This window comes from Marmota monax, unplaced genomic scaffold (assembly GCF_021218885.2).
Source record: "Marmota monax isolate L192 unplaced genomic scaffold, Marmota_monax_Labrador192_F-V1.1 WCK01_AAM20220418_F8-fsc00072, whole genome shotgun sequence".
NCBI lineage: Eukaryota > Metazoa > Chordata > Mammalia > Rodentia > Sciuridae > Marmota > Marmota monax.
The window spans coordinates 3,955,571-4,027,659 of NW_026692356.1; the positions used below are offsets into that span (position 1 = coordinate 3,955,571).

A 72,089-nucleotide genomic window follows, 5' to 3' on the forward strand; every position below is an offset into this window, starting at 1 on the left:
TGCTTATTGTTGAGACCATGCTCATAATTCTTGGTTTGTACTTAATGACTTTAAGTGTCCCCAGAGTCATGTAGGAAATCTGGATGATAGTGTCTTTATGTCTTTCCTCCTGGACCATTTACAATCCTCAAACTGCACACCATAGGTTAAGTTTTAGTTGTGCTTTTAGTAGGGTTTTGGGAGAGAGCAAAATTGGATGTGTATTTCCAATTTGCCACTTAATCTGGACTCTCCTTTCTTCTCCAAGGCTAATTCCATCTGCCTCCTGAAATTTCTCTCTTAGTAAAGTTCTACACATGTTCTTCCCCTAATCCCATATCTTCATGTTTCTGAGGTTTACAAAAGTGGTTTTTAAGGGTTTGGGTTAAAAATGGTAAGTGATATGGAAAATAAAGAGCATGGGCAAATACCCAAGTTAAATAATTCTTGGTGTTTATTCCTGTAAAATAATTGTGCAAAAGAACATAGAACGGTCTTGGTCTGTAAATATTCTTAAATTATGTCATGAAAAATTTGCAGACTTGCTATTTTATTGTAGAAGAATCTCCAGTGCTGTGAGATCAAATGATTCATTTTAAATTATAAATATTTTGTATCATCCCTTTGTAACACCAAAAAAAATTCAAAGATAATTATAACTTACCTTCACATTTATTTTTGATTAATCCATATAATAATGTGGGCACTGAGTGCCATGCTGTCCACCTGGATCTTTCTTCAGGCCCAAGGGACCCCTTTCCTCAGCTTCCTGAAGGTTGACGTCCAATGGCTCCAAGGTAGGCTTTTCTCTGAGCGTTGTCCCCACCTGGAGGGAGCTTCTTTGGCCAAGGCTGTGTGCTCCCTCTCTGGGGACAGTCCATATTCAGTTGGGGTGGCACAAATAGCTCACACGCACAGTCGCAGCTCCAGAGACATTGCAGAATTGGCTGAAGCCTTTGTCATGACGGCAACATGACTCAGTGTGTCTCTCTGCCCACTCTGACTTCCTTCACTTGTTACAGGTGCTGACACAGGGGCCCTTCTCATTAAAGCTTTGGCACACACATCTCCAACTTAAGGGTCTACTTCCCTGGGAACCTAGCCTAAGAAAATGCCCTATATAGGAGAACTAAAGGAAAGTACTACATAATACTGTAATACATAATATAATGTGGAATAAAATAATATATATTTCATTAGGTGTGGTGGTACACTCTTATAAATCTCAGCTACTCAGGAGGCTGATATAGGAGAATTACAAATTCAAGGTCAGTCTGAGCAACTTAGCAAAATAAAAAACAAAAATGACTAGGGCTGTAGCTTAGTGGTAGAGCACTCCAGGGTTCAATCCCCAGTGAGACAAATAATAATACCTGTGTCGATATGTAATCGATTGCATGTGACTACAGTAGAAGACAAGGAAGTCATCAGACACTCACACCTTTATGTAGAATCACTGCTTTAACAGTGAATGTAGACTGTTACATGATGTAGGTGGCATTACCTTTGGGGACATGATTTTCCAAATGGTAAACGAATCTTAGTAAAATTCTATACAATGAGGATCAAAAGAATGATCTTTCAATGTACACATCCAATTCCCAGAACATTCTGTGTACAGCGCAGCTGTGCAAACTTATGATGTGTTTATTTACAAAATAGAGTTACTCTCTGGGCTTCTCTAACTGTAAGCAGGGTTTCCACTTGCTGAATGGGCAGTCTTGTGGCATGGGGGACACTTCTGGGTTTGCAGAACTGTCTCATGCTTTATAGGCATCTTACATTCCTGACCCTTGATCACGAAACGCCTCCTATCCTTTTGTCCATGAAAAATGATTCCACAGATTCCCAAAATGACCCCTTGCATTGACAGACCCCTAGAGAATTCCTGTTATCCTGTCTGGTAGGTAATAAAAACCGTGTCCTGGCTGCCATCGGCAGAGTTCTCACTGGATGTTTTTAATGTGAATCCTCTTACATAGAAAGTTAAAAAAAAAAAAAAAAGAATGTCCCTTAAGGGAGAGAAGCTGTGATTAGATTGGGTTTGTGGACAGACCTCAACACCATAGGGCTGAGAAACCAGTGTGGTTAATACATGATTATTACCTAATGTTTCTTGGGGAGAAAATAAAATGTCTTTGCCAAAAACTTATATCTTAAGGGTCCTAAATCTTTCATCTCCAACTTATAAAACAAAACTAATTTGGGTCTCTGTGGAGGGATTCCCCAGATCCTTGGCCAAAATTGCTTCCCCAATAATGGCATTACTTGAGTGTCTAAGTGGTCTAAATAGGTAGCCCTTTGAGGGACTTTAATCTCTGGGAGACCTACTTATTGATGAGCTGTGCTTGAAGAGTGGACAGGCATTATTATCCTCCTACAAAAATAAAATAAAAAGGGGTCTGGGATTGTGGCTCAGAAATGGTACAGCACTTGCCTGGCATATGTGAGGCATTGGGTTCAATTCTCAGTACCGCATATAAACAAATAAATAAACAAATAAGAAATAAGCTAGATGGCATTAGAGCAGATTATGCTAAGTGAAGCTAGCCAATCCCTAAAAAACAAATGCCAAATGTCTTCTTTGATATAAGGAGAGTAACTAAGATCAGAGTAGGGAGGAAGAGCATGAGAAGAAGATTAACATTAAACAGGGATGAGAGGTGGGAGGGAGAGGGAGAGAGAAGGGAAATTGCATGGAAATGGAAGGAGACCCTCATGGTTATACAAAATTACATACAAGAGGAAGTGAGGGGAAAGGGGGGAAAAAAACAAGGGGGAGAAATGAATTACAGTAGATGGAGTAGAGAGAGAAGAGAAGAGGGGAGGGGAGGGGAGGGGGGATCGTAGAGGATAGGAAAGGCAGCAGAATACAACAGACACTAGTATGGCAATATGTAAATCGGTGGATGTGTAACCGATGTGATTCTGCAATCTGTATATGGGGTAAAAATGGGAGTTCATAACCCACTTGAATCAAAGTGTGAAATATGATATGTCAAGAACTATGTAATGTTTTGAACAACCAACAATAAAAATAAAAAAAAATAAAGACAACAAATAAATGGTTACCAAGTTTTTAAAAAAAAAAGAAATAAGGGTCCATCAGCAACTAAAAAATGTTCTGATATCTGGGATTCACTTCAAAACAGTCCAGGGGGCTAGGGTTGTAGTTCAGTGGTAGAACGCTCGCCTAGCATGACGTGTGAGGCACTAGATTTTATCCTCAGCACCACATAAAAATAAATAAATAAAATAAAGTTATTATGTCCATCTACAACTAAAATAAATAAATAAATAAATAAATAAATAAATAAATAAATATCAAACAAACCAAAAAACAGTCCAGGGCATGGGGAGGAGTGGGTGTGTGAGGATAGATGGATCAAGACTGGCCATGAACTGATCATTAAAGTGGGTCATGAGTTCATGGGAGTTTATTACATTTTCTTTACATTTTTCCATATGTTTGAAATTGTTCATAATAAACATCTTTTCAAAAGGTGCCATTCTGTATTTCATGAGTGTGCCTGCTGCCACGGAAGGTGGAAGAGGGTATATTAAAGTTGATATTGATGCTCAGGAATGAAAGACACTTTAGGAATCACTTCCAAATGCTCTCCCATGCCATTAATGTTTTAAGACAGTGCATTTGGGGCTGAAATAAAGGAAACTGTCCATTAAGGAAAATGGACACCTTCTTCCCATACCTGCGAGCTCTAGACTTTTCCAAGACAGACTTCTCATTTGCTGTTAGAATCTATGTCTCTAAAAATGTCCTAGTGAGTATTTCACCAACAAGTTCCCCATAATTTATTTTTAAAAGAAAGAAAACCAAATCTGAAATAGGTCTTTAAGGGAATGGAGAGGCTCAATGCCAGGAGATGTGGGATTCATTAAGGCCTGGCTGTTTGTCTAAATTTTCCGTGGTGCCCTGGGGCGACTGTCAACGGCAGGATTATCTGCGACTTTGCTGTGCAAAGATGGATGGTTTCTAAGTGGACCTTCTTCTGCCCAGTGGCCAGGCTTGATATTGAGCAAAGTAATGGTCAGAAGGAGCATCGCCAAGCCCCTAACGAGAAGCTGTTGACAGAAAAATGGCTCTAACATTCATCAAAAAGCCAATAAATGCCAAGAAGGGACTGGAAATTTGGCAGCTCATAAATTCCTTCTCAAGGGGCCTCTGGCGGGGGTGGACGGGAGCTTGGGGACGGCACACCTGCTTAGCCTTTTTCCTGAGCATTGCCAAATTAGCTTCCAGAAAGCCTACAATGTTATGGGCAACTGATGGTTTTTCGGGGGATGTTAACAGGGGACCACTCCTGCTTCTGATCAGAGGATCCCTGTTTGGGGTGCCAGTACTGACTGGGTCTCTATCTGAGCTGAGCTTTCATGGCTAAGTTTGTAAGTTAATTGAGAACTAAGATCTCTCCTGGTTTGAAAAATCAGAACTTTCCATGATGATACCTTTTGCTCACTAAGATACCAATGGGTTCTTCTTGATTCCTGTGGTACTTAATGCCCACGCTGCTCATTTAGCAGCCAGTCCTGTTGCTTTGTGGGATTGCTAAGGCCTGCTTCTACTTTTTTGCTGAGGGAAGGGGATGTTTACCAAGTGCTGAATACAATCAGCTTCTTGACTTTGGCTTCCCCCAATGGCCACCCTGAATCAAGGACTCATGTGAAGGTGATTTCTTTGGAAAGTGACCCCCAGCAGCACATGAGAGAGCATGGGGTGAAGGAGATAGGGAAGGGAACAACCAGCCAGAAACATGTTAGAAAGAGGTCTGGTAACTGGGCTCAGGTCTGGGTGACTTGAGAGGAAATGGGGAGTGACTGCTGGTGGGTACCAGGTTTCTTTTAGAGGTGATAAAAATGTTCTAAAGTTGATTGTGGTATGTGATACAACTGTGATAAACTAGGAACCATGGAATTGCATACTTGTAGTAGGTACGTTCTGTGGTATGTCAATTACCTCTCAGGAAAGCTATTATTTTAAAAAGTGTTAGTAATTCCTACACCCAGAGTCATCCTATCACCTAAAGTATATGTAATAGAAAGTGAAAATCCTTCCTCCCACTCATCTCCCACTCCCTTCTCCAAAAATAATGACAGCAAAATTCAGAGAATTACATGACCTGCTTTTATAAATATGCACACTCTTTTCATGCATAAGACGAAGCCTGCATGTACCTTCACATGCAATTCTGGTTGCTCTTGCATGACTGTCCTTTGACATCGTGTATCTTGCATGACTGTTCCTTTGAGGATCCCTTAGGACTTAATATTAAGCTGACTGGGCCTGATATGGTTTCTTCTGCAACTCTGGCTTATCTATATTTTCTAATTCTTGTATCAAACAGATTGGTAATTTGCTTTCTCAAGAAAGCATCTATTTCCTCTAGATTGTCAGATATGTATTTTTAACTTTCCTGTTCATCTCCTTGTTATGAAGCTGTGAGCCTCCTCTCCTCTTAAAAGTTGGAATTCCCCCTTTTTGATTCCAGCTTGCAATCAAAAATCTTCATTGCTTAGCAGATAGTTTAAATTTTTTAACTTTTGCCTTGAAAACCTGACCCCTTTGACCTTCCCCTTCCTGCCACACACAGAACATTCCAGCGACCCTTTCTTGCCTTTATGCCTTCTGCTGTCTTCTCCCCTTAGAGTCCCTTTGCCATCTCCACTGGTCCAGACTTATCTAGTCTTCAGGATGGCCCTCTTCATGAAGCTCCTTCTGATTCTCCAGCTGGAAGGAAACTCCTGCTCCTCTGAACTTGGGCAGCACTGCGTACCTCTGTGCATCTGACAGCATCCTACCTTGGGTTCATTTGTTATTTAGGATTTTTTATTGTCTCCACTAAAAGCTTGCAATAGAGGATGCTTTATGATGAAAGCTGTGAGCCTCCAGTCTACGAGGAGTTGATTCAGAATGATTGAGAGTAAGGATGTATTGTCTTATGAAATTAAGTCCAATCCTTAAAGACCCAGTTTCTTTTCCTTTCCACTCCGCTGTAGTCCTGGGGAGGCATTTGCCCTCCAGTTTGTCCTCTGAGGGGTGCAAGATGTCTGCAGCCAAAACTGGAGAGAGAACGCATCACTTCTATGGAGGACAGACTCCAGGTGGTCTCGTGGTCTCCAGCCCCTTGCATGATGTCTTCTCCTTGAGGGTGGGCAGGACCTATGACTTGTTTCTAGCTGATAGAAGGTGGTGGGGTTCTGAAGTTCTATGCGTGCGTCCATCTTGCTAGGAGGTCTTGGGCTTCTCCCTTGCTGGCTTCTAGAAACCACGCTTCCATGTCATTGGCTGCCATTTGGAGAGAGCCAGAGGTCAAGAAGTCGAAACTGGCTTCTGGCCAACAGCAGTCTGGCAGCCTGCAAGGAACTGAGTGCTGCTGTAGTCAAGTGAGATTGGACGAGAACCCCTCTCTAGTCAAGCCTCAGAAAGGACCTAGCCCTGGATGACACCTTGATTCTATCTTGTAAGACCCTGAGGCAGAGAACGCAGCTAAAATGTCCCAGGGCTCCTGACCCCCAGAAACTATAAGAAAGAAGTATTTTAAGCTGCTTGGTCTGTGGTGATATCATTATGCAATAGTTACAGATAACTAGCATATTTTTCCTGAATCCTTAAGAAGACACCTGGGCTGGGGCTGTAGCTCAGTGGCAGAGCACTTGCCTAACATGTGTAAGGCACTGGGTTTGATCCTTAGCACCACATAAAAATGAAGCAAATAAAGTCATGCTGTCCATCTACAACTACAAAAAAAAAAAAATTAAAGAAAAAAAGAACCCACCCAGTTGTCTTCTTGGCATTCTTTCACATGCTCATTCTGAGTCTAGTTCCTGGAAAAGGGAATAGAATTACCAAATTTGGCATAAGTGAGTCAAGATTTGCTTTTAAACATTATGTGTAGGAAAAACAGTAGTTCTTTCTACAAGACAACTGGCCTGCTTACTTCAAAAGTTTTTATTTTTATTTTTTAATGCCTAACAACCAAATACAATGTGTGCCTTTGTGTGAATCTTGATGAATCTTGGTTCAAAAAACCCAAAGAATTTTGTTCATGGACTACACAATTAATATTGAGTAAATTATTTTAAATGTTCTTAGTTGTGATAGGAGTATTATAGCAATGTAAGAACATATATGTGTATGTATGTGTGCATGTATGTATATGTATATATATATATATACATACTTTTTTTAGGAAATACACGTTGAAATATTTAGGACTAGACATGATGTCTGCAACTTATGTGTAAATAGTTTATTCAATCTATTTACACATAGATTAGTGCACATATGAAAAGATGTTTAAATGTTAATTGATTTTAAATGGCAACAACAGCTGATTGTTTTATTATATATATATATATATATATTATATATATATATATATTTTTTTTTAGTTGTAGTTGGACACTTATTTATTTATTTTTATGTGGTGCTGAGGATTGAACCCAGGGCCTCGCATGTGCTAGGTGAGCACCCTATCACTGAGCCACAACCCCAGCCCCATATTTTCTTAATTTTCTAATGTCTAACATTTTTATAATAAAAATCTGGTAATAAAACATTTTTACAATAAAAATCTGGTAGATTCTCTCCCTAGGGCTAGGTCAGATCCAACTTTTTCTGGAGTACATGCTCACCTGGCCCCAGAATAAATTTGGGGTTTGTTAGTAAGGAAGAAATATGCTAAGCAGGTGTGTGTGTGTGTGTGTGTGTGTGTGCATGCGTGCGTGCATGCATGTGCATGTGTGAGTAGGGAATGGCCACTAACTATGCAAACCAACAGGATCTGCCATAAGGAAACTGGAGTCATGGAAGGAATAGACTTTATTAACCTCTGAACTTAAAGCCTAGCAATACAAGCTGTGTGACATGAGGTAAATCACAGTGTTTAATTTCAGTGTCTTCTGTAAAAGGAGAATGAATGATATGACTTAATATAAACAGTGTATGAAACTGTAGGTGAGTCTTAGTCGTTGTGATGTCAGGGTTCAAGTGTTATTGATCTTGTAATTGGCACAGTGTTTACATGTGGTAGACACTAATAAATGTTGAACAAATGGATGAGAACAGGAATGGTAAGGGACAAACTTCTCTTGTAGGGAAGAGTTGAAGGGGCAGAGAGTAGTTACTGATATGGGAGTTCAGATGGATTATCCTGAGGAAATAATTATCCAGTGGTTAGAATAATAACTTTGACAATACTAATAACAAAGATATTCTGATTTAAGGGTCACATTAACAGATTAGCCATTTCAACAGAGCCTACTGAGAGCAAATCCATTAGGTGTCTTGACTCCTTTCTAACCAACCATAATCTGTGTATATCTCTGTCTGAAGAATGTGTTATCCCTAGAAGTGTGAGTATCTAGAGACAAAAATATGCATTAGCTATGCATTAAATTTTAAGAAAGCTCTAAAATCTCCCTAAGTCTGATTTCATCTAGACCGAGAGATATAACCCCTAAAGTGCATCCTCCTAAATTTACAAAAATCTTAGCAACTTCCCTGGATCTAAAAAACCGCATCAGTTTATTTCATGTTCTGGCCAGCTGTTTGACTTTCTAAACTGACTTAGAAAATGTCATCTGAAGTTAAAAACCCGTCTGTGTTAAGTGGACTATGAAGGGAAACGGCTTGCTGAAGGGCAGCTTTGCCCAGGTGTTTCTTGGTTCTAAGAACTAAAACACGAATAAGGATTCACTGTGGTCCTGAAGGAACATACATTCCTGTTGGAGAACAGAGAGGATGTACACTAGATTGTGAATTAAAAATAATAATTCTGTGTGCTTCTGGAGCAATGGAAGGATCTACAAAGTTAAGCAGTCTAGTGGTCAGCTAAAAACTCATAAGAGGACGGGGGTCATAGCCTAGCATGGTGATTATAAGCCCATGCTTAGAGAACTACTAGCCTTGTCCCTTCTTCCATGTGTTCTGATGGGAAACTCATTTAATATCTTTGTGTAATTTGTCATCTGTAAGATGGTGCTAATTAAGCCTACATCATAAGGCTTTTGTGTAGAAGGCTTAAAATACCACCAGGCACAGAGCAATCCCTACATAAACTTAGAATTTATAGGATCTAAATCACATTCCATCTTGACGAATACATTTGTTCTCTTTTTCTAAATTCCCAGAAAGTTCTAAAGAGAAATTACCATTTAACATAGATTTTGATAAAGAAAATATTTAAGACATACAACATAAAAAAGAAAGGTTTCTTAAGGGTGTAAAAAATACTTTCAATGTTTTTCAATGATACGGTAGGACCTCCAAAGGCATGAGCACCCAGGACCTATGAAAGTGGTAACACCTTCCTAAAGGGTAAGATTTTAAAAGTCCTGGGTGCCTTTAAGTCTTTACATTCTTCTCCAAGCCAGTTGCAACTATCTGATGTTTCATCATGAAAGCTCTATTGCTTCTACTTTTAACTTGCAAATACTGCTGGGAGGATTTAATCTGTTACTTTCAGCCTAATGCAAACTTTCAAAGTTGAACATGCAGCAGAATTATTTGGAAATCTATTTTTATTTAATGCATATTTTTTGGACTCCAGAAATCAGAATTTCTGAGTCAGCTGGTTTGGTGTGAAGCCCAGGAATCTGCATTTTAACAGTCCAAGCAGTTAGAGACCAGTGATCCATGAGCCCCATTTTGCAACACTACTCTGTAAAATGGGTTTTCAGAGCAAGGAAAGGGGAAAGAAGCTGATTGGATAATGGAAGGATTTCTGGAAGCACCAAGACAAATCAAGAATAATGACCAAGTTTGATGGAGGTCAGCCTCATGTAGGGTCTACCTATCTGAAGACATCTTCAAAAGGTTCTGGTGTGGCAAAAGACTGCTAGAGCTAGTAAACAATTTCAGCCAAGGAGCAGGTTACAAAATCAAAATACACAATTGAATGGCTTTCCTACACAACAATAATGGATCTGCTGAGAAAGAAATCAGGAAAACAATCTCATTTTGGATAGCCTAAAACAAACAAACAAACAAAAGACCCAACTACTTAGGAATAAACATAAGCAAGGAGGTGAAAGAATCAACAATAAAAACTATAGAACACTGAAGCAAAAAATTGAAGAAGACATAAGATGGAAAGACCTCCCATGTTCATGGATAGGCAGAATTAAAACTATTAAAATGGCCAAACTACCAAAAGCAATATACAGATTCGATGCGATCCCCATCAAAATTCCAATGACATTCTTCACAGAAATAGAAAAAAGAGTCCTAAAATTCATTTGGAATAATAAAAGACCAGAATGGCCAAAAGCAATCATAAGCCGAAAAGCAGTGCTGGAGGCATCATAATACCTGACTTCAAACTATACTACAGAGCTATAGTAACAAAAACTGCATGGTACTGATATAGAAACAGACACATAGACCAATGGAACAGAATAGAACATACAGACAAACCCACATGGACACAGTCATCTGATCCTTGACTAAGGTGGCAAACACATACATTGGAGAAAAGACAGCATTTTTTTTTAAATTTTTTATTGTTGGTTGTTCAAAACATTACAAATTTCTTGACATAGCATTTTTAACACATGGTGCTGGGAAAACTGGTTAAGCAGAGGTAAAAGAATGAGACTAGACCTTTATCTCCTGCTCAACACAAAAGTCAACTCAAAATGGCTCAAAGACCTGGGAATTAGGCCAGAAACTCTACAACTTATTGAAGAAAACATAGGATCAACACTTCAACATATAGGAGCAGGCAAGAGTTAATAAGTGGGATGGCATCAAATTAAAAAGCTTTTGTACAGCAAAAGAATGTGAAGAGAACAATTAAGCTCTAACAGAAAAGAGATTTAAAACAAAGAATGTGAAGAGAGAACCTACAGAATAGGAGAGAATCTTTGCTACTCTTGTGACAGAGGATTAATATCTAGAAAATATAAAGAACTCAAAAAACTTAACACCAAAAACCAAATAAAAAAACCACAAATAACCCAATTAATAAATGGACAAATGAAATAAACAGACACTTCTCAAGAGAAGAAATGTAAATGGACAATAAATATACAGAAAAATATGTTCAACATCTTTAGTGTTTAGGGAAATGCAAAGCAAAACCATACTGAGATTTTATCTCATTCCAGTTAGAATGGCAACCATCAAGAATACAAATGATAATAAATACCAGAGAGGATGGGGAGAAAAAGGAACCCTTTTACGCTGCCGATGGGTTAGTAAATTATTACAAACACTACGGAAATCAGCCAAGATTTGATTGGAACTAAGAATGGAACCACCATACAACCCAGTTATACCACTCCTTAATATTTACCCTAAAGAATTCAAGTCAGCATACTACAGTGATACATGCACACCCATGTTTATAGCAGCACAATTCACAATAGCTAAATTATGGAACCAGTCTGGGTGTCCATCAATGGATAATGGATCAAGAAGTGGTAGTTATACATAATGGAGTTTTATTTGGTCATAAAGAAGAATAAAATTATGTCATTTGTGGAAAAATGGATGAAACTTGAGATCATATATTAAGTGAAATAAGCCAAACTCTGAAAGTCAAAGGTCATATGTTTTCTCTCATAGGTAGAAGATAGAGAGGAAAAAAGAAAAGAAAGGTGGGGGCAGATTTCATGAAAATCCAAGGGAGATCAGTAGTATAGCGGAAAGGAACCAAGAGGTAGGAGGAGGGAGGGAAGGGGAAATACTGGGGTATGATATTGATCAGATTGTATTGTTATATTGTGTGCATGTATGAATATGTAACCACAAATCCCACCAATATGCATAATTAAAATGCACCAATAAAAATACAGGGAGAATGAAATATTACTTCATATCCATAAATTGGATAATATAAAAAAAAATGAAAAATTTCTTCAGAGGCAAAAACTACTAAATAATACCCAACAAATATTTATCCTGAGTGGCTCTATTTATTTATTATTTATTTACTTATTCTTATTCTAATTTATTATATATGACAGCAGAATGCATTACGATTCATATTACACATATAGAGCACAATTTTTCCTATCTCTGGTTGTACACAAAGTATATTCACACCATTTGTGTCTTCATACATGTACTTAGGGTAATGATGTCCATCTCATTTCATCATCTTTTTTTACCCCCATCCTCCCTCCCTTCCCTTCCTACCACTCTACCCTATCTAGAGTTCATCTAATCCTCCCATGCTCCCCCTCCCAACCTCACTATGAATCAGCCTCCTTATATCGGAGAAAACATTTGGCATTTGGTTTTTTTGGGATTGGCTAACTTCACTTAGCATTATCTTCTCCAACTCCATCCATTTACCTGCAAATGCCATGATTTTATTCTCTTTTATTGTTAGTAATATTCCATTGTGTATACATACCACATTTTCTTTATCCATTCATCTACTGAAGGGCATCTAGGTTGGTTCCACAGTTTAGTTATTGTGAATTGTGCTGCTATAAACATTCTGTGTCCTTGTAGTATGCTGTTTTTAAGTCCTTTGGGTATAGACCAAGGAGAGGGATAGCTGGGTCAAATGGTGGCTCCATTCCCAGCTTTCCAAGGAAATCTCCATACTGCTTTCCATATTGGCTACACCAATTTGCAGTCCCACCAGCAATGTATGAGTGTGCCTTTCCCCCCACATCCTCACCAACACTTATTGTTGTTTGTCTTCATAATAGGTGCCATTCTGACTGGAGTGAGATGAAATCTTAGAATAGTTTTGATTTGCATTTCTCTAATTGCTAGAGATGATGAACATTTTTTGATATATTTGTTGATTGATTGTACATCATCTTCTGAGAAGTGTCTGTTCAGGTCCTTGGCCCATTTATTGATTGGGCTATTTGCTTTTTTTGGTGTTTAGCTTCTTGAGTTCTTTATATACCCTAGAGTTTAGTGCTCTATCTGATGTGTGAGGGGTAAATTAAATCTTCTCGGCAAAAGAAACAATCAGTGAGGTGATTAGAGAACCCACATCCTGAGGCTCTATTTCTGTTAAAGGGATCGTGTTTCTTGTTAAAAACTTTCAACAAAGTTAACTAGAAACCTGGATGGGTTCACTGGATATAAAAAAGGGGGCAGTTTTGAAGGGGAAGAGGATTTGTCTTCATTGCTTTGACTGTAGTCATGCTTTCATGGATATACATGTCATTATTTATCAAATTGTACATTTTAATTATGCACAGGCATTGTATGTGAATTATACCTCAATAAAGCCAATTCAAGGGAAAAAAAAAAGTGGCTCCAAATCTCGGAGCCATTGTCAATGGATTTCTCATTCTCAAATGTAATCAGCTGCTTCCAATGTTGACCAATGACCATCTTCTCCTTTTGCAAACAAGCATTTCTTTTGAGCAAAAATTACCTGTTTCACATTTTGTTTGCAAATTCTAGTGCTGTAACATCCAAATATTGGTGCTAGAAAGACAAGTGTGTGCAAGGGTGACACCTTTACAGGAAGGGAAGCAGCATGTGAGAGGCCAGCTCACCCACATGTGTTGGCATGGCTGGGACCAGCACCTGGCATGTTCTGTGGTCAACTGAGTGCTTTTCCCAGGGCCTCCATTGGGAGGTGAGTCCATGTTCCCTTTGCTCTGCCATTTACGGTTGCTTCCTTTGAGCTCATTGCCAGTTTGTCTCTTGGGGCTGGGGAGTAACCTTTCCGGTATGTTGGGGGTCATGTTCATGATCATATAGCTCCAAATCAATACCCGGGCTCAGTCAAGGGCAAATGTCTTAGCTTCTTTGAGCTCATGTAACATGGGGGAGAAGGCAGCCTATTTCATGGGGCTGCCTGGTATGTTTTCAGACTCTGTCATTCACCCAATTTGTTTATATATTCTACAGGGGCCAAGCCAGCCTCGGAATGGTCTCTCACCCTGGGTGGGCAGAATTGATACCCATTCCACTTACTTTATAGCCCCTGAACCTGCTGGGGTATGGCTGGCTGGGCTGAGCTCAGCTCAGCTCCTCAGAAACAAATGGTACGGAGGGAAAGACGAATATGCTCAGCTTTCCAAAAGCAATCACCATGTGTGGTTATCAGAAAAATATTTCATTCAGCATCCTGGTGGAAGGAAGCAGAGATACAAATAAATCTGGAATTTATATTTTTCCTTGGGATAAATTATATGACATTAGTGGGTGCATAGCAGCTTTTCTTCCTGGATTATTTTCTGCACAGGTGACTACTAAAATGCACAGCTAGTCCCCAAGTGCCCATCAGCTCGCAGCCTGGGGAGCCAGCCCAGAGGCCTGTGGATTTCATGGTTTGAGGGAGCGATGTGCGCTCACACAGAAACAGGAAGTCAACTTTGATTTTCATTTGTCAATGGTGTGAGAAGGCGCTGTCACTCTGTCTCTACATTGTGTGATCCAGCCACCTCAGGCAGTAATCTCCACTGTGGGGTCACCTGAAGAGGCATGGAGAATAGGTGGCCTTGCTGAGCTGGGTTCCTTTCGAGCTGATCATGGCAACTAGTCCCTCATGGCCTAGCTTAGAAACTTCAGCCAGCTGTTTGTTAGCCAGTAGTAAAAACAGCAGCAGGGCTCTGCTGATTCTCAGATCTGGCGTCTACTGTGTGGGCCAGGTCTTGAAGCATGGGTACTTGGTCCATTCCCTTCTTTTGTTACACTGGCTTGGAGCAGGACAGCCATTTCTCCAGACCTGCTGATCCCAGGGAGGCAGGGCAGCCTCACACCAGCCCAGGGAGAGGGGAGAGGGAGGCAGAACACGTATTCTACCCATTAAGAGTCGCCTCCTTTGGCTGGGGTTATGGCTCAGTGGTAGTGCTCTTGCCTAGCCTGTGTAAGGCACTGGGTTTGATCCTCAGCACCACATACAATTAAATGAGATAAAGGGATTGTGTCCATGTACAACTCAAAAAGAATCCAGGCTAGCATTAGATACCTGAGTTTCCCAGTTGAGTGTTTGGAAACACACCACTTTCCTGCTTCTGGTTTAATGACTGGTAACATTTCCCATGGGGCAGTGTGGCGGGGTGGGGGGGGGGCAAATACCTACAGCTGTATCAGGAAGCAAATGAAGTCCTAGCTGTCTGACTTTGGGCCAAGTGTGTAACCGGGTCTCAAATACTCATCTGTGAGTCCCCATTGCACTCTATTCTTGTGGGGACTAAGTGAAAGAGTATAGGGGCATGTGGCACATTCTGTGTGCCCAGGTAATGCAGCTCTGATGCTTTTTCTGCTCATAAGTATCTTCTTAAACTTCTCCTTTTCAAGAACACCCTCTTTCCTAAGTTTCTAAAGTCTGGGGAAGAAAACAACTGCCAATCTCAACAGAAACCCGTGTCTAGGGCCATCCATGCCATGAGGTTCTTACCTCAGAAACAGAAGAGAGACCACAGGTTAGACCTGTATGGTCCTTTATCTCCAGTAGTGGCACTAATCAAAGTTATAGCCACACACTCTATTTCTTAGGTGTAATAAATTGGCTTAAAAAGCAAACATAGGGCTGGCGCTGTAGCTCAGTGGTCGAGTGCTTGCCTAGCCTGTGTGAGGCACTGGGTTTGATCCTCAGCACCACATACAAATAAACAAATAAAATAAAGGCATTCTGTCCATCTACAACTACAAACAAATTAAAAAAAAAAAAAGCAAACTGAGCTAGGGATTTACCTCTATGGTAGAGCACTTGCCTAGCATGTGTGAGTCCCTGGGTTTGATCCCTAGCACTGGAAAAAAAAAATCAGCTTTTTGTACAAACTGGAAGAGATTTGGAACATTTCTTGAGTCACATTAGACAAGAAACCAAAAAGTAACGTGTTTAGGAATACGTTCCCCAAACACCCGCTCAACTGGGGAACTCAAATGCCTGATGCTATCTGGATTCTTTACCAGAAGCTGACAGAGCTCAGAAATGTGCCAGAGCAGTGATGAGCCTGCTCCCTCCGCTGCTTTTATCTTCATGCTGGAGCCCAGAGTGTGGGTTTCATAGTGACCTGGAGGGCAAGGACATGCAGTATAGAATATGAGGCCCAACTCTGAGTCCATCAGAAGGAACACCCAAAGAGTTGTTTTTTTTTTTTTTTTAAATTTTTCTTAGCTGATTGGAAAGATAAAACAACTAGTCTCTAAAATCTTTAATTTATTTAAATCACATAAAAGTATTCCAAAGCCATAGGCATGATTATTTCCCAATAGAATCAAGAAGATTTTCAGTGTAGAAAACATCTCATGGAGATTTGAAATGTTTCACCTGTCATAAGCAACCAGAATTGACTCAGCCTTAGAGGACATTGCAGCTAAGCATGGGTTGTGCATCCCTCCTCCATGTCTCAGCTGACCATCCCTCTGGATGGTGGACACGCTCCTGAACAGCACCCCATCCAGAGGGATGGTCCACCTGGGCACTCACTAACCTGCTACTAAGTCAGCACAGCATTTACTTGCCTTTGACCCTGTGGAACATGACTTTTAGTACAAGCTCACGCAGTGAAACCACTAGTAGTGTCGTAAAAGCAGCCTGTCTTCTGTTACAACCAAGAGGCAGCAGTGGTGGTCAAGGGTGGGGGTGAGGGCTAGGGGGCTTCTGAGTGCTGCCCACTGGGCTCACTCTCCCGCCATTCCTCTGTTCATGCTGGCTCAGTGTGTCCAGGTGGGTTTTCTTTTCTGGATAAAGGCCTTGATTCCCTCCTGTGCATCCCCCAGGGCCAGGTTGTCCACCATGGCCTGGGAGGTGAGGTGGTAGGCTGTACCAAGATCCTGGGTCAGCTGCTTGTAGAACATGGCCTTGCCCAGAGACATCACGGGGCGGCTCAAGGAGGCGATCTTCCTGGCTATTCGCATGGTCTCTTCCTCCAGCTGCTCTTCTGGCACGACTTTGCTGAGCAGCCCATGGAGCAAGGCCTGCTGAGCAGAGATGGGCTCCCCAGTGCAAAGCATCTCCAAGGCGACCTGAGGGAGGAAGCAGGCGAGGTCACGAAGGCACCCTTGGTACCCTGCTGCCACTTCAGGCCCCCTTTCCATTCCACTCTCTTGAGGCTGTTGCTCTCCTCGCTTAAACTACACCTCAGCCAGTTATCTGCTTCTCAAATGACATGTCATCCACCACCCCTGATGTTGTCAATACCCTGACTCCTGCCAGGGACGAGATCAGATCTTTCCAAGAGCAAAGAAAAGTAGCCAGGGAGGGGAAAGGACTCCGGTCCTGCACAGATCAGACCACTGACTCTCTCGGAGTCAGGAGATTCCACCTGCCTCTTTCAAGAGCCAAGCACAGGACAGTGGCCCATCTGATGGGAGGCCACTGCAAACATGCTGCAGAGAGGCCCATTACCTGCCACAAACCAATGCAGGGGGCGGTCTCCACCCGGAGACAATCCACAGGTGCTGTTACCTCTATATGACCCAAAAGAACACCCTCCAGTCGGGGAGAAGAGGGAAAGACATTTAAAGAAAACGTCTTCCAGGATCAGATGTAGAACCTAGCATGTCCTTAACTTGCAATCAGGTAAGAGGTGACAGGGACAGGATGGCTCTGCCCTCCCACAGCCCTTTCCACAGATGTCAAGGCTGTGGAAAGAGGGAGTACCCCTCACTCTCTGCCTGGTCTTCTATTCAACAGCCTGTCACAAACTGGACCTGGATCTGTAAGTCCTCCATAAAGAGGAGTCCCCAGGTGCAGGGGGCACAGCGCAGGGGAACCTTCCCCTCCCCACACTTTTCACTCCCTCTCTGGTAGCATCTTTGTTGTTCCTTAAACTCGCCAAGTGTGCGGTCACCTCAGGGTCCTGTTTTTGCTGTTCCCTGTGCCTGGACGTCCTCTCCCAGGTGTCCTCATGGCCTGAATCTTATCTCAGTCTCTGCTCGTGTATCGCCTTATCCATGACCCTCCAGGATCGCAACATTAGAATTGTCAGATAACCCCCAACACTGTCCCCCTTTCTGGCTCTATTTTTATCTTTCCTGCTTCTCATCATTTAGCGCACTGTATATTTTACATGCTTATTTGTTGATGGTTTATTTGTTGCTTTGCTAGCATGTAAACTTTGCTAGAACAGGAAATGTACTTATTTATTTCATAGTGTTCTAAATACTTGTGAAGGCAGGCAGCCAGGCAAGAGTTGGCTATTGGTGGCACTGAGGACACGCCAAAAAGGTGCTACCACTTCCACCTGGCTCTTTCTCTTAGGCTGCTTAGTCTGGGAACCTGGCCACACAGAGGGGTTGTGCTAAATGAGCCAGCTGACAACCCCCACTGAGGCTCAGCTGAGGGGCCGCCTCAATAGCACCTTCAGATGAGTCCCCCAGCAGAGGCCATGGCACTGTGGAGCAGAGATAAGCCTTGGTGGCTGAGCCCGTCCAAATTGCCAATTCATGAGCTAACCAAGTTATTGTTGTTTTGAGCTATGAAGTTGTGGGTGGCTTGTTGTGCAGTAATAGATAACTAGAATTGCTTGCTATATGAATTTAGGAACCATTGGCCTTTAGAGCAACCTTGGTGATAATGACATTGTGGGCCAGAGAAGTTTTTGTTGTGTGGAACTGTTCTGGGTATGTAGGCAGTTCAGCAACATCCCTGACATTTGCCTGCTAGTTGTGACAATTAAAAAAAAAATGTCTCCAGATATTGCCATGTGTCCCTGAGACCAGAACTGCTCCTGGTTTAGAACCACTGATATAGATGGTCTCTCTGTCATGAGACTATATTGGATCACCTAGGGATCAAGATTTGATGGAGAGGAGAGGCCAGAAACCTGGCCAGAGGGCCTCTTCTCTATTCAGTGCCCGTGGAATCCCCACCCACTGGACTGGCAGTCAGGGACAGGTGATGTTGGTGTAAAGTTAAGGCCGTGGACTAAATCCCAACTTCTACTCTTTCAGAGAGGTAATCTGTTGGAGGGAGTGGGAATGTGACACCGTACGTTGCTTCGGGCAGACGACCAGAAAGAGCACCATCAGGGATGCCTGTCTGAACCCCTGGCTGAACATGGAGCTAAAAACTGGGTCCTGCTATTAATGGCTACTGAACTTGACCCTGCTGAAGACACCCAGGGGGTCACAGCACCAGGAGCAGGACAACATTCTGCTCCATCTCTGCCCCAGATCCTTAAGTCAGCTGGGACCCAGAGTAGAAGTCAAAGTAGAAAATTGTCACTGCATAGCTCAGTGGCCTTTTTCCTTCATCGACACATGTGGCTCTTGAGGAATTCATGGGTACCACGTAATGGGAAGTGGCCACCTGAAAAATGCATGCCACAATGGAGAAAACTAACCAAACAACAAAGAACAAGAGCCGGTCAGGCCCTGAGTCCTTCATCACTTGGCATGACCAAGATCTCAAATGAGTTTCAAAGAGTAGTTGAGAATGGGATCAGAGCTGGGAGAGAAAATGGTAGCAGTGCCCCTTCCTGGCTGGCTCAGCAGAGGGCATTTATTCCTTCCCATGCAGTGGGAATGGCAGTTTGGGCTGACGATTTGTCCGTGGGCACTGTCCCCTTATCAGGCACCTTCTGGCAGATGCCCTTCTCAGTGACTCTTTTTCCTTTCATGTTGCTCTGCCTCCCCTGAGTCTCCCTTTCTCTCTGTTCACCTTGTCCAGGGCCCCACTGTGCCATTTTAAATCACCTGGCAGCCTCAGATATTGGAGATCGACAAGATTCCAGGTGTGCCAAGACAGTTTCAGTGCAAACCTTTGGAGTTCAAGCATGGGGCAGGCTGCAGGCAGGGGTCCACACCTGCTGGGTGCCCAGCCTCTGAAAGACCCTGGGGCAAATTGCTTGTCACCTCACACTTCCTCAACAGGAACCCGTGGGTACAAATGACTGTCTCCTAGGATTGTTGTGAAGAAGAGCTAACTGATGGTGACAGGGCACACTGTCACATCAAGTGCAATGGAGATGCTAGGAAAAATGGTTCATTTGGGCAAAACATGGATCAGAAGAAATCGTGATGATTTGCTTGCAGGAGACAAGTGCAACGGACTTGGCATGAACCATGTATATGAAGGAAGGTGACCGGCTTCTGTGAGGGGGAACTCGAATCACACGTCCTCTGGTTCATTCCTTCAACAATATCTGTATAGAGAACCTACTGTAGTCAAGTGCTGTGCTATGGACTGAGAGGTGGCCCCCTGCCAAGTTTATAAGTTGAAGCCCTATGTCCCAGCATGATGGTATTTGGAAATTTGGTCTAAAAGGAGGTAATACAGGTTAAACGAGGTCATAAGGAAGGAAGGGGTCCCTATATGATGGGATTGGTGTCCTTATGAGAAGAGACACCAAAGCTCACTCACTCTCCACCATATGGGGGGCACAGTGTGAAGGTGGTGTTTGTTATGGCAGCCAGAGCTAATCCACAGGAATGCTATATATATATCTTAATTCTGGAGCGACTCCAAAAACTTGCTTAAAACAGTGAAAATAGGGCTGGGGTCATGGCTCAGGGGTAGAGCACTTGTCTAGCATGTGTGAGGCACAGGGTTCGATTCTCAGCACTGCATATAAATAAATAAAGATCCATTGACAACTAAAAATAAAAATAAAAAAGTGAAAATAGCTAATAAATCTCTAAGTTGAATCACTTCCAGAGAAAGTGGAATTCTACCTCCTGGAGATGCAGGAATAGTGCAGAACCCTCATTTGTCAGGCAGAGAAAGTTCTGCTTACAGTAGAAGCAAGAATTCAACAATCTCTTACATTCTTTTCTGCATTAAAGATCCTAATGTTATTATAGGACCTCTAAAAGTAAACAAGCAGGAAATGAACTTGAGCTATTACATGAGGGATTTCAACTAAATAGAAAAACGATTTTCCCTCACCCTTCAATTAGCCAATTAGAGAAGGACAAGCAGCCAGACATACAGACTTCTGCCAGCCTGCAGTATTGTGATGATTAAAGGTAACAGATGTAAAACTCATGATGCAGTGCTGGGTGCTCAGTCAGTGCCCAATAAATGCAGCAGCTAATATGAATGTACTTATTCTAACTGTGAATTCCTATGACTCTCTGACGTTGGCTTCTAGGCACTGAAGTCCTGGAAAGGGGATGATTGTTTGAAGCAGGGGTGTCACGGGGCTCCCTTAAGTAACACAGCTGACAAGATTGTGTACTATAGCACCCTGGGTTATCTCTCCTCACACTGTGCATGGTGTCCTAGTCCATTCAGGCTGTTATAAGACAGAATACCATCAACTGGGAAGTTCATCAGCCACAGAAATTTATTTTTCACAATTCTGGAAGCTGGAAAATCCAAGATCAAGTTAAAATCAGACTTGGGGTCCTGTGAGAACCTTCCAGGTTCATAGACTGATATTTTCTCCCTATGTCCTCATGGGGAAAATGGGCAGGACAGCTGTGTGGGGCCCCTTTTATAAGGGCACTAACCCCATTCATGAGGGCCCCACCATCGTGACCTCAACACCTCCCAAAGCCTCACCTTCTAAGGCGATCATCACTTTGGCGATCAGGTTTCATCGTAAGAAGTTGGGGGAACAGGAGCATTCAGACCATAGCGCTTGTCTCCCAGGATGCAAGGTGGCAGGGAGGAAGTGAGCACTGGAGGAAAGGGGAGGGGAAACAGAGCAGAACCCACAGGTGTGCACACGTGTTCCCGCTCACCCACAGCACTGGCAGTGCCAGTGCATAGGAGCCACCAGGAGGCAAGCTCCAGAGAAGAAGCATTCCCAGTGGAGGGTCATGGGCCTAACCCAACTGGGAACACAAGAAGCGTTCCTGAAACTCTTCTAGGAGCTCTTGAGCTGCATGTTCTCTAAGGCTGTACCTCCCAAGCCCTGATGTCCCTACCAGTCACTGCTAATCTGCAGTCCGTCTGCAGCAGGCCTGAGATGCTGCCTACCTCAGGCTTTCTGCTGAGCAGTAACAGACAGCGGCAGAGAGCCAACACTCTTTCCTGCTTGGAAATTCTACCCTGTTCCCATTAGACTCTTAGGAAATCAGATTCTACAGACACATGAAATTAAAATGCATAAACGGTTGGAAGCAAGGGCTCCTACCATGGTGAAAGGACTGGTTTGGGAAGTGATTTTTGGTTTTCCTCTTGCTCTCCGGGGATAACTGACTGTGTATTTATGAATGAGGCCTGCCCTGACTGGGGAGGGCAACAGCTGTACCAGGCTGGGTACCCATATGGCTCAATGAAGAGGCATTATTTAACTCATGCCAAAGGAGAGAAGCACTTCACAAATGAGCAAGATCATTCATGCCCAGACTCAGTCTGGTTTGACCACAAGGGCAGTTAGTTCACAGTCTAGGACACAGCCAAGCAGGTTCCCAGAGTGACCAGCAGAGGGCACTAGTCAACCACACATGTCCTCAGCCTGTGTGAAAAGGGTTGGGACTTCCAGTCCAGTCCAATTTGCAAAAGCACCTGCTCCCTACCTGAGAAGGAACAGAGGGACTTACACACTTGCTTCACAGACCTGTGTGTAATGTGCTAGCATGAGTGCAATCAAGAAAAGATGATAGTGCTTTTCGCTGGGTTTAGATTTTTTCGGTCAGGCTTAGTTGTTTTTTTTTTTTTAATATTTATTTTTTAGTTGTAAGTGGACACATACTTTTATTTTATTTTATTTTTTTATGTGGTGCTGAGGATCGAACCCAATGCCCCACGCATGCTAGGAGAGCTCTCTGCCACTGAGCTACAGCCCCAGGCTTATATTTTATGAATCCCAAATGTTTCTTCCTAAAGCAGGACACACATGCCACCTCTGCAGATCCAGAAACCTGGCAAAGGTCTTACGTTCTGACTGTTCCTCCTAAAAATTCCCTCTATCAATACTGCAATAATCACTAATGAGCCATTTCTGCTCATTAGTGTTGACCCCAAATCATATTCCAGATTCATGCCCCCAAGTAGTCCAGTATTAATGAGTCCATTGTGACAGGACTATGAACTGTTTTCAGCTGCTGATTAGGGAAAAAAAAAACACAAAAAAACTGAGGTTTTGAGTCAAGTGACTCAGAAGCCTTCTGGGGGTCAGAGCACAAGACCCAGAATCTGAGTTAGACAATTCAGGAGATTCTTTGCCCCATCCTCTGGGAGGCCTGGCTCTTTGACCAAACTGTCTCTGGGAGGGAAAAGCCACCTTGATTCTTACAACCTCCCTGTACCTTCATCTGTCACACTGGACAACTGTACAATGAGGTTCTGAGAACTGGGCTTCCTGGGATCGTAAGTCCTACCTTTTTTTTTTTTTTGTTACATTTACCCCTCTATCTTCTCAAAAACTAATTTAAAATTTCATTAATATGATACAGTGTTAAGTTTCTAATAAGCCTTGATTTCAAAAGTTTATTTTAAGAAAAAATGGTTTTTTTATCCTGACACTATGACTGATTTAAAGGTTTCAAATGCTTTACCATGGAACCTTCCAGCAAGTCAGGTGTTGAAGAGGATGCACAGCTACCTGGCAGTACACCTGCTTTTTGGTATGCAAAGTCTTCATGATTTGATTTGCAGCTAGAATATAGTTAATTAGTGAGCTCTGTCAATAGATTTGCAATACATCTTAATTTAACACACTGGCAAGAAGTAGCAACCTCAAAAACACTTAGTGAATGAATATCTATACATTTAGAGAAAACATTGATCTTGACAGAATAAAAAAGTCCCATTGTTGGAGGACATTTTAGCAAGCTATCACCTTTTGCAGTGTGGATCCCACTTCCTGGTAATTTTCTAAGGTGTACATGCTTGTGGGTATCTGTTTTCATAATCTGCTCATAAACACACATCTCTATAAAAACTCATAAGGAGGCAATATAGAAGAAAGGAGTGTTCCCTAATTTTCTTGGCCTTATTTGATTGATTCCTCTTGGGTCTCATTTCTTTTGAGCCTGAGGTATGTCAGCAGTTGCTAATTTTGTAGTTGTTGCTAGAATAGATAATATATTCTAGAAAGCAATCTAGTTCCTTACTTGCCATATTTATGACTTTGCCCCCCTTTTATAGATTTCCAACTGAGAATGAGGATGCACTTCTCCTAGAACAAAGGCATTGTGGGTATACACGTAAGGGATGCTCAGTAAATATTATTTTATGATATTTTCAGGAAGGAAGAAAGCTTTGAGGTGAAAATGGACTTCACTGTAGTCAGCAAAGAAAAGACAACTTTATAACATGTCCCCTTCTCAGACAGATTCAACACACCATGCACAGGATATTCATGTTCCTGAAATGCAACCACAGTTAACTAGATACACTCAGTAAATCATCTACTGGATCCTTTCTGGAACAAGAAAGGTTGTCCACATGTGGCTGACTAGTGACACCATTCCAGCCTCTTGATTCTGGAAGTATATAGGCACGCTATGGTATTTCATGGTCAACCATTCAGTGCAATGAAACGCAGCCTCCACTGCATTTCAAATAAAATTACAAAAATAATGTCTGTGCAAGGAAAACAAACAAACTGAAAAACCTAACTAGTCATACTGAGGGGCATGTAAGATTGAAATGTGGTAAACTCACAAATTGATATCCAGTGTGAGAAGCTACGGAGGAGCAAGCAGTCGCCTCTCCCTCTCTGACATTATAAGGAACACTTGGCACATCCAGCCAAAGAGCCTTTGGGCAGAATATCCTGATACAATTAGTACTTTTTATAAGCTAATTCTCACAGGGCTAGAGAAAAAATTAGAAAGAGGTCAGAAGATGAGTTACCTTTCTGGGCACTGCTCTCCCCAAGGCGACCCCAGGGGTGGAGCAGAAGAGCCCCACGTTCACCCCTGGAGTGGCGAAAGAGGACTTGTCGCTGGCCACGGCAATGTCGCAGCTGGCAACCAGCTGACAACCGGCCGCTGTGGCCAAGCCATTGATCATGGCAATGATGGGGACCGGGTGGTTCCGGATCAGCATCATGACCTGCAGAAGGAGACACACCCACTTCACTTGCATGCAGAGTCAGGAGCCACGTTAATACCTGTTATTTTATATGACTTTTCTGTTTCCAGAACAATTTTCATATGATTCTATGCAAAAAAGAATGAGAGCACTAACTTGTACTAGATATCCACGCTGAAGCATCTTTTGGTCTTTCTGGGAGCTCCATGTGGAAGGAACCCCATTTGGTAGCAAGGACATGAAGCTCAGAGGGTGGAAATCACTTGGCTCAGGCCAGTGAGGGGAGTGGAAGCCACGGGCTGAGCCCAGCTCTGTGAGGGGGTCCCCTCCGCCTTCTTCCCCAGCACTCCCACTAAAAACAGTGTGGATTTTTGTCTCTGGGGAACAAACAAAAGCTTTCACAAATAGTTCTGTTCTCCCTGTGCCTGTGTGAAGCCCCTGTGTTAAAAGTCTGAAACTGGTATTTGGTGCTTCCTTGAAAAATTAAGGTGGAAAAGGACTTGAAGGCAATTTCCTTAGTAATTACTTCTCAAATTACCACCATGAATGCTCTCTCAGTTCTATTAAAATGGGAGAAGGGGACACCCCGCTGTCATCAAAATAAACAAAATTCTTGAAACAGCCATTGGCACCGAGAGGGGAGACCAAAGTGTGCTCATGTGACCTTCACCGCATAAATTGCCAGAACTTTAACTTATTTTTGCAGCTTATTTTTTTCTTGATGCTCTAAACAGATTGTGTTGCTATGGCAACTTCAATTTCTAAATCATTGCTCTTTGAACCTTGGCAGAGAGGAAGGGAAGAGAGGAACCAAATCTGGGTTTTTCCCCAAGGCGGCAATTCAAAGAAAAATGACCTTCATGATTTGAAGATTTTTGCTTAGGAAACTTATTTTTTTATATTCATAAACATTTGAAATTGGATAGCTTTTTTTTCTAAAATAACCAGTGACACAGGCGCTGAGTAATGACATTTTGATCAGGTACAGACTGTGTATAGGACCGTGGTCCCATAAGGTAGAAATAGAGGGGCTGGGGTTGTGGCTCAGTGGTGGAGCGCTTGTCTAGTGTGTGTGAGGCATTGGGTTTGATCCTCAGCACCACATATAAACAAACAAACAAATAAATAAATAAAGGTATTGCATCCATCTACAACTAAAAATATATATTTTTAAAAAGATATTAATGGAGCTGGGAAATTCCTGTCATCTGGTGACCCCGTAGCTATCATAACACCATAGTGCAAAGCACTGCTCATGAGTCTGGGGTGATGCTGGGGTCAGCTGGCCTACTGCACTACATATGCTAAGGAAGCACTGCACACAGAATTGGGCACAGTACATAATGCTTGGCAAAGACAAAAAACAGCTGCTATTGCTCGATGTTCAGTATACACACTTTAAAAATTATGTTTGGTGCTGATGATAGAACCTGGGGCTTTGTGCATGCTAAGAACGTGGTCTACCACTGAGTGTGTCCCCAGCTCCCAGTTGTACTCTTTTATTAGTATTTTAGAGTGCACTCCTCCTATTTTTTAAAAAGCAAATTTACAGTAAAACTATATGCTACGTTACATAGGTGGCAGCCTCATGCACCTTGAGGTTATCTCGTCTCTTGTGCTTGATTAGTCTTGTGCCATTTTACTTTTCATGGTCTTGGGTGCAATGGGCTGTACCATACCTATACGCCACATAGCCTGGGTGGACAGTGGGCTATGTGTCTAGGATTGTGCAAGTTCACTCTACGATGTCAGTCCAATGGTGAGATCACCTAACAGCACATTTCTCAGATCTGTCCCCATCATGAAATGATACACTACTATATTTAAGGCTAGCACATCATATTTCATAGTAGTCTTTTTTTAACCTTTTTTTGGGGGGGTCATTTTTTAGAGAATCTGCTAGATACTAATAACTAATCTTCCCATAAATATGCATGCATGCACATACACACATACCTGTACACAAAACTGCTCATGAGTTGAGCAGGGTCGTGCACTTTAGAAAAAGGGTGGGGGTGGGCTTGTGATGAACTCATTCCCATGAACTGGAATAATGAAGGAAAGAATTCATAAGACCTTCTAAAGTCTTGCTGCCAAGAAAAGAAGTTTTGTTTAGTTCTGAATTTTGTTGTTCTCTTGTCCAGGAGTTACTTGTGAAAAGCCAGTCAATTGGGTTTAGAGTAGGCTCCTGTCTGCCATCTGTGAAGGACCAGGATTTCAGAAACTGGATAGAGAAATACTTGGGTTATATGGTCCATATTCAACAACATTAAAAATGCTTATACATTTGAACTAGGGATTATACTTCTAAGATAATAGGTATAAAGCTCCGAGGTCAAACATGCTCACCAAATCATTATTTTACAATAGGAAAAAAACCTTTTAAGTAATACAACTATATGAAAATAAGTAAATGGCTGCTATCATTGGGATGAGTGTCCCCCAAGAGTCCATTATTTAAAGGTTTGGTCCTGTGGCTGGGGTGGTGGCTCAGTGGTAGAGTGCTTGCTTAGCATGTGTGAGGCACTGGGTTTGATTCTCAGGATTGCATATAAAAAACCATAAAATAAAAGTCCATTGAAAACTTAAGAAAAAAAAAACAGTTTGGTGCTCAGGTGGTGCCGTTGGGAGGGGAGAGGACCTGTGAGAGGGAGGCCCTTGTGGGAAGTCATTGGTGGCACGCCCTCAAAAGGACTATAGAACCCTGATCTCTTTCTCGTTCTTTGCTTCATGACTCCTCATGTGATCGGTTTGTTCTGACACAAATTCCCTGCCACTGCCACCCAGCGTCCTCATCAAAGGCCCAAAGCAATGGACTTGAATTTCCAGAACCAGGAGGTAAACAAACCTTTTCTCTTAATAAGTTAATTGCCTTAAGTATTCAATTATAGTACTACAAAGTGACGAAAACAGTGGCTATGTAAACTCAACTAAATCCACTTAACAGAATGCAGCATTGTCGGTGGTGATGGTTAATTATTTTCTAAGGGAAACACCAGCTTGGCCATCCGGGCTCATGTAGTGGTCTGGAGGCAGCCTCCTGGAATGGGAGGCCCTATCTATCTGTCACTTACTTTCTGCCTAATCCTGGATGAATCACCTAACCCTTCAATTTTCACATCTGCAAAATCAGGATAATATCAGTACCAACCATATGAAACATGGTGATTATATAAATTAATATGTCTAGAGTACTCCAAATATTACCTGAAACATTCAGTTCTTTTTTTTTCCTGTTCTTTTTTTGTAGTTGTAGATGGACAGCATGCCTTTTATTTTATTATTTATTTTTATATAGTGCTAAGGACCCAACCCAGTGCCTCATACATGCTAGGCAAGTGCTCTACCACTGAGCCCCAGCCCCAGCCCTGGAACATTACAATACACAATTATATACTCTAATCACACCTATATGTGATTATTCAAACAAATAGGTACATAGGGAAAAGTATTAAAAATAAATGCAGCAAAATATTAGTTACAGGGGCTGGGGTTGTGGCTCAGTGGTAGGGCACTTGCCTAGCATGTGTGAGGCACTGGGTTTGATTCTCAGCACAGCATATAAATAAATGAATAAAATAAAGGTCCAACTAAAAAAGAAAAACACATAAAATATTAGTTACAGTTTTCTCTAGGTAGTATGATTATTGGGACAGAATGAATTCGGTATTTCATTGTTCAGTTCATGCATGAAAAAATTTGATTTTGGAAATGGCATTAGTAATTTATTTTTTTTCTTTGTTTTTCTAAATTTTCCAAAATTTTCTGTAATGAATACTTATAATTTTTATAATTAGAAATATTTTAAATAAAGTTAGAAGGCAAAGGGAACCTAGATAATAAGTAAAGATAATCAAACTCTTGGTCATCAGTTATACCTATGCTCTCACCTTCCAGAAGTAAGTACTGGTTTGGGTTCTACTTTAGAATGTGACATGATGTGCAGGCTGGCCCACCTGCGTTTAAAAGCACTATTAAGAGTTCCAAGTTATTTAGAAAAATGAGAGACTTTGTCCCACTGTCATTTCACTGATGGTGTGTAAGAAGAAAGAGAAGCATCTCCCTGAGGATGAAGTTTCCGTCAAATTTCAACAGGCATAAGAAGAAAGACTGATGATAAGCCTCTTGGGTGAGCCATCAGTGCTCCAGAAGGTCACTTTAGCTATTCTGTAACCAGGTTCTTCTTATTCTCCTTCTTAATTTGCCCTCCTCTTAATTTGTAAATAATTAACCATCATAGAGCACTTGGGGTCTGTAACAAATTTCCTAGAGTTTTTAGATGGCAAGCTAATTCAGATGCCTCTATCTTCCTTTCTAAAATCAAATTTTCTCGTGCATGAATTGAACAATGAAATATCGAGCTCATTCTGTTCCAATCTGCTTGTTGATTACACTTGGAAATTGAAAACTTGCACAAGTTCGTCGTGCTCGTATTTATTCAAGACGATCTGAATTTCTTAGAGATTGTGTTAAAGAAATCAATTCCATAGAACTCCTATTTCACTTTTAGGGCTAGGTCCCATTTATGTGTTGTCTTTCCCAGCGAGCCAGAGGCAGCCATAGAGTGGAAGCTTCCAAGAAACCGTCTTGGACTTGATCCTCTGAAGAAGCCCTGGCTGCTTCCCATGAGGCCCTTTGCCAACTTGTTCAGATCTCAGCTCATTGACATACTGCAGCAGAGTGATAAAAGCTGTCCCTTTAGGGAGGGCAGGAGGTGCTCCTGGTTCTCTTAATGTGTTTTAATTTTAACCACACACACAGGGTACTAGTAGAAGACTACTTTTTAGTCTGGGCACTGTGGTGCATGCCTGAAATCCCAGTGGCTTGGGAGGCTGAGGCAAGAGGATTGCTAGTTCAAAGCCAGCCTCAGCAGCTTGGTGAGGCCCTAAGCAACTCAGTGAGATCCTGTCTTTAAATAAAATGCAAAATAGGACTGGGGATGTAGCTCAGTGGTCCAGTGCCCCTGAGTTCAATACCCAGTACCAAAAAAAAAAAAAAAAAAAAAAAAAAAAAGAGAGAGAGAGAGAGAGAGAGAGAAAAGAAAAAGAAAATATCAAGATATCAAGTGTTGGCAAACTGTTGCATAAACATTAATAACATAGCAAACAAAAGCCTCAGTCCAAGCCCTAGCTTGCTTCCGCCTCCCCATGAAGCTTCAGGTAAACCACTTTTCCAGTTTGTCCTTCCATGAAATGAGAAAAGTATAATCTGATCTGCTGTGGGTTTCTGGAAGGACAAAGAAAACCAATGGTTGTCAAGAACGTGTCTATAACTCCTTCCTCTTTGCCTCTGTCTTGTCTGCATGGTAGCTGGCATTAAATATTAGTTGAATCATTAACCACCAAATAAACCAACATGTGAAGGAAAGATTAAGTTATCTCAGAGTCAGGTGATGGAATGTTTCACATGTCCTGCTTCCCAAGTAGACTTGCCAGTGTCAGTCTGGCAGGACCCTTTTCCTCTCTATATTTTCCTTAGTATTATGCTTGAAGTAGCATAAGTAAATGCTCATGAAACAAACAATGTGTTATCTAAAGTTGGATTCTATATTCAATTTTTTATTATCCAAGGGTTGAATTAACACATTTATAAATCAACCAAAGTTTTTTTTTTTTTAAAAAAAAACCCCTTTTCTTCCTCTAGTTATTGGCAATTTTTCTCCTTAATATGGTAAAAGGAGCAGAAAACAAGTAAAATTGAAGAGGTTAATTTTCCTCCGAGGCAGTGGTGATTATAAAGATTGGTTAATTTATTTAAACAATTATTATCATTTCTAGTTACAAATATTCTCTTTCCCATTAACAGGGTTGTTTTAATTTAAACATTTTAAAATTATCATTGCTTTAGGTCCTTCCTCCCTAAAGATGTACATTCTTATTCTTCCCTCTTGCTCAAAACCTGGACACCAAGGCACTTGCTCACGGTGCTGGACCTGGCTACAAAGAACCATTGGGTAATTTATTTTCTTTGGCACATAAAACCAGTAGCAAATTATGGTCACTTCTTAAAAGTATAATCCAAATAATTGCTGGGATGAAGGATTCACCGGTGACCGTGGTGGACAGGTTTCCTAGATAAAATCTGATCTGTAAACAAGGAGGCTGACCCAGGGTCTCAGGTTTGCAATGTCCACGCTTACCCTGGCTTACCTCAGAACAGATCCGAAACACTTCCACGTGATGATCATGGCCTTGCTCTTCTGTTAATTCCCTTAAATCATGACCAGAGGAAAACACAGGGCCCTCAGCTGTAAATGTTTCCAAGTGAGAAAAGAAAAGATGTCAACAGCAGGGGCAGATCACTCACTCATTTATCTACTCAGCAACTTTAATAACCAATCATATCTATGCAGAGAAAATGGCACAAGTTTAATAAGAATACTCTCGGGGCATGTGGAAAGTTACAGCCAGAATACTGTGATGGAAACACAAAGTGAAAGGTTTTGGTGACCAAGGGGAAGGCACTTATTTATTTATTTTCAGTACTGGGGATTGAATCCAAGGGTGCTCTTTCCCTGAGCTACATCCCCAGTCCATTTTTTCTTTTGAGGCAGGGTCTTGCTAAATTGCTGAGGCTGGCCTCAAACTTTCGATCCTCCTGCCCTAGCCTCTGGAATGGCTGGAATTACAGAAGTGCACCACAGTGCCTGGTAGGAAGGTACTTATAACAGAGATAACTGTCCCTCCAGTGTCCGGCTTCTGTTTTTGGACTCCATCTCGCCTGAGTGAACCAACTCACACAGGTCCTTGAAAACCACCATACCTTAGAAAATGTGCTTGTCATTTAGCATACAGGTGAAGGACACTCACAGGGGTTGAATCAGGAAGGTCAGAGTGTGAAAAAAGCTTGGGAACCATCTGGCTCAAGCTCTTTGTTTTACGGAGGGAGTGGAGGAGGTGGCTGCCCCCACTGTCATCTGCAACAAAATGCCATTCTACAGGTCAGCGGTGAACACTTTCTCATATTGATTGCCCTTTGGTTGTGGTTATTTGGACAGGCAATATATCACCTTTCCATGGGGGAGAAAGTAGTGTAGTTAAGAAGTTAGTGGCCATTTCTGCATCCAGGTTATACCTCACTCGGGTGCTGGATTCTACTAGTTCTAATTTTGTTTTCCTTCACCATATAAAACAGCTGAAAATTTCTATTTGGCCATTGCTAAGAAGGTAACATTTGGAGTATCTGCCTCCAGAAATATGATTCTTGATTTACAAAACAGACAAACAAAGCATCATAGAGCATTATCGTTATATTTTTCTGGAGTTCTTCCTTTGATTTTTTTTTTTTTGTACCAGAGATTGAACTCAGGGGGGCTTAACCACTGAGCCACATCTCCAACTCTTTTTAAAATTTTAGACAAGGTCTCACTAAGTTGTTGAGGCTGGCTTCAAACTTGCAGTCCTCCTGCCTCAGCCTCCCAAAGGGCTGAGATTATAGACATGCACCATTGCTCCTGACTTGGGGTTCTTCAAAATGCTGACATTACTGTTATTTGTACCACCATCAGCATCACATAAGAAGATAACTCTGTAAAAACTCCTACTGGAAAAAAAGCAAGGGAAGAAAGAGATGAGCAAATTGCAGCATGCTTTCTGGGACCATTAAAGATGACCCTGTGGATATTGGGTACAAGGCTTGGTAAGAACGGAAAAGACAAATATATCAAATGTTTGAACAACCAGGTCCTAGCTGACTGTGATTCACCAGAAGGATTAATGATTAAATTCATTTTGTAAAGTCCATGAAGAAATTGATTCTCTGATTTTTTTTTTTTTTAGTTGTTAGGGAAGAAACCCAGGACCTCATGCATGCTAGGTAAACAGTCCACCACTGAGCTATAGTGCCAGTTCTGATTTGATAGGAAGACCAGCATAGCAAAGTCCCACAATGCTTAGTATTTACTAAAGAGGAAAAAACACCTGTTTTCACTGAACAGGAATCTTTGCTACAAATTTCACACTAATAGTGTTAGGACCAAGTCCCCAGGTACTCAAGCATTTTCCACATCAAATATCTTTCAAAGGAACTTCAAAAACAATTCTCCAGTTAAGTAGGGAATGCCCTAGTTAACCAAAAAATCTTAAGGCACCTCCTCTGGGCACCGTGGGCCACTAAGGACAGACAAATACCTGAAATGATAATGACTTTCAGATCTTTGCTTTCAGCTTCATGAAGAATGTCATTTTGGAGAGATTTCAGCATTTCAAGTGACAGTGCATTCCTCTTCTTTGGATTGCTCAAGACAATATTCCTGTGAAACACATTTTATAATCCCTGGGTCATGCACCAGTCAGAACAAGTGAGGACCCCTGTGATTCCTTTCTAATTTGGGAGCTTTTAAAATCCAAGGGAAAAAAAGAAGTTTTGATGCTTAGTGCCAATTTTGTGTCTGTCAGCTCTCTGGAGTTACAGCTAAGTCAAAACAAAACAAAGACTTCCTGAATTGCAGGCTGGTTTTTCTCCCTCACCCCTTGATTTGTTTCTCCTTTCCCCCACATTTGCTGTCAGAAACAGGACTGCCACCTCCACAGAAGGGGCAAGTCACAACAATTCCAAACTCATCTCCGCCCATGGAGGATGTGAGTTTGGTATGACAGTGACAGCAGCCCGAGAAATGTGACAAACAGTGCCTACCTTCAACTTATTTCCTGGTGCTGTTCTTCACAATAAGGTTAGGAAAGGAGCCAAGAATGAAAATGCTCCCCAAACTCCTCCCACTCATCCCAAAGAAAAGGCAGCTGAGGTGCCACCGCCAATATGCACATACGAATGACAGCGATTTTTAAAAATCTGTCTGACAGTGGCGTCCCATAATTCTGCAAAATAATTTGCATTGTCTGAGAATGGGATAATGTATGTAGGAAAAAGAAAACCTACCAGAAGAGGGTGGACATTTCACTTCACAAAAAGCTGGCATTCAGAGGGGCTGTTTGCAATTTGAAAATATCGCACATGCTGAATAAAACAACCTGTATCATTTCCTTCCATGGAAATGTCTTTATTTTTTGCTCTTATAAGAAACGGGCAATGAATCAAACACGAGATTATTGTTACATATTTTAAATTTCCTATCAGTCTCCACCTACACATGCTTTCTGCCTTCCTTATTCTGTTTTGAATCTGATATTCCCATTGCTATGCAGTCAACTTGGCTTCTCCAGAAATAGCATTCTGTGCCATAGCATTTTGGAAAGCAACTTTGATGACTGAATTTATTTCAAGGCAGTGACCATTTTCTTTGGAATACCATTTCAGTTTTGCTGCAGTTCTCAGGTGGCTGTGATATTGTTTTCTTTCTCAAAAAGATATTCTCCCATATGTACAAAGATTACAACTGATCTGCTGATAGACTTCCAGACCTATATTTGGGGTAGTGGTAGCGGAGAGCTGCTTATTACGTTCCAATGGAATAACGAGTGTGCTCACTGTAATACATACAAAAAGCTGCCATCCCACTGGTGACACATGCTTAAATTAAATTCTAAGGCCTTAGGCAAAATTGTGCAGAAAGATTCCAGTCTGAATGCCCTTGCTGTATGCACCGTAGTATCGGTTCCCGAGTGTCCCATTAATCCTTTGTGCACACATTACACACACTGTCAGAGTGTTCTAAATTGTGAAGTTCAACCAAGTTGAAAAGTGTTCCCACCACTCCACTGAAAATCTTCTCACTGGTCATCTCCTAATTGCCAGAAGCAAACTCGCTGGCCATCTGGATCACTTTCTCTTCCTGGAAATATTCCTTCTTTTCTGTGGGTTTTTAATTTCTAATTTTTTTTTATTAGGTCCTTCTCTGGCCAACCCCTGTTGACTACTTTCACAAGCACTTAGCCTTCAGTTATCCCCTAAATGCTGGCAATCCTGAGTTCCATCCTTTGCCCTCTTGCTCTATAGGGTCTTGCCAGGCAATTTCATCAATGACCTTGACTTCAGCTGCTCCATCTATGCTGACAGCTCCCAGTCATTAGCCCTAGTTCAGCCCTCTCTCTAGAAGCCAAGATATGCATGTTCACTCAGATGTCTACTAGACAGCTCCACCTAGGTATTCCTGGGGCATCTTCCTCTCACTCCTGGACTTGCCCCTCTTCTCTTTCTCTTATCTCAGTGCTGCTGCTCAATTGCCCAAGCCAGAACCTGAAAGTCATTCTAGACTTCTGTCCTTTCCTTACTCTACCAGCCACCAAACCCTGTTCATAATATCTCCTAAAAATCTTACCATTCCGAACTCTCCCAGTGGCCGTCTTGGTTCAAAGCATCTGATGCCTCACATAAAAAGCGTCACCTACACCACCAAATCTACAAGGAAATTTCTTTCAGAATGAGTCACCACCAGGACATGCAACATAAATGTAGAGGCAAGAGCTATAAATGTCTGGATGATCTGCTGAAGATCATTGCTATAAACCACAGGAAGATCTGTGAAGTGAGGAACAGTCATGTCCACACATAGGAGACACTCAATAAATGTCAAATGAATTAGTGACAAAACTGCGTGTATGGCTTTCATAGCAATTCCATCAATCACAGTGGACTGACAACACATTGGCTCAGTGTCATTTCTCCATTAGATATGTAAAAATGTTGGGAACACAGAAGCAGCAGAGGGAATTCTGTCTGATTCCTGGTGATCCAACCTCCTGGCAAGTGGCCTTGAACAAGCAGTCACCTCTCTGAAAGTTGACTTCACTGTTAAACAGTTGTAATGTTATCTACCTTGCAGACCCTTGTAAAAATTAGGGATAAGGAATGCAGAGTGCCTGGTACAACACTCCATTCATAGTTGGCTCTTACTACCTGATGGCAGTATTGCCGTGAGGCACAGTTTTGAAAAGGGGCCGTTGAGGTGACCAAGTTGGTTGGGCCCACTAACAGTACCTAACACTACCGCTTTGACACTTGATTTGGGGTTTCCTTCCTAATATATGATTCCTAGAAATTATGATAGATTGCTCTAATCACTTCCCTTTCAGATTCATGTTTAATTCTGGAGAACTCAATCAGTACTTTCTTGTTAACTGGTTGCCATTACAGAAGTCAGGCTCCTGATCAGATATCTCCAGATGTATAGCAGCAGGACTGCCCTTAGAAACAGGAAAAAAGATCCTGTGTGGGCCTTGCACTTTGGAACACTGCTCTGGTCTTCTTCTGGCAATGTTCCTATTTGTCCCTACTAAGGGACAAGGAGTCCACAGGGCATGGGGTCACTCCCCTTCCTAGCCCCCCAACAGTTATAGAGATTCTAGAATTCCCTGCCCCTGTGCTGGGTTCCCCTAAGCCCAAGGATGATCAAGAACAATCATGTGCAGGAAGTGAGGGGATGGAGAGAATATGGGCATGCTGGCCCTGGAGATCTGAGACCCCTGGCAGGGCAGCAGGGCAGGGATGGAGGAAATGTAGGGGTGCAAGGAGCTGGGAAGAACTAGAAAAAGCCACAGGCCAGCAGTGACTCTCCACTCCGAGGGGGGAACACCTAGGAGTCTGAGGATTATAAATTCAAACACTGCCGTCCATGTCTGAAGGGATACTTGTCAGGGTGGGAGAATAAAAACACTTAAACAGCTTGATTTGAAACTTTAAAATTTTGAAACTTGCCTCCTTTTGTTTAGGGTCAGGACTGCACAATCTGTACTGCTCCACTGTCTAGTTGGCAGTTTGTGCACAGAAATGTCGGTGAGGTTTTTAGGCTTGTTGCTCAAAAGGGCAGCGCTCAGACCGGTGTATCCTTTATACTCTTTGGCCTGCTTTCGTCTCAGCACTTATGGGCGAGGGCTCAGGAGCCACTCAACTTAGTCTACCGTCACCCCGGAGCCAGGCCAAGCTTGTGAGGGTCCCGAGCCCTCTTGTGAAGGGCTTTCTCGAAGGCCCTGGCAGCGGTGGGCGCACTCAGAGCTGGCAAACCAGCCCTAGCGTGGCGAGGCCGTCCCGGGCTGTCCATTTACGTCACTCCCGCGTGTGTCTCGCTAGCGTGCCCAGGCAAGGGACAGTAATAAACTCAGTATGTAAGCAGGGATTCCTCCCCCAAGGAGATTTATCGGCCAGATTCGGCGGTGACGGACAATCGCCGGGTCAGTGGCGGCGAGGGTAGACCTGGCTGCCTGCCCAGCGCTCGGCGGACTCAGCGGGTGCCTGCTCTGCTCTGCTCTCCGGAGTCCTGGCCCCCAGCCCCCCGGGAGAGCCCCGTGCACGGCCCGCGGGCTGACCTGATGCCGTCCCGCTGCCGCGCGCTGGTGAGCCGCGGCTCGGACTCTGGCGGCCCGGTTGCCGCCAGCCCCCGGCTGCAGAAGCCAGCAGCGTGCAGGGTCCACGCGCGGCGCAGGAGCCAGCCGGGCCCCTTCACCCCGAAGGCCCATAGGCCGGCGACGAGGGCCATGGCAGCCAGAGAGCGGCCTGAGAGGCCACAGAAGATACGTGTCCAGGGGTGCAAGCTGCGACTCGGCAGGCGACGGGCGAGACCCTAGCGGGACCAACAGGCTAAGCCCAGGCCTTGCCGTTATTCCACTCTCAGGCTGGACTCCGCACCGTCCCGCCCCAGGCCGCCCGCCCTCTGGCACCCGCCGCGCCTGCCACCCCTGTCACTGGGCCCCCAGGATGCCCCGCCTCCAGGCGCCCGTAGTCCCTCCCGCCCCGCCCCAGGATGCCCAGCCCCGGGACGCCCCACCCCCGGAATGCCCCGCCCTAGGTGGCCCCTCCCCAGGATGCCCTGCCCAGGTCGTTCCGTCCTCCTGAAGCCCCGCCCCCAGAACGCCCTGTGCACCAGTGTTCCTGATCCTAGGTCTCCGGGCTCTGCTCTGGCTGCAGCGCTGCCGGTGAAGTACCCCGTAGACTAGCTCCGCTGTTTGGTTTAGCAAGGTTGAGAAAGAGTTTAAGGCAGGAGAAGACTGGGTCAGCTTGTTTCTTTTTGCACAAACACCAGGTATGTGCCAATGCCTAGATTAGAAAAATTAGTGTCATCAGGTGGAGAGTGGCGTGAGCCGGTTACAGATTGCTTCGCCCACATCGTCCACAGGAAACACTGCCTGGCCTTTTGGGCAATCGCAGATCACAACTGAGGTGAAGCCTACTGGGGATCCACATTTACAGCTTGTGTTTTATTTTTCAGCACTCAGAACAGAAAGAGAACTCTTTTCAGGGATCTCCATCGCTGGTGCCTGGTGCCAGACACACATCCTGCGGTGGAAAGCTTAGGGAGGGTGCGAGTATCTTCTTTGCTGTTTGGTAGTTGCTTCCTGCAAGTGTCAAATTCCCAAAGTATGGGGATTCGTGGAAGTCATGGAAAACATGGCCTTGGCCCTCGGTATGGTACTGGCTCTAAGGAAGATTCACGCTTTCCCTCGGAGTTTTGCAATGATAAATTATACAAAGGACATACTCCTCAAACGGCCACCGAGGTTAAGTAATGGCTTAAAATGGTCACAGTTGATTCCTTTGAGCGAGACTCCTTTTGATTCTTGGCTTCATGATTGGACAAATACTGTATATGGGACAATATTTTGAAATGTCAGTTGAGATCTCTGTCACCTCGGCTGCTCCCACTCCATTTCCTTGGTTCTTTCTCCAATCAGGAAACAGGCTCATTCCTCATTCATTGCCTGGATCCAGCAGAACTCAGGGGCCTAAAGTGGGGGCAATTCTTGGCTTCTGAGTTCTCAAAGCTCAGCACTTGGGAGTTGGAAAGAACACAAAGAAGGGGTAATGGTTTTGGGGAAGCATCTAATAATTCAGAACACAACCTCCAGTCTGAAGCAAGATTAAGATTTCCCATGTTAGCAGGAGGGGGTCAGGTAGAACTTGTAGGAAAAGCAGGAAGAGGGTACCTGTTGTGGGGGTTGGGGAAAGGTGCTGGGCCAAAGCCCCCTGGAGAATTGAAGTAGTGGGAAGCCCCAGATAGGAGGAAGGCAGTCTTTCCTTTGGTAGAACCTCAGAGAAATCAGAGAGATTCCAAGTGGAATGGGCTGTCTGGGTAGATGGGCCTGAATGCCACATAGTTTCTCATGGCCCAATGTGATGATGTAACGATAGAATGGTCCCTGTCCTCTGAGTGACATGTTGAAGACAAGGTAGAAATAAGGACATCTCACATGGATGACATCATCTGTGCTATAATTTGGATCTGAAATGTTCCCCAAAGATCCATATGTTAAAGGCTTTGTTTCCAGTCTGTGGCGCTCTTAGGAGGTGGCGTAATCTTTAAGAATTAGGTCATTTGGGGGCATGCCCTTGAAGAGGATAGTGAGAACTGACCTCTTCTTCTATCTTTGCTTCCTGAAGCCATGAGGTGAACAGGCCTCCTCTGCTACACTTTCCTGCCATGATGTACTATGCTACCATAGGCTCAAAGCAACTGACCATGGACTCAAAAGTTCTGAAACCATGAGCCAAAACAAACCTTTTCCCTTATTAAGTTGATTATCTCAGGTATTCTGTTATAATAACACAAAGCTCACACGATCTGTGTCCTTCAATTGTGCTAGAATAAGCTGAGGTAACAAAAACAATAGCCACAAAAGTAAATCTCAGTGGTTCAAACAACAAAGACTCTTATTTAAGCTACATGTCTACTGCAGATTAGCTAAAGCTCTGTGTGTCATGTCAGCACTGTCCTCACCTGGGAACTTGGGAGAAAGTTGCCAATAACAATGGCAGAGGAGGAAAAAAAAATAGAATGAGGAAAAGCATGAACTGGCACTTAAAAACTCCCTTCTGGAAATGCCACTTGCTTTCAAGTTTTATTTGCCAAAGCAAGTCCCATGATCCACTGAACTTCAGGTTTGTGGGGAAACACACCCCTCCTGTGTGTTTGGAAGAAGGGAACCAGAGGCTTTGCAGACAACCCTAAATGACTACCATGACCAGCAAGCACGGCACCTGGGTGTTATAAAATAACTTATTTTTCAGGGAGCAGGGATATAGTTCCCAATTGGCTTAGATGAAGCCTCTTAAGTTTCTGCTACTAGGCAGAATGGGAATTTGAAATAGAAATTAAGTGCACACATAAAATGATTTGTGTGTGTGTGTGTGTGTTGCTGGGAATCAAACTCAGGATCTTGAGCATGCTAGGTAAGCACTCTGCCTGTGAACTACATCCTCAGCCCAAGTCAAGTTTTTACAACACCTGAATTTGTGCTGGGATTTGTATGTGTCCTCTTAGTTATGCCAAGTGCCAGCAATGATGCAGCTCATGCAAGATCAAAAAGCACAATCAAAATGATCACTTCTGGGAGCCAAAGATATCTCTCACCTTCTTACTAAGGTTTGTTTTGCTGGGAGGACTGCACACTTGGTTGAGACAATAATAAGAGTTGGGGTAAAGAGAGAAATGGTGTACTTGGTGTCTTCAGGGGTTTGGTTTCAGGACTTGTGCAGATACCAAATATACAGAAAGCTCAAGTCTCTTAGTATAAAATGCTATATATCTGCATCTAAGCTACTCATAGGCTCTCAAATACTTTTAATCATCTCTACTTAGACTATAACTAAGACCCACACGTCACTTCATTCACCTGGATTATGTAGAACACTGCATGAGACAAATCCTTTGGCTTTTTGGAAATTCCTGCCATCCCCCTGGCCCCTGCCAGGTACTTTCAATTCATAGTTAGTAGACTCCTTAGTGTGGAACTTATAGACAGAATGTCTAGGGTTTTGAGAAAAGGAAGAAACTGCGAGTGCATTCAGAGCCTGAACATCATAGATGGAATTTAAAGTTTCAGAAACAACTTTCAATTCCAAATTTTATTTGATAACAGAACAGTGCCTTGTTATGGAATTCCCTGCTCTGTGCCAGTGTCAATACTTGGTGCTTTTACCCCTGCCATCTCTTTCAACATTCAGAATAACTCATGGGTAGCATTAGCCCAGTTGAGAGAGGTTCAGCAGCCATGTTAGCACCACGTGCAACAGATGTAGAGTTGGTGCTGGACCAGAGGTTGGCTGAAGATGTGCTGCAGATGGAGGCTCCTGTCCTCATATAAATTTCTTTGTCTGTTCCCCACTTCTCCTAATTTCTTTCAGAGCTGTAGTCCTGGTTTGAGAGTGACAAAAACAACAAGGAAGTGGCGAATGCATTATCCACGAATTGATATAACTTGCTAGAACACTAGAACATTCTTATAAGGAGCGAGACTCTTCAAATTCTGGCTACTTCCCTAGGCCACTTCTGCCTTTTTAATTTTCATAGGTACTGCTTGTCTTTTTTCTCTCTTGTTCAGTGTCCTTCTAATCTATTTTCCAGCTGGCCCTTCTCCCCGACACAATTTGATACCCAGGTTGCTAGCAATCTTTTCTCTGGCTTTGATGTGCTCCTTCCCTGGGCCACGTGGCTTTGCTGTGCAGATGTGTGTCTTTGCTACCTTTCCCTGTTTCCTTTAAAGACCCACAGATGCTTAGCAGAAAGTCGCAGAAATCACACAGAATAAAAAGGCAGTTCTAGGGAGCCTGCCGTCTCAGGTTTGATGTGGGCATGAAGGAAGAGTTAGACCTCCTCAGGGTGTAGAGAAAATAAAGTGAAGGGTAGATTTTAGCTTCTTATGGAGTGGTGTTTGAACTTTTTATTTCAGGCTTTTCTAAGTCAGACATGTGAAGGCTGGTTCAGAGGTACAGTGGGAGAGATGTTGGACTTGGCTCTGGTGAGCATCCCTCTGGCACCTGGCTAGAGCTCTAGTCCTGGACTTTACTCTCATCCTCCTTCCTGTGTCTGTCTCCCAAAGCCCAAAGGAAGGTCAAGCACCCAGAAAGCTTTCATACTTTCATGGCTTCATACAGCTGCGGATGCTTTTCAGTGCTCTATACTCTATTTACTATATTTTATTTTACTTGTAACCCAGCAGCCGTTACCCAAATGTCTTTGGCAAACTTAAATTTATTTTGAGGGACCCATGCTTCAAGTTGAGGGGAAATTAGTTTAGAAACTAACAGGCTGAGCCATGTGCGATGGTGCCCACCTGTAATCTCAGCAGTTTGGAAGGCTGAGGCAGGAGGATTTCGAGTTCAAAGCCAGCCTCAGCAATTTAGCAAGGCCCTAGGCAACTTAGTGACCCTGTCTCAAAATAAAACATCAAAGAGGGCTGGGAATGTGGCTCAAAAAAAAAAAAAAAAAAAAAAAAAAACAGAAAGAAAGAAACTAAACAAGTTCCTTTATTCCCATTTACCTTAGCACAGATTATGGAGTTGGCTCATTTGCCCTGAAGAAAACAAACTCAGTAGCTTCTGGTGAGAGATGTGGAAGAGTGGATATAAACTGCTAATGCTGTGTTTCGCAGCATGGTGGTCAGAGATAACAGGGGCCCACACCCCCTCTGAGACACTATCTACGCTGTTCCCAGAGTGATACTTCTAAATTGCAAATGGGATCAAGTTGTTACCAGCTTTCCATGGTGCTTAAAATCCAGGCTCACTGCCATGGCTTATAAGGGTGCCGGAGCTAGTGCCAATTTCCCCCTACACACCACTCACACCGGCCCTTTTTCCAGTTACTTTTTTTCCAGATTTTTTTTTTAATTTTTATTGTTGGTTGTTCAAAACATTACATAGCTCTTGACATATCATATTACACACGTTGATTCAAGTGTGTTATGAACTCCCATTTTTACCCCGTATAGATTGCAGAATCACATCGGTTATACATCCACGTTTTTACATATTGCCATACTAGTGTCTGTTGTGTTCTGCTGCCTTTCCTATCCTCTACTATCCCCCCTTCCCTCCCCTCCCATCTTCTCTCTCTACCCCATCTACTGTAATTCATTTCTCTCCCTTGATTTTTTTTCCCTTTCCCCTCACATCCTCTTATATGTAATTTTGTATAACAATGAGCGTCTCCTTCCATTTCCATGCAATTTCCCTTCTCTTTCCCTTTCCCTCCCACCTCTCGTCCCTGTTTAATGTTAATCTTTTTCTCATTCTCTTCCTCCCTGCTCTGTTTTTAGTTGCTCTCCTTATATCAAAGAAGACATTTGGCATTTGTTTTTTAGGGATTGGCTAGCTTCACTTAGCATAATCTGCTCTAATTCCATCCATTTCCCTGCAAATTCCATGATTTTGTCATTTTTTAATGCAGAATAATACTCCATTGTGTATAAATGCCACATTTTTTTTATCCATTCGTCTATTGAAGGGCATCTAGGTTGGTTCCACAGTCTTGCTATTGTGAATTGTGCTGCTATGAACATGGATGTAGCAGTGTCCCTGTAGCATGCTCTTTTTAGGTCTTTAGGGAATAGACCGAGAAGGGGAATAGCTGGGTCAAATGGTGGTTCCATTCCCAGCTTTCCAAGAAATCTCCATACTGCTTTCCAAATTGGCCGCACCAATTTGCAGTCCCACCAGCAATGTACAAGTGTACCCTTTTCTCCACATCCTCGCCAGCACTTGTTGCTGTTTAACTTCACAATGGCTGCCAATCTTACTGGAGTGAGATGGTATCTTAGGGTGGTTTTGATTTGCATTTCTCTGACTGCTAGAGAAGGTGAGCATTTTTTCATGTACTTGTTGATTGATTGTATGTCCTCCTCTGAGAAGTGTCTGTTCAGGTCCTTGGCCCATTTGTTGATTGGGTTATTTGTTTCCTTATTGTTTAACTTTTTGAGTTCTTTGTATACTCTGGATATTAGGGCTCTATCTGAAGTGTGAGGAGTAAAGATTTGTTCCCAGGATGTAGGCTCCCTATTTACCTCTCTTATTGTTTCTCTTGCTGAGAAAAAAACTTTTTAGTTTGAGTAAGTCCCATTTGTTGATTCTAGTTATTAACTCTTGTGCTATGGGTGTCCTATTGAGGAATTTGGAGCCCGACCCCACAGTATGTAGACCGTAGCCAACTTTTTCTTCTATCAGACGGCGTGTCTCTGATTTGATATCAAGCTCCTTGATCCATTTTGAGTTAACTTTGGTGCATGGTGAGAGAAAGGGATTCAGTTTCATTTTGTTGCATATGGATTTCCAGTTTTCCCAGCACCATTTGTTGAAGATGCTATCCTTCCTCCATTGCATGCTTTTTGCCCCTTTATCAAATATAAGATAGTTGTAATTTTGTGGATTGGTCTCTGTGTCCTCTATTCTGTACCATTGGTCCACCCGCCTGTTTTGGTACCAGTACCATGCTGTTTTTGTTACTATTGCTCTGTAGTATAGTTTGAAGTCTGGTATCGCTATACCGCCTGATTCACACTTCCTGCTTAGAGTTGTTTTTGCTATTCTGGGTCTTTTATTTTTCCATATGAATTTCATGATTGCTTTATCTATTTCTACAAGAAATGCCATTGGGATTTTGATTGGCATTGCATTAAACCTATAGAGAACTTTTGGTAATATCGCCATTTTGATGATGTTAGTTTTGCCTATCCATGAACAGGGTATATTTTTCCATCTTCTAAGATCTTCTATTTCTCTCTTTAGGGTTCTGTAGTTTTCATTGTGTAAGTCTTTCACCTCTTTTGTTAGGTTGATTCCCAAGTATTTTATTTTTTTTGAAGATATTGTGAATGGAGTGGTTGTCCTCATTTCCATTTCCAGAAGATTTGTCACTGATATACAGGAATGCCTTTGATTTATGCGTGTTGATTTTATATCCTGCCACTTTGCTGAATTCATTTATTAGCTCTAATAGTTTCTTTGTAGACCCTTTTGGGTCTGCTAGGTATAGAATCATGTCACCTGCAAATAGTGATAATTTAAGTTCTTCTTTTCCTATTTTTATGCCTTTAATTTCTTTCGTCTAATTGCTCTGGCCAGTGTTTCGAGAACTATGTTGAACAGAAGTGGTGAGAGAGGGCATCCCTGTCTTGTTCCAGGTTTTAGAGGGAATGTCTTCAATTTTTCTCCATTCAGAATGATGCTAGCCTGAGGCTTAGCATAGATAGCTTTTACAATATTGAGGTATGTTCCTGTTTTCCCTAGTTTTTCTAGAGTTTTGAACATAAAGGGATGCTGTACTTTGTCGAATGCTTTTTCTGCATCTATCGAGATGATCATATTGTTCTTACCTTTAAGTCTATTGATGTGGTGAATAACATTTATTGATTTCCGTATATTGAACCATCCTTGCATCCAAGGGATGAATCCTACTTGATCATGGTGCACAATTTTTTTGATAAGTTTTTGTATCCGATTCGCCATAATTTTATTGAGGATTTTTGCATCCAGGTTCATTAGAGATATTGGTCTGTAGTTTTCTTTCTTTGAAGTGTCTTTGTCTGGTTTAGGAATCAGGGTGATGTTGGCCTTGTAGAATGAATTTGGAAGTTCTCCCTCTTTTTCTATTTCGTGAAATAGCTTGAAAAGTATTGGTATTAGTTCTTCTTTAAAGGTTTTGTAAAACTCTGCTGTATACCCATCCGGTCCTGGGCTTTTCTTAGTTGGTAGTCTTTTGATGGCTTCTTCTATTTCCTCAATTGATATTGGTCTGTTTAGGTTGTCTATATCCTCCTGACTCAATCTGGGCAGATCATATGACTTAAGAAATTTATCGATGCCTTCACTATCTTCTGTTTTATTGGAGTATAAGGATTCAAAATAATTTCTAATTATCTTCTGTATTTCTGAAGTGTCTGTTGTGATATTGCCTTTTTCATCCCATATGCTAGGAATTTGAGTTCTCTCTCTTCTTCTCTTCGTTAGCATGGCTAAGGGTCTGTCGATCTTATTTATTTTTTCAAAGAACCAACTTTTAGTTTTGTCAATTTTTTCCATGGTTTCTTTTGTTTCAATTTCATTGATTTCAGCTCTGATTTTAATTATTTCTTGCCTTCTACTTCTTTTGCTGTTGATTTGCTCTTCTTTTTCTAGGATTTTGAGATGAAGTGTGAGATCATTTATTTTTTGGTTTTTTCTTTTTTTAAGGAATGAACTCCAAGCAATGAATTTTCCTCTTAGAACTGCTTTCCTTGTGTCCCATAGGTTCCGATATGTTGTGTCTGTGTTTTCATTTATCTCTAAGAATTTTTTAATTCCCTCCTTGATGTCTTCTATAACCCATTGATCATTCAGTAACCTATTGTTCATTCTCCAAGTGATGCATGATTTTTCCTTCCTTCTTTTATCGTTGATTTCCAGTTTCATTCCATTATGATCAGATAAGATGCATGGTATTATCTCTACTCCTTTATAATGTCTAAGAGTTGCCCTGTGACATAATATATGATCTATTTTTTGAGAAGGATCCATATGCTGCTGAGAAAAAAGTGTAACTGCTTGATGTTGGGTGGTATATTCTATATATGTCAATTAAGTCTAGGTTATGAATTGTATTATTGAGTTCTATAGTTTCTTTATCCAACTTTTGTTTGGAAGATCTGTCCAGTGGTGAGAGAGATGTGTTAAAGTCTCCCATAATTATTGTATGGTGGTCTATTAGACTCTTGAATTTGAGAAGAGTTTGTTTGATGAGCATAGCTGCACCATTGTTTGGGGCATATATATTTATGATTGTTATGTCTTGTTGGTGTATGGTTCCCTTGAGCAGTATGTAGTGTCCCTCTTTATCCCTTTTGATTAACTTTGGCTTGAAATCTATTTTATTTGATATGAGTATGGACACTCCTGCTTGTTTCCGAAGTCCATATGAGTGATATGATTTTTCCCAACCTTTCATCTTCAGTCTATGTATGTCTTTTCCTATCAAATGCGTCTCCTGTAGGCAGCATATTGTTGGATCTTTTTTTTGATCCATTCTACTAGCCTGTGTCTCTTAATTGGTGAGTTTAAGCCATTAACATTTAGGGTTATTATTGAGATATGGATTGTTCTTCCAGCCATATTTGTTTATTTATATTACTTAACATGGTTTGTTTTTCCTCTTTGATTATTTTTTCCTTTTACTGTACTACCTCCCACTGTTGGTTTTCATTGTTATTTTCCATTTCCTCTTCCTGTAATGTTTTGCCGAGGATGTTTTGAAGAGATGGTTTTCTAGCTGCAAATTCTTTTAACTTTTGTTTATCGTGGAAGGTTTTAATTTCATCTTCCATCCTGAAGCTTAATTTCGCTGGATACACAATTCTTGGTTGGAACCCATTTTCTTTCAGTGTTTGAAATATGTTGTTTCAGGATCTTCTAGCTTTCAGAGTCTGTGTTGAAAGATCAGCTGTTATCCTGATTGGTTTACCCCTAAATGTAATCTGCTTCCTTTCTCTTGTAGCTTTTAAAATTCTCTCCTTATTCTGTATGTTGGGCATCTTCATTATAATGTTTCTAGGTGTGGATCTCTTATGATTTTGCACATTCGGCGTCCTGTAGGCTTCTAGGATTTGGGATTCTGTCTCATTCTTCAAGTCTGGGAAGTTTTCTCATATTATTTCATTGAACAGATTGCTCATTCCTTTGGTTTGGACCTCTATACCTTCCTGTATCCCAATGACTCTTAAGTTTGGTCTCTTTATGTTATCCCATATTTCTTGGATGTTCTGCTCATGGTTTCTTTTTTTTTAACCACGTTTTAGTTTTGTTAATTTTTTCAATAGTTTCTTTTGTTTCAATTTCATTGATTTCCGCTCTGATTTTAATTATTTCTTGCCTTCTGCTACATTTGCTGTTGTTTTGCTCTTCCTTTTCTAGGGCTTTGAGATGAAGTGTGAGCTCATTTATTTGTTGGTTTTTCCTTTTTTTGAGGAATGACCTCCAGGCGATGAATTTCCCTCTTAAAACTGCTTTCATTGTGTCCCATAGATTCCGATATGTTGTGTCTGTATTTTCATTTATCTCTAAGAATTTTTTGATTTCCTCTTTTATGTCTTCTGTAACCCATTGATCATTCAGTAACATATTGTTCATTTTCCATGTGATGTAGGATTTTTCCTTCCTTCTTTTATCATTGATTTCCAGTTTCATTCCATTATGATCAGATAAAATGCATGGTATTATCTCCACCCCTTTATATTTACTGAGGGTTGCCCTATGGCATAATATATGGTCTATTTTTGAGAAGGATCCATGTGCTGCTGAGAAAAAAGTATATCCACTTGATGATGGTTGATATATTTTGTATATGTCAGTTAAGTCTAGGTTATTGATTGTGATATTGAGTTCTATAGTTTCTTTATTCAACTTTTGTTTGGAGGATCTGTCCAATGGTGAGAGAGGTGTGTTGAAGTCACCCATAATTATTGTATTGTGGTCTATTTGATTCTTGAACTTGAGGAGAATTTGTTTTATGAACGTCGCAGCACCATTATTTGGTGCATAAATATTGATAATTGTTATGTCTTGTTGGTGAATGGTTCCTTTTAACAGTATATAATGTCCTTCCTTATCCCTTTTGATTAACTTAGTCTTGAAGTCGATTTTATTCGATATGAGGATGGCCACCCCTGCTTGCTTACGAGGACCGTGTGCGTGGTATATTTTTTCCCAACCTTTCACCTTCAGCCTGTGTATGTCTTTTCCAATCAGATGTGTCTCCTGGAGGCAGCATATTGTTGGATTTGTTTTTTTAATCCATGTTACCAGCCTATGTCGTTTTATTGGAGAGTTTAAGCCACTAACGTTTAGAGTTACTATTGATATATGGTTTGTACTTCCAGCCATGTTTGATTATTTATCTTCTTTTTTTTTTTAAATTTAGTTTGTTTCTCCATGATTAGCTTTCCCCCCGCCCTCTGCCTTTACAGAGGCACTTCCCACTGATGGTTTTTGTTATTGTTTTTCATTTCTTCCTCGTGTAGTGTTTTGCTCAAGATGCTTTGCAATGCTGGTTTTCTGGCTGCAAATTCTTTTAGCTTTTGTTTATCATGAAAGATTTTCATTTTGTTGTCGTACCTGAATCTTAATTTTGCTGGATACAGAATTCTTGGTTGGCATCCATTGTCTTTCAGTGTTTGAAATGCGTTGTTCCAGGATCTTCTCGCTTTCAGCGTCTGTGATGAAAAATCCGTTGTTAACCTTATTGGTTTACCCCTGAATGTAATCTGCCTCCTTTCTCTTGTAGCTTTTAATATTTTCTCTTTGTTCTGTATATTGGATATCTTCATAACAATGTGTCTTGGCATTGGTCTACTGTGATTTTGTGTGCTCGGTGCCCTGTATGCATCTACAATTTGTATATCCGTTTCCTTTTTTTATTTCTGGAAAGTTTTCTGTAATTATTTCATTCAGCAGGTTACTCATTCCCTTGGTTTGAATCTCTGTACCTTCCTCTATCCCGATGACTCGTAGGTTTGGTTTTTTTATGTTATCCCATATCTCTTGGATGTTTTTCTCATGATTTTTTACCAGCCTTTCTGAGTTGGCTAGGCTCTTTTCAAGATGATATATTTTGTCTTCATTATCTGACATTCTGGCTTCTACTTGCTCCACACTGTTAGTGATACTCTCAATTGAGTTTTTAATTTGGTTTATCGTTTCCTTCATTTCTAGAATTATTGTTTGATTTTTTTAATAATCTCTATCTCCTGATAAAGATGCTTAACTTCTTCTTTTATCTGTTTATGTAATTCATTTTCAATGTGTTCTTTCACTGTTTGGATTTGCTGTCTCGTGTCCTCTTTAAGGTTCCATTCCATCTGTCTAAGGTATTCCTTGAGTTCTTTATATGACCATTTTTCTGCTAACTCTAGGTCCTCCTGAATATTTAGGCTGTCCTTCATTGTTTGTACTCTTTTTCTTCCTTGCTTTTTTATGCTGCTCATGTTACTTCTTGTTCTGTTTGACTGCTGAGTTACTGTTTACTCTTATAAATTTATTTGATGCTTGGGAGGAAAGATATTAGAAGGGAAGGGAAGAAGTCACTAAAGAGAATGAGAGTAGGCAGGTAGAATTCAAGGAAGGGGGAATAAGAAAATTGAAAAGAAATGAAAAGACAAAAGAAACAAAAAAAATCGAATATAAAGAAAGAAAGAAAGAAAATTTTTTTTTACAAATATAATAATGATAATTAAAAAATGAAAATTAAACATTAAAAAAAGTTAAAGAACAACAACAACAAAAAAATGAAAATGAAAGAAAAAGAAAAAAAAAATAATAAATGCAGTCATAGAGTTCGATTAACTTCTCTTCCAGTAGGTGGAGCTGTGCCCACTGGGCTAAGCTTCTCCTCTCAATAGGTGGGAACCAATCACTGTGCAGCAGCTCTTCCTCCCAGACTGGGCAGGTCTCCAATCCTGAGTGTCTAGGGCCTTCTGTTGTGTTTCCTGAAGCCAGGCCCCGCTCACCTGTGACGCTCACCACAATGCTGGCTACACACCAGGTCTGCTGCTCCTGGGAGCCCTGTTTTCATGAATGCCTGGGCACACTCTCCCTGTTTGCCTCCCTCAGACCCTAAGTTTGTAGAGCTTGGGGCTGAGAACCCCCAGTGAATTTGCTTGCCCTCCGGTAGCCACGCCCCCGGTAGCTGGTGCAAGAGACCTCAGTTGTCAGCACTGGTTGGAGCCGTAGCCGGGAGTTCCGCGCCGCGAGTCCCGCGCCACCCCTGATTCCCTCGGTCTGGCTATCGCACTCACAGGAGAGCTGGGAGGGGCCCTTAAGGTTTCCCCGCTGTGTGGAGAGAGATGGCTAGGGGATTACACACCTGTCGCGCTGGTTTCAATGAAGTAATGTCCTCCGCCCGTGACGTCAGTTCTCTGCCAAGGTATCCTATGCAAATGGTGACCGTTCGTTCCCTTTGCCAGGTGACCAATGCAACGGGTGGGTCCTGACTATCTCTCCCAATCCCCGTTTCAATCCTGTGGCCACTGCCTATGAAGGCTCGGTTGGCTTTTACCTCTGTAAGTTCAGACGGGGCGGCCAGTTATTTCAGCGGGATCGTTAGTGCTGAGTCACGAGAAGCAGGCGAACCGGAGCTTGAATGCAGCCGATCCGGGCTCCGTGTGTGTGTTCTGAGGGGCCCAGACTGTTCGCCCCAGATCCACATCAGCTCAGCATTGCCTAGTGATCCTGAGCAAACAGCATTTAGACAATTTATGGCTCCCTATGCCCGTGCAGCTAAAGAGGTCAGAGACTTGATCTCTCTGCGCCCGCCACCATGTTGGATCTCTGCTCATGGTTTCTTAACAGTCTCGCTGAGCTGTCTATGTTCTTTTCAAGTTGAAATACTTTGTGTTCATTGTCTGATGTTCTATCTTCTAGGTGTTCTACTCTGCTGGTCGTATTCTCATTTGAGTTTTTAATTTGGTTTATTGCTTCCTGCATTTCTAGGATTTCTGTTTGTTTTTTATAACCTCTATCTCCCTGTATAGTTGATCTTTTGCTTCTTTGATTTGTTTATGTAATTCATTTGTCGAAGTGATCTTTCATTGTCTGATTTTGCTGTCTAATGTCTTCTTTGAGACTCCAGATCATCTGAAGCATGTATATCCTGAATTCTTTATCTGACATTCCATCTGGTGCAGATATTACCTCTTCTAAAGTTGAGTTGACCTGCATTGCTTGTGGTCCTTTCTTCCCTTGTCTTTTCATACTGCTCACATTTCTTTCTGCTTGGTGAAACTGTTGTGTTATTGAATTTTCCCCCTATATTTATATTGCTCTTGTATAGTTGCAAAGTCTCCCTTTTGTGGAGAAAGACAATGTTAACAGTTCTCAATATCAATAGTACATCATCTAAGCACATGTTTTCCTGATTACTACATTTATAGCTAGACTCTATGTCTACAAATGTTGGTTTTGATTATCGTGTACAAATATAGTCATTAATTTCATGAAAGGCATACCATTTTTGGTAGCTTGAAGAAAACTGGATTTCAGGTGTAGGATATTATGTTTATGGGGAAAGGAGTGAGGGTATGGGGTTTATCTACCTTAGTAACTTTGGAGAGCTCTAACCAATAGATGGGTAATTTATGGAAGAATGTATAGATTCAAATTCCTATCTGTATTTATAAGATTACCCTACTTATGAATAGTAAAATTTAGGGGGTTGCAAGTGGGATAGAGGGAGTAAGAGGGAAGAAAACAGATAACAAGGAAAGGGAGAGAAAAAAGAGAGCGGGAAAAAAGAAAATACGAGAAAAAAGAAAAGGAATAGAAAGGGGGGAAGGGAGGTGGGGCATATGCAATTCCTCTATAGTATATTATTCTGGTGATTCAGTTGTTAAAGACCTTTTTTGTGTACAATTTTTGGTTTCACATATGTTGAGGTTGCGAAGACCCGAGGGGGAATGGTAGAGGAGACTGGGTGAATGGCTGAAAAGAGAGAGAGAAGAGAGAAAAAGAAAGAAAAAAAGAAAAAAAAAGTCTCTCAGAACTCTGTTTTCATTTCTTCCAGTTGGTGGCATTGTCTGTTCCTAGCTTGAGTCTCTGGGTTCAGGATGGTGGTGGTAGTCAGTGTGAGAGGACTTGAGCTTCCATCTGTGGCCTCTCTACTCTTATTCTCTGAGATGTAAACCAGGTGTCTGATCATCTGCAGAACTGCACTGGTAGCCACGCCAGTCAACCGGTTGGTGGGATTTAAGGGTTGGTGGGACTTTCCAAGATGAGTTCCATCAGTTTTTCTCATAAGGTGTTTGATAAGGTGGGGGTGTTGGGGAAACCTTATGTTTGTCAAGAGCTCGGTCAGGTGACCGCACGGGTGGTCGGCAGGGCCCCTCCTCCAGTTGGAGTGGTCTGTCTACCTCACCGGCGGGAGGCTGGGCTCCTCCAACTGGGGAGGTCTGTCTACCGCTCAGGAGAGTCGCTGGGCCTGTTCTCCAGGTCGCAGGTCTGCCTACTGTGCAGGCGCAGGCGGCGGCTGGGCCCCTCCTACAATTGGGGTGCTCTGTCTACCTCGCCAGCGGGTCTCTGGGCCCCTTCTCTGGGACACGCAGCTTGCCTACCTTGCAGGTGGCCGCTGGGCCCCTCCTCCAATAGGGGTGATCTGTCTACCATGCCAGCGGGCCGCTGGGCATGTTCTGTCTTTCCAGATTTATTGAGATACAATTGACAACACAAAATTGTATATGTTCAGGGTCTACAATGTGATATTTTTGAGGGGCTACTGGACATTGAACCCAGGGACACTTTACTGTTGAGTTACATCCCCAGTCCTTTTTTATTTTGTTTTTAAATTGTGAGACAGGGTCTTGCCAAGTTGCCGAGGCTGGCCTTGAACTTGCCATCCTCCTGCCTCAGCCTCCCGAGTTGCTGGAATTACAGATGTGTGCCACTGCGTCCTATTCAATGTGATATTTTTGATAACTGTACACATTATAAAATGATCATCACAATCAAGCTAATTAACACATCTGTCACTTCATGTAGTTATCACCATTTTGTGCATGTTTATGTGTTATGAGGACATTGAAGATCTATTCTCTTAGCAAATTTGATGTATGTAATACTGTACTATTACCTATAATGCTTTACATTCTTCCTGGTTAGGAGCTTTTCACCTAACCTCCCACCCTGGACATGGGCAACCATCCCCCTCTCTGCTTGGATGAGTTTGATTTCCAGTCTCTAGTGCTCCACAAACGTCCTCCTCATCCAGGGCCTTTACAGATCGTGGGAGGTTCATCCCTCAAATCCTCACTTGGCCATCACCCACACATCCCTCAGGTCTCAGTTCCAAAGATGCCACTTTCTGAGAGAGGACTTCTCTGACCCTTAATCTTGATTATGTTCCCCAAGCCCTGTATTCTCTAATTGAATCCCATTCCTTTTCTTCATTTGCCTACTCATTTTTAAAAAATTTTTCCTGGTACTCGGGATTGAACCCAGGGGCACTTAACCACTGAGCCACATCCTCAGCCCTTTTTTACATTTTATTAGAGACAGGGTTTCACTGAGTTGCTTAGGACCTCGCTGAGTTGCTGAGGCTGGCTCTGAACTAGCAATTCTCCTGCTTCAGCCTCCTGAGCCACTGGGATTACAGGTATGTGCCACTGTGCCCTGCTGAAATATGAGTTTTTTTAGCTTGCTATGCAAGCTAAAAAAAAGTAATTGCTTTAGCCCAGGTGGCAGTTGATTACCTTTCAAATCTTAATTCACAGTGCTTCAGAAACAAAACTCCTTGCCCTTCCTTCTATAGTTCCTGTGCTTTTCTACCTTGATGATTTGACTTTACTGCTGCTTCAAATGTCACATGAAGAAATGAATGAATGAATGGTCCTACGGCATGCCCTGTCTTCAAGGCCCATATCAAATGTCACTTCCCTGACGCCTTTCAGGTGACTCCAGCCCATATTAACTTTGCCTTCTCCCAGCCTTGAGACCACATTTGCTATAGCATTTAAAGCATTTATTGCTTTAGTTCTCTTTTTGTAAAGTTTCTTTCTATATGTCTGTTCTTCCCTGTGAAGTTGCAAGTCTCTCAAGGGTGAAGTCCATGACCTAATCACTTTTGTATCTGCTGCCCTGATGCTTTAGCTGTAATCAGCAGACCAAAAAAAAAAAAAAAAAAAAAAAATTAGCATGGGCTATTGATTCAAAATGATTACCAGGTTCCAAAGAACTTAAATGGTAGTTCCCTCTAGAGACACACGGGGGTGGCCTAACCAAGCAGAGCTGCATGGATTGAACTTCGATGGGTTCATTTCTAAGTGATTTTGAAGATAATGGGGGCTCCTTATGATATGTGTCTTCCTGGTCATATTGACCAGCTGTGGATGACAGGAAAATCATATAAAGGACAGTTTAATGGGCAAAAAGAAAGAGTTAGAAAATCAAATCCGAAGACAGCACCTGTGCAGAGACAAGCAACACCTGCCTTCTCTGGAGAAGGGGCCCTGCAATCCCAGTCCTGGATGTGACGTGGGCATCCAGGGCCTTCAGGTGAAGCAGGGTTGGTGTGTGGGTGGGGCTGCCTCTCAAGCTGGTCCCTCTGTCATGGAGAAGTTGCTATTTAGAGGACAGAAATGCTGCAACCTAAGTCAGGAACAGACAGTGGGGTTTCAACTTCCCCATCAGATCCTCTGGTTTTTGCGGCGTTTTTGAAGACCTCTCTTTCATGTAATAAAAACACTAGCATTTTCTTCTTAAAGCAACACACGTTCATGGCATCTCTCTTTCATTGTTTGGACAAGGGTTTCATTTCTGTCTTTGAATTCCTTCCACTCATAATGGTGGTTCATGATATGGCAAATGGACTGTGACAGCTGTCACCTGGGCTAAAGCGATTATTATTTTTCTTTTTCTAGTATTGGTTCAAATGTGCCAAGTGTTGAATGGAATTGATGGGGGGGTCTGCACAATAGCACCCACATCTACTGCCACGTGGGGCACTTGGGCCTCCCCGGATCTGCCACACCCTTTTTTTCTGATACTGCTTTGCTTTCCTATGCTTCTGTAAGAATTTTGCCTTTTAAAATTCATGTTTATTTGAATAAACCAAACTTCAATAAATTGAAAAGAATTGTCAGAATTAATAGGCATGCATCAAACTAAAGTTTAAGATGGAAGTAAAAATGGTTTATGCTGGTTGCCAAGGTGCATGCTGGGAATCCCAGCTACTCAGGAGGCTGAGGCAGGAGGATCCCAAGTTTGAGGACAGCTTGGGCAACGTGGGTAATTTAAATGTCTATTAAGAGAGACTGGTTAAACAAATTATGGTAAAGCTAAATGATAAGATAGCATGATGTGATGAAGGTCATTTGTATAAAAATATTTAGTGAGACCCTGAGAAGATATTGTGAGACTGCCTTACAATAAAATTTTTAAAATGGTCTGGAGATGTGGCTCATTGGTAGAGTACTTGCACAAGACCCTGGGTTCAATTGCAAGCACTTCAATACAACAACAGTGGTTTACAGGGTTAACACATAAACTCCCTTTTCTCTTTCTCTACCCCTCTACTCACCCCCTACCTACCCAAATGCTTTATGCTAATGTTTGTGTCTATCTGTCCCTCTCTGTGGGTGTGTGTATATAATTGTATATTTGTATAAATTTAAGATGGGCTGATTTTCGCTTCTGGGTCAACCTGGTACAGCCATAATAACATCAGCATATTCTCCCTTATCCCTGTACATAAGAATCACAGGAGTCTTGGGAGAGGTTTGAACTTCCACAGTCCATAAAATTGGTGATTGAATCAATTATTAGTGATCAAAATCAAATTGGTGATGAAATCAATTATAACTAGATCTTGAGAAATAGGCTGTAGTTTATATTTAAGTTACCCATATTTTCTAAATATATATTTTATAGCAGATAATATACACTTAGGGAAGAATAGTGTGATGTTTTATAATATATCCTTTCTCTTAATAAATTCTAAACACTTTCATGACCAAATATTTTCCTTCAAATGACCTTAATAGCATCATGCTATCTTATCATTTAGCTTTACCATAATTTGTTTAACCAATCTCTCTTGATAGACATTTAAATTATTCCCAATTTTTAATATTATAAACAATACTATAGTGAACAAAGTTTTGCATAAATTCTTACTGCACAGTTCTGACATTTCTCTGGGATAATTTCCTAGAAGTAAAGGAGATAGTTCAAAAGCTAGGAATATCTTTGATGGCCTCTGATACCTGTTACCAAATTATCTCCAGAAACATGGCTTCTCCTCCTCTTGGAGTTTTTAAGAGAAAGGGTGTGATGATGGATCAGGCTTAGAACTCATCTCTTGGTGTGATTGACTTTGCTCCACAAAGATTAAAATGCCATTGGTTACCTGACACTGCACATGCACATAGAGCCTTGTAGAGTAAACAGTTTTTCAGATATTTTGAAGACTTCCTCTGTACTCACAATGACAAGTTGGTGGAAATGTGGCTGTATTAGTCAGGGTTCTCAAGAGAAACGGAACCAATAGGAGATGTATGTATAAAATATTTTAAAAATACATATGGAGATTCATTATAAGAATCGGCCCATGTGATTATAGAGGCTGAGAAGCCCCACTGTCTGTCATATGCAACCTGGAGACCCAGGAGAGCTGGTGGAGTAATTAGGACCCAGTCTGGAAGCCAGAGAACCAAAGAAGCCAGTGGTGAAAACCTCAGTCTGAGGACAGGAAAGGATGAAATGGGATGTCCCAGATCAAGCAATGGGATAGGAAGAAAAAAGGACAAATTCCTCCTTTTTTCACCTTTTGTTCTGTTCTGGTCCTCATTGAAAAGGGCGGACTACTTTACTGAGTCCACTGATTTCAATGCTAGTTTCTTCCAGAAATACCCTCATAGACATATCCTGAAATAATGTTCAGCCTAGGCACCTTGTAGCCCAGTCAGTTGACATGTAAAATTAACTATCACAGTGGTGGAGATGGGACAGGAAGAGGAAGAACAGGGAAATCTCAGATCACCACTGAAAGTATTTACCAAGTGCCTATTTCAATATCAGGCAATCTCAGTAATTTACTCCCCTCTGAAACATAAGAAGTGTTGTCTTCTTGCCCAAGGGACCAAAATAGAACAGAGCATCATCTTCCTTTTCTTCCCAATTGATGGGACAAAATTTCTTCTTCTCCTCCTCCTCCTCCTCCTCCTCCTCCTTCCTCCTTCCTCCTCCTCCTCCTCCTCCTCCTTCCTCCTCCTCCTCCTCCTCCTCCTCCTCCTCCTCCTCCTCCTCCTCTTCTTCTTTTTCAGTGTCTTTTACAAAAAAAAAAAAAGCCTCTAACTTCCTTTAGTCCGAAATGCTTGATTAATTTGTTCCCAAAACATTGCTTATATTGACTTTTGTGTCCTGTCTGTTCACTCCCTGCCTCTTGGCACCACCATTATCAATGACTTCCACCCTTCTTGGTGTGGTATAAAGGGACATGAGCAGAGCCTGGAATCCAGACACCCCGTTTGGTAAGCTACACATGTCTGCTCACCTGTCAAATGGGACAGTCAAGTTAATCAGGATCTTTCCACTGGGAAGTCCCAGGGCTTTTGAGGAGGAGGCTTAGTACTGCCCATTGCAAGGGGTCATGTGCTGAGGCCCAGGTAGACAGTCTCAAGCTCAGCTCAACCTGTACAGTTCCACCCTACCTGTCTTATAAATTAGGTTCTAGCCAAAATTTGAGGATTGGGTTCTACTGATTTAATACAACCAACTCTAAAGATGACTAAACCAGAAGATGTATGAGGCTCTTCAGGATAGAACATTTGTGAGGATTTTGAGTCAGCCTAGGAAAAGCAAAGGGCTATGTTGTGTTCCTCAAGGACATCCCAGGAGACTTCCCACGAGGAGGAGGGAGGCTTTTTATGAATGACAGAGACTTACTGAGCTCAGTGCGCCTCTTTCTTTCTCAGAAGTGCGTCCTTCCAGGGTGAGCTTGGGCACACACCCACAGCCGGTGCTGACACTGTTCTGATACGGCTGCCCCACTTCTCAGGGAGAAGTTCTCACTCCTGACTCTGCACTCTCAGGCATCCATCCTCTGTGGGAGGCCTGATTATTCATCCAGTCTCACCACACATGCTGCTAGGTGATTAGTGTCTGCTCTGCAGAAGAGGAAACTGGGACACAGAAAGGATGAGCCACCGGCCTCAGATGGCACACGCTGTCTGTCAGAGGGGGTGAATCAGGATGAGAGCTTCCCCAAACAGGTCCCTCCCTGCTAAATGCTACCCTGCCACCCAGAAACTTTGTTCTCTTTTCTGATTTTTTGACAATGCGGAGGCTGCTTCTTTCTCTTCTTATTTTCTTCTTCTGGGAAACTAGCCCATCACCATTTGGCTGCTGGCCAAGGAGGTAGCCTTCCGGGCCTTGGAAAGGAGGGACCTCCGAGTCAGACGCACCTGCTCTGTGCAGGAGGGCCAGGACATCCTTCCTGTGTGGCTGGAGAAAATGAGGAGTCAGGCATTGAGCACTGCCCTTGCCACCTGACTTCTGTCACATTGAGCCTGCCCCTCTTCTTGCCTTAGGGATATTCATATGCCACAGCACAGCCAAAGAAAGATGGCAGAATAATGCAGAGGGAACCAAACAGTTGGTTGAGTTTCAAAATAACATTTAAACTCATAGCAAAGTCCATGATTTGAGAGGCCAGGCCATTTCATTTGCAAGAGTTAAACTGTTTCGAAAAGGAAAGGATTTTGGAGTTCCAAAGGTTAACTTTGAATGCTAAGAGGCAAAGGCCACAGGGTTTATGCCATCAGGTTGAGCTTCCCCACATTTTCCATCTGTGGAACACGTAGAAAATGATGATGCTCTATTTGCAGAGCAATAACACCACTGGCCCCCAAGCCAGGGGGCCTGTCCACCTTAGGCCTTACCTGACCATTTAAGGGCTGAAGGCATTCTTATTGCTGCCTAACATGGAAGTCCTGCCAAGTAAACCCCAGAATTGGAAGGATCAATGATGTGAGTGCCATGTTTCCCATCAGGAAGAAATAAAAACAGTATCTACACAACACAGAATAAATAGACTGTGATGTGGGCACCCCAAAAAGGGTTTTTTCCTCTAGCAAGGTCTTGGGACAAGAAGTCTGTTTTTAAAAATTCAAGATAGAACCACAATAAGAAACCACCTCACAGCCATCAGGATGACTTACCATCAAAAAACAAGCATTAGGAAAACAGAAAACACAGGTTGGTAAGGATGTGGAGAAATTGGAACCCGGTGCACCATTAATGGGAATGAAAAATGGCACAGCACTGTGAAAAACAGTACAGCTTTTCCCCAGAAAATTAAACAGAGAGAATATGACTGCATGATTCAGCAATTCCACTTCCGGTTCTATACCTAAAAGAATCAAAGCAAGACATTTGTACCTCAATGTTCACAACAGCATTATTTGCAAAAGCCCAAAGGGGAAAGCCATCCCGGTGGGCATCGATGGATAAATGGAAACACAAATGTGGTATCAACATACAATGGAATCTTTTTCAGCCTTAAAGTAAAAAGAAATTCTGCCAGGTCCTGCAACATAGATGAAATTTGACGGCATTGCACTAAGTGAAATAAACCAGACACAAAAGGGACCAATGCTGGACCTAGAGTTGTCCGAACATAGAGATAGAAAGTAGAATCGTAGTTGCCAGGGACTGGGGGAGGGGGAGACAGGGGTTGTTTAATTGGTGCAGAATTTCAGTTTTGCAAGAGGAAAATGTTCGGGAGATGGATGGTGTTGATGGTGTGTTTGTACTTAAGGCCACTGAACCGTCACTTTGGGATACTAAATTTTATGTCGTATATATTTTATCCTAATTTAAAAATATTCAACACACAAGATTAAAAAAACATCAAGATAGGTTTGGGGGGGATCTGAAACAGAAAGAACTTGGTTTCTGGGGAAAACCCAAGAAGGAGCAAGTCTGGGAGAGAAGTCACCTCGGCCAGAGCAAGTGGCACCTTGGCAGAGAGAGGCCAGGAGCACAAAAGATGGCCCACCTCCACGGATGGCCTTGATCTGACTCAACACCAATGGGATGTCACCAAAATGACTTGGGTTGTCTGGAAATGATAAGAGTAATTTCTGCCTTCAAGGCAGAAATGAAGTTATAATGGGAAAATGTAGAAAACCTCCATCTGCATACTTGAAGTTTGTGCCCATAAGACTTATATTCCAGAAGTAAAGGGACTCCGCTGGGCTTCCCCAGCACCCGGGTGCTCTTGCCTGCTAGCACCTGCTCAACCATCTGGCCACTACTGGAAGAGTGTCCCCCACTTCCTTTCCTTCTCCTGGTCTCACCCAGCCCCAGTTCCTCCTGAGAGCAGACAGGTAAAAAGGAGCCAAGTGCAAATTATATTCTGGGTCTGCAGACCCTTTGCCATTTTGCAGGGTTCAGGAGATGTAGATGTATTTGCAACTGATCCTGGTAGAATTTTTGATTTTTTAAAAAATACTTTTCCCAGAGCATAACAAATTAAAAAAAAAAAAATCATGTTTGAAAAACATTTTTTTTAAAATTGGTTTCCCCTTTCTTAAGTTACACCCATTATTTTTAACATGATTTCCCCTCTCCTGTTCCTTCTGAAATGGATTGTCACTTTTGTTATTGCAACTGGTAGGTTTCCCAAACATCACCAACAGGTGAGGTCACGCATACATTCATGTTCACACCTACCCTGCAATATGGGCACATTTTACATCTTGCCTTACTAAAAGACTTGCTTTCCTTGGGTATCCTCCGGAGCATTTCTGGGACTCTCCAAGGATGCCAACAAATCCCACAAGCCCATCCTGGCTGAGGCTCACCGCTGGGCTTCCCTCCCGCATATATTGGTGGTATACTTGGGTCACTGCTGGCCACAGCTCCCTCCTGGGAGTGCCTCCCACGGTTTCTGGAACACAGGATTCCAGGCCTTTCACCCCAGAGCTGGCACAGTCTCTTGCCTTGCTCCGCTCCCCTAAAGCACAGTTCAGGTGAGAGAGCCTGACACAGAAAAGCACCCGGTCAGGAGCGGCCTACAGTGGGGTTGGTTATTCCTTGCCCATCAGGGTTCTTTGAGGCAGGAAACAGCCTGCCCTTGAATTGTCCTGACCTGCTCTCCTTCTGGGCCCAACTTTCTCCCCTTGTAGGAATCACAGGGAGGAAGCCAGCTCTGGCCCACTTGGATAGGGCCTCCTGCCAGTTTCCCAGCCTAGCGGGAACTTTCCTTCCATCTTTGGGAGGTAGGTGGATCCAGGCACCCTGCAGAGAGAAGCTGCACTCCCTATCCAGGACCCAAGGGGTGGGTCCTGTTGTGCTTCCTGCCTAGCTCCTGCTGGGGCCCCAGGTGGCTCTGACCCTGTCTCCCTCCGCCCTCTCTAACTAGCTCTCCTGGGTCTTCTCAGCACTAGATGGGACTGTTCTGTGCGTGACACCCCCCTCTCGCTTCTGGAGGCCCTTTTCTGGCTCAGGGGTCAGTAGTTTCCCTTTCTTAAGCTACACTCATTTTATTAACTTCTCTCCAGCTACCTTATTTTTGTTGTTGTTGTTCCAACCCCCTCTCCCCCAACCTCCTTCTAAACCAGTTTCAGAGAAAAAAAAAATGAAGTATACATTAGTATACATTAGTATACATTCCTTTTCTGTCTGTCCCACACTCCTCCCCATGGGACCTGCTGCACTCAGGCAGACTGGATGGTCTTTGGAGTTGAAATGGAGACAGTGCATTTCCACTGGGGCTTTGGATGAGTCAAGAAGCTCAATAGTCTTCTCCTTGTGGCTCCTACTGGTCTCTGGCTCCTGGTTAGTTTGTTCTGACAAGGGGAGGGGCATGCGTCCCAAAGGGGAGGCCTCCACAAAGACAGCCTCTCTGTTCCCCGGCCTCCCTGGGATTGCTTGCTGGGCAGTGCTGGGGTACAGACTGCCCTCCTTCTTCCCAGTGCCTGCTGCACCTTCCCCCTCTGTCCCACGATGCCAGCTCCATGTATGAAAGGACGGTTCTATATTCAGGGCCAAATGTAGCCTCCACCGCCCCCGCCACCCCCCAGAGGTGCTTCTCAGTCTAGGCCATGTCTCTGGGGCAAAGTAATCATCCCTGTGGTTTGGGGTGAATTTTAAAGCAAATTTACATGGCAGAGCAGGAACAGAGCCCAGGATTCTGCTTGGCTTTTGTCCTTTGACTGACATTTCTTACTTAGGGATTGAAGCTTGGAGTTGGGCTGAGGTCAGCCTTCCCAGCCCCTCTGCTTAGAATTCCGGAGAAGGTTCTCAGACTTCCCAGGCCCATCATTGCCAGGGAAAAAATCTCTGCACCACCTTTCAGATACTGGGACATGGGGCCCCTGTTACATCTGCCTCTTTCCAAAGTTCCTTTGGATTGAATGTCCCCCTAAGGCCCAGCCAGATTTTTTTTCAATCAAGATCTTCAGATCTTTCAAAAATGTCCACACCTTTACAAACATTCCTCTACTGAGACTCTCTGGCCTTCCTTTCCCTCCGGCGGATTATTGACAGCACACACATGTGGATGCTGGTGCGAGGGGGAGGGGTATGTGGGGGGAGGAGGGGGTGTGTGGGGAGAGGTGGGGGGTGGGGGTGGTGGTGGTGGGGGTGGTGGGGGGGAGGGGGTGGCTCCTGTCTGGATGGCAGTGACTCCGCGGGTTTCAGGTCAAGGGTGTTTGTGTGCTCAGAGGGGCAAGAGCTAGGACAGACCTGCTCCTGGCTTAGGCTTCGTGCAGATTTCACTTCTGCTCCTTGTGGTTTCACCTGCACATGGTGCAGAGTGGGCTTCTGGTCCCTTGAGCCCTGGAAACGTGGACACCTTCCCCGTGTAGACTTCCCAGGGGGAATAGCAAAGGGAGAATATCTTTAGCAGCTATGGGTCTGGGGATGCCCCAAGTCAACAAATATAATCAGGATTTGGTGATTTTAAGGACCCTCCTCCCTTTTCTTTGGTACCCGAGATTGAACCTAGAGGTGCTTAACCACGGAGCCACATCCCCAGCCCTATTTTGTACTTTATTTAGAGACAGGGTCTCACTGAGTTGCTTAGTGCCTTGCTTTTGCTGAAGCTGACTTTGAACTCTCCATTCTCCTGCCACAGCTTCCAGAGCCCCTGGGATTATAGGTGTATGCCACTGCACCTGGCACTAGCCCTTTTTAGTTTTTATTTTGAGACAGAGTCTCCCTAAGTTGCTTAAGGCTTCACCTGAGGCTGGCCTTGAACCTGTGATCCTCCTGCCTCAGCCTCCTGAGTGGATGGGATTACAGGTGTGCCCCACCGTGCCTGGCTTAGAGGGCCTTTTTGGTAAAGAGCAAAAATGCAAGTTGGTGTTGGTAGTGATTCGATGTCACGGAGGCTTCTATGCAAAGTGAAAGGAATACCCAGACACCATCCGTGCCCTGTGTCTCGCAGGCCTTGGCAGGGGTGTGTGAAAGTGGATGGGAAAGTGGGGCTGCCCTGGGAGAGCTGGGAGGTCCTGGGAACAAATGCTTTCCTCTTATAGGACCAACTCCAGTCTGTCTCTGGATGCTGCATGGTTCTGGGTGCTGCGTGGAGGGTACAGTGGTCTTTGAATCCTAGTTGCTATGTCCAGAGATAGATGTTCCTGAGGGTCTCTCCAGACTTAAACCAGAATGTAACCTGCTGGTCCCCAAGCAGTCCCCTCTGCCCAGCATCTGCCTTTCTTTCTTGGGATTTCAGAAACTGCTCCTCCCTCTCCCCCTCACCTCCACCTCCACCTCCAGGGGTGGTGACCACAGGTTTTTAAGGCTTTCTTCTTGGGTATTGCAGGACTCGGCAGTACTTCTAATATATTATCACACCACAAATCTCTTTTCACCTGAGGCAGTACTTCCAATATATTATCACACACAAATCACTTTTTTTCCATTTGGCTCAAGTTTGGGCAATGAGTCCTACCTGAGGGCCACAGCAGGTTTTATCTTATATTCTGTTCCCCAGGGCAAGATCGGCTGCCGATTTCCCCTTTCTCACATTCTCTTTTCTCTTTCTTTGATAAATAAACATGATAACAATAACCATTCATGGAATCTGTATTTACTGAGCATCTATTATGTATCAGGCACTGTTCAGATGAGGGGTATGCCAGGCAGAAGTTCTGGCAGATGCAAAATGCTTTGCCGTTTACAAACTTTTTTTAAGTGTTCTCTTCAGTCGTGTCAAATACGTTCACAGGGTTGTATGAGCAATGTCTAGGATATTTTCATCTTGCAAAACTGAAAGTCAGTACTTCTTACACAACAACTCTCCATTCCATTCCTCCCACACCCCAGCCCCCTGGTAACCAGCAGTCCACTTCCTGTGTCTAGGAATTGGACTACTTAGATGTCTCCCATGGGTGGAATCCTGCGGTACCTGTCTTGCTGTGACTGGCTTCTCTTCCACTGAGCATGTCCTCTAGCACTCATCCGCCCTGTCCCATGACAGCCTAATCTTTTCTTAAACCTCCACAGCAGCCTTTGAGTTAAGGTTCACATTCTACAGGGGAGGAAATTGAGGCTCACCCGTTTGTGCAGTTGCCTGGGGCTAGCGTAGTGGCTCAAAGGTCCCCAAAGATGTCCAAGTCCTGACTCCCAGGACCTACAAATGTGACCTCTTTTGGAAATGGGGATCTTTGCACAGGGAATTATTTCACAAGACCTATTATTTAATGCACTGACTGGAACTCCCAGGTAGTCTCTAATCCTTTCTGCAGTATCAATTGCTAACATTGAGTTTCTTCTTCATGGAGAGAACACTTTCAGGCTTTTATGGTATTACTCAAATGTTGTTACTCAGATTATTATTAATAAACCATAAGGTCATTGTTTGAGACTCTCCCATTAGTGGGTGTTGAGTAGTGGCTTGAATCGAGTCCCACAAAATATTGTCTACGTCCTAACTCCTGGAACCTGTGACTCTGACTTTATGTGGAAATAGGGTCTTTGGAGATGTAGTTAAGCTGCAGGTCTGATGACATCAGCCTGGGGTGGGGAGGGTAGGCTTTAAATCCAGTGACAGATGTTTTTAACCCCTGCACTTGGGTAGAAGAGCAGGACCTACAGGAAACCTGGTAGGTCCACAGTCACTCAGCTGGAAAACATTGAGGCTTTCCATAATATCAGAGCAACCTGAACTTGAACCTGCTGCCTCTTTGACCTCCACACTGTATTTTCTGTGCCGGACTCATCAATGGAGTGGTCCACATCAGCCACGCTCATCTCTCTGCGCTTTCCCCGAGTCTCCCAGCCTCCCTCCGTCTCCACACTCTGCATCAGGGAGCTGCCCTTTACCAAGGTCATGGGCAGCGTCATCCCCTCCTCTCTTGGGTGGTTTTCCCTCCTCCTGGGACAGCCCAGCTTTCATGAGCTTCTTCTTGTCTGCACCAAGGTTCTTTTGGCATCCTACCATGTCCTCTCTTTCTCCAGGCACCACTGGACAGAGACAAGCCACCTGCGGGGCCAGGTCCCCACTGGCACTTCCTGCCACACCTGTGGCCCTTCAGCTGGCTCTGATCTCCAAGACCCCCGGGAGATGTCTATTGCTTCTGGTCCTTCCCTCTGACCTCTGCCTGGCTCCTGCCTTGTCCCTCCTGGTTTCATGGCACTGTGGGCTGGGACACTGAGGCCCACCCTATGGGTGCTGTTTGAATCCTGTGCAGAACTGAATCCGGGTGGCGACCCACTGAGAGCACATGGTTCCCTCAAGCAGGCATTATCGTCTGAACTATCTGCCTTTCTCCTCCTTGTTGATTGCTAGTCAGGTTCTGCCCTGGTTTTGAAGAACTCCCAGTCAGTGCTAATTTCCTGTGAAGTGGAAAAACATTCTGCCCTTTTTGAAAGAGTGGCGGATGGAGAGGCACTTAAGACCCCTTTTATTGCCGTGAGAACCCGACCATGGCACTTGTAATTTTAGAGAGTCCTAGATTCTGCAGATCTGTAGGATCTGACAGTGGAGATGAGGGATGATGGCCGTGTGCTTTATTTTATTGGATGGCCTTGGGGACCATGGTTTGAACTTGATTCCATCTCTAATATAGAAGCCACAAGCAGCTCTCTGGGGAGTGTGTGTGGGGGGGGGCAGAGAACATCAGCATTTTTTTTTTCTGTCTCTGGTTTGGTTTTTCTTTTTATTACAATCTGAATAGTCCGGCATGGGATTTCCCAAAGGGCGTCATTATAGGAATAGGTCTAGATCTCAGATGGAACGTTGTTTCTCAAGAAAAATGTCCTACGGTCCAATAAGTCTGGGAAATGCTCCATTAAAACTGCAGAACTTTTCAGAGTTCTTCATGTGCTAATGACACCATGAAATCAGCCCATGCCAGCCTCCTGCCCAACACGTGTGCGGGAGGTGCCAGGGGCAGAAACGTGAGAAAGGCAGGGCTCCTGTCTCCACGCAGTTTATGAGCAGGCAGCAGACAGGTACTACACAAGGACCCACCCACTAATTATGCAATTACAGGAGCTACAAAGGAGGAAAGAGGGTGTTGACAAGACATTGGTCCTCAGGTGCTCCTTTAGTCTGGGGATTCGGAAAAGGTTTTTCTGGGGGACTGATGTTCAAGTTAAGATCTGAAGAAGGAAAAAAGCTGTTTCCAAGGTGGAAGAGAGCCGTGCAGGGTTTTTGAGGCAGGGGATTGTTTACACAGAGGCCCTGAGTACAAAGTGCTTGGAATCCACCTTTTTTTTTTTTGGTACCTGGGATTGAACTCAGGGGCACTTGACCCCTGAGCCACATCCCCAGCCCTTTTTTGTATTTTATTTAGAGGCAGGGTCTCACTGGGTTGCTCAGTGCCTTGCTAAGTTGCTGAGGCTGGCTTTGAACTCAAGATCCTCCTGCCTCAGCCTCCCGAGCTGCTGGGATTACAGGTGTCCACCATGTTTTGAAAACAAATCTGACCAGGGACCCACTTAGCCCACCCCTTCCCAGCCTCCAGCATGGCATGGACTGGATTTGGGCTTTGGTGGCAGAGAAAGATCCCTGGCAGGGAGTCCAGAGGCTGGGCTGGGGTTGACACACTGCCGTGAATTGCTTGGGAGACGATGGACCTAACTTTGCTGAGCTTTGCTTTTGTTACCCATAAAATTAGGGGTGGACAATGCGATTGCTAAGATTCCTTCCGGCCTGGCATTCGTGACTTCCTGGGAATGCTCTTCCATTTTTTAGGGTACAGAGAAAAGGGAAGTAGAACTAATTATAAATGGGGGAAGTTCTAGGCTGGAGAGGAAACAATAAATATATAAACTATAACAAATATAATATTATTAGTTATAAATAAATAACAAAGTAATCATTCAGCTCCTGGAGAGTGGGATAAATACATGTGATGTGGTCGCCATCCTTAAGTCTTAGGGGAGCTGCTGAGGTTTGGATGTGGTTTAAGGCAACATGTGTTGACATTTTTAATCTCTGTGAGGGAGTAAGAAGACCATCATCCAACTCTGGTGTTAGAGGTGTGGCCTCTGGGCAGTGATTAGGATCAGATAAGATCAGCAGGGTGGAGAATCTGTGAATAAAGATGGTGGCTTTATAAATAGAGGAAGCACGACTAGAGGAGACAGACATGCATGCTCCCTGTCTCTTGCCATATCATGCCCTATATCACCATGGCACTCTGCCAACAGGAAGGCCATCACCAAATGTGGTCCCCAACCTTGAACCAGAGCTGTGAGTCAAAATGAACCTCTTTTTTTTTATAAGTCATGCAGCCTCAGGTATTTCATGATAGTAACAGAAAAACAGACAAATACAGTGCCCAAGTAAGAAGTCATGAGCTCACTGGGACTTCACATGTACGCAAATTTATTGATTAGCTGCTAATTGCTAAGTGTTGTTGAAGGGGAGATGGGCCCTGCCCTGAGTCGGGAGTGAAACCTAAAGAAGAGTACTTTTTTCAAAGGCAGGATTTCCAGGGCACAAAGCCTTAAGGACTCTGTAGTGAGGACAAAGAGCTCTCACAGCCATTGGGGAGGCCAGAGGGATAGTCCTGTAACAGATGTCACCACTTCCTGCCACTGCTGCCCCCGTCCTGGTGTTGTCCCTGAAATAGGGACAATAGTTAGGTTAAGCAATCTTGCATCTTGGGGAACCCTGAAAATGTTTGCTCAAATGCAGGAGACTTTTAGAGGAGCATTTATTTTATAAAGTAACATGCTTGCTTAGAAAACCAGTGAAGAGCCCTATTTTTCAAACTCCTGCAGGTAGAGAAAAGAAGACCCCCGACTGCATCAGAGGGCAAGTCAGAAACAAATAATGAATGAGAACTATGATCTCCCAGCATCTGGTTTCTGCCTTTTTTTTTTTGACATTTAATCCCTCTCTTTCTCTCCCAGTATTTTCAGCTCCTTGGGCCAGAGCCTTTTGTTCCATTTCTCCTTCTCTGCCCCAGGAGACAGACAGTGTCACCCTGGCTGGTTTTCTGCTGCTCTCTGATTACTTCACTGGAAGAACTTGGTGTGAGCCGCTTCCTCCCTTGCTTGTGGAAAGTGGAACATTATTTCTATCTTTGAGTCATGGATATTTTGAGTGTACCCACACCAGCCCCATGGTAGATCTATCACCCTGTGGGGCCAGTGTATCAGTCAACTCTGGCTGCTGTAACAAACAGAGCCCCTTGAACAACAGAAATGTACTGTCTCACAGTTCTGGAGGTCAGAGTCCAAGGTCAGGATGTTGGCAGGGTCCAAGGTCAGGGTGTTGTCAGGGCTGTGAGGAAGGGTGTGTTCCTTGGCTTGTCAAGGTCATCTTCTCCTTAGTCTCTTCACACAGTCTTCCCTCTGTGCATGTCACTGTGTCCAAACTGCACCCTTTTGTAAGGACACTAGTTGGATTGGATTAAGGCCCACTCTGATGACCTTATTTTAATTTGATTACCTCTCAAACACCCTCTCTCCAAATAAGTGCAGCTTCAAAGGCATTGGAGGGTAGGATTTTATCATATGAATTTTGGGAGTACAAAACTCAGGTCAGTAAGTCTTAAACCTCCGTGTTCCTACAGCTTGCCTGGTGGCTTATTAAAAAGGCACTTGGTCATTGCCTCAATCCCCGGGCAGGTAGATGATGTGATGGGTCAGGTTTTGGTGTTCAAGGCCCAGCTCTGCTACTTGACGTCTGCTTAACCTTGACCAGACCTCACTTGGCCTCTACGAAGCTGGGCTTTCTAGCTTCTGTCCAGGTCAGAGGGCTACTGTAAGGACAGAGTCCAGCCATGTTTGTAAAAGGCACGTAGCACAGTGCCTAGGACAGGAAGGGGACCAGAGATATTAGTTACTACTGTTAGTCTCTGCATCCATCTAATGCCCAAACCAGATTAGTTCATTTCTGCCACTAAATATGCTAAATGAAAACAAGAAGAAACTTTATCATAAAGGTCTCAGAGGCTGTTGACTCTCCTGAAAATCAAGAGAGCAAGCCTCGCCTTCGAGCTTAGCACTCATGGCGTTGACAGATGAGATCTGTGAGGCACCTTGTGAAATCCTGGGTTAGTTTCCACTAATGACTTCTTACTTCAAAGAAACCTGCCCACTCCATCTGCAAACTTGGGAAATGGGTGTGTTGCTGCGTCAATATTTCCCTCCCAGGATGGTGTAATGGTTATGAGTGCAGGTCTGGAGCCAGACTTCCTGGCTTGGAGAACTGGTACTCTCACCACCTGCTGTGCCACCTTTTGCAAGTCCCTTACCTTCTCTGTGCCTTAGTTTCCTTCTTTGGAAAAAACGTATCTAACAGTACCCACCTCACAGTGAAAACTAAATGAATTTTTGTATAAAAATATCCCAGAGCAGTGCCCAGCACAGCGGTGTAGCTGTCTCTGATTATGAGCTTTTATTATTAGCTACCATTGTGTTCTATTTAATTTTATTCACCCTTTATTTCTCATCTCCAATTCCATTTCTCTCCCTCTCCGTATGATCTATTCTTGTGTTTGTAACCCATGATCATGATTTTTAAAAAACATATGTAAATATAGATGCTCCCAACTTGCGCTGTTCAAGTTAAGATTTTTTGACTTTACGATGATAAGAAAGTGTACCCATGCACGCATTTTGTTTTTTTTTCTCTGTGTGTTCAATAATTAGCCATAGCCTTTCTTTATATCCTTCTAAAACATTTAGTGACCAAGTCAATGTTGTCCTAGAAAACTGATGTGGGATTAAGACCTGAAGTCAGCACTCACTGTGGTTTCCATAAGATAGTACTTCATCCTGTGGCCTGTGACTTCAGTTATTGGAAGCTATTGAAATGAGAGTTGCTCTGTAAAATGAAAACAAGAAAAAACTTGTTTTTCTTCCTCCACTCATTCATGGGATCCCTCATTCATGGGATCCTGTCAGAGTGGAGGATTCAGGAATATGTGCACTAGAAGGAACCTTCTGGATGGTCCCCCGCCCCATCAGCAGCATTAACTGCGCTCCAGCAGTGGTCCTTCCCATTGAAGAAGAGAGTCTGGGCAAACTGGAATTGCAAACCATGGCCAGAACTCAAAAAGAGAATGGCAACCGCTCCTGGTCCCTGAACATGCAGCCAATCAAAAGTCTCTGTTTCCATCCACAACAATCTGGGGTTATGTCCCGTCTGGCTAGAGAAACTGAGATGTAATCGAGGCTCATGTGTGCTACTGTTCAACACAAACATTAACTATAACAAAGCGGCACGGAGTGGATGATCTGGACACACGGGCAGAGAGAGGGGTGATGGTAGCCCCAGGTGGGAGGTTGGGAGTTTAGGCCGCTCTGGGGGCCTGTACTAGGGAGGAAAAGAGGATGGGGTATGGAGAGCTTCATAGAGCTTTCTGTGGCCCAGGAGAATACGGCTCACTAAGAAGTCAAAGGATATCAAATCCAAGTTGGAAACCTGAGCTGGGGATGCTGAGCAGGGTGTTGTTCCCTAATAACAACCTAGGAAATAAGGAGGGAAGGAATCTGTTGCTTAAGGAGAAAATGGTTTTAAATGTGAAGCTGTGAGAACTGAGAGCTGGTGCTCAGACCAAATAGGGCTTTGTTCTTCCAGGGACCAAAAAAAAAAAAAAAGAATGAAAGGCAACAGGATGTTGTATCTCACATTGGATGGCAGAATCTTTGAACTAAGAAGACAGGGCAGTTACCCCCGGGGCCAAGTCTAGGAGAGGAACCAACCGATAGAAGGGGAATAAAATGATAGGGGGGAGCCTACGAAAGGGCTGGTTTCTGGGCTGCAACGTTGTGCAGCTCTTGGGGGGGCCAGGATGGGAGCCCACTCTCCACTTAGAGCTCCATGCATGGTCCTAAGATTTATCTAATGCAGTAAACCTGACTCTAGCCAGCTGAGAAGTGGTGGCCATGAGCCTCTAAGGCCCCTTAGCTGGGGAGCATTAGTGCAGTGGGGTGTTCACTTAGAAGCACCAGGTTTTGCCTGCCATTGATGGGAAATGGGACAGAAACCCCAGATCCTAAGTCACCCACCGTCTTGGGAAGGGAACACCTGCTGTCATGACCTCTGTTGTAATGATGGTATAAGGTAATTTCTAGGAAGTCAATCTGGAGCTTTCCACATGCTCCAAACTTACCCACTCCACATGGGCCTTTGAAGTTGGTGGGCCTGCCCAGCCAGCGATCAGAAAGCAGTGTCTGGAGAAGTTGGCTCAGGTTCTGCCAACCTGTTCTCAGGCACCATCTTGACCTCTGCATCAGTAGGTTTAGCTACCATAACCAAATATCACAGGTGGGTGGCTTAAGCAACAGGAATCTCCTGACCCTGGAAGCTGGCAGACCAAGGTGATGGCAGGGTTGGTTTCTGAGGCCTCCTTCCTCGGCTTGCAGATGGCTGCCTTCTTCCTGTGTCCCCACAGGGTCTTTCCTCTGCACATGTATCCTCTCCCTATAAAAATACCCACCCTATTGGATCAGGGCACACCATCAGGGGCCTCATTTTAACTCCATCACCTCTTTAAAGGCCTTATCTCCAAATAGTATCAACTTCTGAGGACTTTGACATATTCATTTTCCAGAGACACAATTCATCTCGTAATAGCTCTTTGCTCTTTGATCCTCTCCCTTCACTCCCTGTTTGTGTCCCTAGGGCTTCTGGCCATTCTGGAATTTCTCTCATTCTTGCAACTTAGATTTGATGATGAAATTCTGCAT

General features: G+C 43.2%; 1 protein-coding gene and 1 long non-coding RNA gene across 2 annotated transcripts; one reads left to right on the forward strand and one right to left on the reverse strand.

Annotated features, from left to right (window-relative positions):
- Positions 1-16,074: 16,074 nt before the first annotated feature.
- Positions 16,075-37,364, reverse strand: Echdc3 (enoyl-CoA hydratase domain containing 3). Its single transcript, XM_046442334.2, has 5 exons — positions 37,010-37,364; positions 32,939-33,060; positions 30,959-31,056; positions 24,630-24,830; positions 16,075-16,900 (listed from the first exon to the last, which is right to left on the reverse strand). The coding sequence occupies exons 1-5, from the start codon at positions 37,177-37,179 to the stop codon at positions 16,589-16,591; spliced, it is 903 nt and encodes a 300-aa protein (XP_046298290.1). The 5' UTR covers positions 37,180-37,364; the 3' UTR covers positions 16,075-16,588.
- LOC124091317 (uncharacterized) lies at positions 27,540-32,549 on the forward strand. The gene is made up of 3 exons (XR_006851324.2): positions 27,540-27,647; positions 30,657-30,762; positions 32,317-32,549. It is a non-coding gene; the product is annotated as an uncharacterized LOC124091317 (long non-coding RNA).
- Positions 37,365-72,089: the final 34,725 nt, after the last annotated feature.

Coding starts and splice junctions, on each gene's coding strand:
- Echdc3 (XM_046442334.2), bottom strand. CDS start 37,179: ATGGCCCTCGTCGCCGGCCTATGGGCCTTCGGGGTGAAGGGGCCCGGC. Junction 24,831..30,958: donor TGTTTCGGATCTGTTCTGAG/GTAAGCCAGGGT, acceptor CTCCTTCTGCAG/GTCATGATGCTGATCCGGAA. Junction 16,901..24,629: donor GGAGAGCAGTGCCCAGAAAG/GTAACTCATCTT, acceptor TTCCTCCCTCAG/GTCGCCTTGGAGATGCTTTG.